Source organism: Dama dama, chromosome 9 (genome assembly GCF_033118175.1).
Source record: "Dama dama isolate Ldn47 chromosome 9, ASM3311817v1, whole genome shotgun sequence".
In the NCBI taxonomy this organism is placed as follows: domain Eukaryota; kingdom Metazoa; phylum Chordata; class Mammalia; order Artiodactyla; family Cervidae; genus Dama; species Dama dama.
The window spans coordinates 10,090,917-10,161,184 of NC_083689.1; the positions used below are offsets into that span (position 1 = coordinate 10,090,917).

At 49.5% G+C, this 70,268-nt stretch overlaps 3 protein-coding genes across 5 annotated transcripts in view; 1 reads left to right on the forward strand and 2 right to left on the reverse strand.

Annotated features, from left to right (window-relative positions):
• Window positions 1-3,005: 3,005 nt before the first annotated feature.
• On the reverse strand, window positions 3,006-11,117 carry PGLS (6-phosphogluconolactonase). The gene is made up of 5 exons (XM_061149893.1): window positions 10,757-11,117; window positions 6,672-6,779; window positions 6,112-6,213; window positions 5,672-5,812; window positions 3,006-3,364 (listed from the first exon to the last, which is right to left on the reverse strand). The coding sequence occupies exons 1-5, from the start codon at window positions 11,042-11,044 to the stop codon at window positions 3,227-3,229; spliced, it is 777 nt and encodes a 258-aa protein (XP_061005876.1). The 5' UTR covers window positions 11,045-11,117; the 3' UTR covers window positions 3,006-3,226.
• A 5,982-nt stretch (window positions 11,118-17,099) lies between these two features.
• SLC27A1 (solute carrier family 27 member 1) lies at window positions 17,100-53,041 on the reverse strand. 3 transcript variants are annotated; one of them, XM_061149892.1, is made up of 13 exons: window positions 52,885-53,041; window positions 51,070-51,237; window positions 29,791-30,185; window positions 29,501-29,662; window positions 29,337-29,406; window positions 28,464-28,555; window positions 28,282-28,391; window positions 22,004-22,213; window positions 20,756-20,882; window positions 20,529-20,666; window positions 20,292-20,456; window positions 19,762-19,908; window positions 17,100-18,471 (listed from the first exon to the last, which is right to left on the reverse strand). In XM_061149892.1, the coding sequence occupies exons 2-13, from the start codon at window positions 51,234-51,236 to the stop codon at window positions 18,314-18,316; spliced, it is 1,941 nt and encodes a 646-aa protein (XP_061005875.1). In that variant the 5' UTR covers window position 51,237; window positions 52,885-53,041; the 3' UTR covers window positions 17,100-18,313. The 3 variants fall into 3 exon arrangements, with proteins under 3 accessions (XP_061005875.1, XP_061005874.1, XP_061005873.1); XM_061149891.1 differs by lacking the exon at window positions 52,885-53,041 and adding an exon at window positions 51,557-51,633; XM_061149890.1 differs by lacking the exon at window positions 52,885-53,041 and having other exon boundaries at window positions 51,070-51,359.
• Window positions 53,042-67,396: 14,355 nt separating this feature from the next.
• NXNL1 (nucleoredoxin like 1) overlaps window positions 67,397-70,268 on the forward strand; it is a 3,912-nt gene continuing 1,040 nt past the window's right edge. Inside the window, exon 1 of the mRNA XM_061149533.1 lies at window positions 67,397-67,722. Within this exon, the coding sequence (XP_061005516.1) occupies window positions 67,397-67,722 (326 nt within the window). The remainder of the gene's footprint in view (window positions 67,723-70,268) is intronic.

The following is a 70,268-nucleotide window of genomic DNA, read 5'->3' on the forward strand; positions in this document are numbered from 1 at the left end:
TGCAACATGGACATGATGGCTGGAGCATACGCAACCACTCTGGACCACGAGGTAAAACTCACGTGATGACAATGGCACAACTATGATGTCAGTTGCAGAGTCCCCAAAGAGTTCATGACATTGCTCCACCAGTTCTGGGTGGCCTCCCTCCAGAGGAAAACTAAATCTCCATTTTTCTTAAACCAGGAACATCTGACTGTAATCTTCACCAGTTCCCCAGAATTTCTGATTTCAACATCACTCCATAATAGCCTGAGTGCCATCCCTGAGCAGGGGATGCAGACATGGGCAAAACAGACCACACGGTCCAGCCCCCATGGACCATTGGTTAGCACAACAACAAAACTGTCAGACAGTATGGATAAGGGAGAAACATGGAATAGGAAAAAATAGAAAATGCTAGGGGCAAGGAGGGGTCAGGGAAGTTATGGTGCACCAAGATCTGAAGGAAACAAGGGCCAAGCCATGCAAAAAGCTGGACGAAAAAGAATACCGAGCAGCAGGCCCAACACATGCAAAGGCCCTGAGGTGGGAATGGACTTGGCTGGTTCCAGGAAGAACCCAAGGTGGATGGATTGGAGGAGAGTGAATGGGGGGTAGATGTGAGGTAGGAGGGTGGGGAATTGCAGGGGCCACATGGGGGCTTGTGGGTCGAGTGAGAAGGATGGGTTTCCCATGAATGCAAGGGGAGCCACAGGCAGGTCTGGAGCAGGAACAGAGGGGGCACAGAAGTGACACGCCTCAGGCAGGGCCCTTCACATGGGGTCTTTGTAACTGTCTCATCACTTTCCCTCCACTTCTCAGCCTCCACCTACGGCTTCAGGGGTCGTGACACCTGCCGTTGCCCAAGGTCATGGCTGGGCTGCTTTCCTTCCAAACCTCTCCTCCACCTTCCTCGGTTTCCGTTCAGAATTGGTCCCACTTCCTCACTCTCACATCTGAGTGATCAACCCAGACAAGATGTTGAAAGAAACTTCACTTTCTGTGGTTTCGGATTTGAGGTTTCAGTTCTCGTGCCCCTTGCCCACCAGCTTGCCCTGGCCCCTGGAGCCGGGTGGGCCATAAGCAGACACACTGGGGAAATGCTGTGGCCCTGAGGCAAAGAAGCAGTGCCTCGGGCATTCAGGGTTCTGAGCGGACCTGCAGCATGGCCAGCTGCAGAAGTCACCCTGGCCCTGGGTTTGCAGCCGGAGTTCGGCCAAGTCAGTGTGGACAGGGCTGAACTGTGTCCCCCCAAAGGGTAACATCTACAGGTCACTATCAAGAAACCAGAAAACAAGCGTGAGCCAGGATGTGGAGAAATTGGAATCCTTGTGTCCTGTTGGCAGGAATATAAAAATGATACAAGTGCTATGGAACACAATACGGAGGGTCCTCCAAAAATTAAAAATAGAATTACCATATGCATATGACCCCGCAATTCCACTTCCGGATGTCTATTGAAAAGAATTGACAGTAGGCTCTGGAAGAGATATTTGTCCACCCTTGTTCACAGCAGCATTCTTCACAATAGCAAACACAGCAGTAACCCAAGTGTCTGCTGACTGATGAATAAATAACTAAAATATGATATGATCATATTTTAAAGAGGAAGTTCACACACACTACAACGTGGATGAGTCCTAAGGACACCACGCAGAGTGAAATAAGCCCATCACATCAATACAAATACTGTATGATTTTAATTATATGAAGCACTTAAGAGTAGTCAAAATCATAAAGATAGAGAATAAGCAATAAGGTCCTCCCGTATAGCACAGAGAACAACATTTAATATCCTGCGGTAAACCATGGATGGAAAAGAATATAGAAAATGTATATGTATGTGTGACTGAATAATGTACTGTACAGTGGAAATTAATACAACATTGTAAATCAACTATACTTAAAAATCATAAAGACAGAAAACAGAATGGTGCTTGCCAGGGCTGGGGAGAGGAGAGAATAGAAAGTGAGCATTTAATAAGATACAGTTTTTAAATAAATAAATATATACACACATTTATACATATATATTATTTTTAATTATTTGGGTGCACTGGTCTCAGTTGTGGCATGTAGGATCTAGTTCCCTGACCAGCGATTGAACCTGGGCCCCCTGCATTGGGAGCACAGAGTCTTAGCCACTGGACCACCAGGGAAGTCCCAAATACAGAGTTTTAGGTTTATAAGATGAAAAGAGTTATGGGGATGGATGGCAGTGATGGCTGCTTAAAAATGTAAATGTATTTGAAACCACTGAATTGTATAAAAATGGTTAAGATGGTAAATTTTATGTTATGTGTTATTTTAATAAAGTTAAAAAAAAAAGTTAAGTCCATGTCCTAACCCTTGAAACTTCAGAATGAGATCTTATTTGGAATAAGCATTTTTATAGACATAATGAATTAAGGTTCTTGAGACGAACTCTCAAGATTTAGGACTGAGGGTGGCCTTATGTCCCAGGACAGGGGTCCTTATCAGGAGAGGATGGGAGTGAGTGGTGGCCCAGTGGTTAGGATTCTGGGCTTCCCCTGTTGTGGCCCAGGTTCAATCCTTGGCCTGGGAACTGAGATGCCATAAACCTAGAAGCATGGCCAAAGAAAAAAATAGGACAAACCAAAAGAAAAAAAGAAAAGGACAGGACACGGAAAGACACAGAGAGAAGGCCATGTGACAAGAAAGGCAGACGCTGGAGTGATGCGCCTACGAGCCAAGAAAGGTCAAGAACTGCCAGCGGCAACCAGAAGCCACGAGAGACCTGGGACAGACTCTCCTGCAGAGCCTCTAGAAGGATCCAACCTTCCCGACACCTAGATTTCAGGCTTCTGGCCTTGTGAACTGTGAGACAGTGACCTGCACTTGTTTTAAGACACCTGACGTGTGGTACTTGGCTATGGCAGGCCCAGGACACTCATGGATGCCCGTCCCTGCCCTCCACAGGCTGGGATGACTGTTACGAGTCAGGCGCGCCACCTGGAGACCGATGGTCCCACCACCCACCAAGGACCACGAGACAGTGGAAATTCAAACAGATGCTCCTTTTAATATCTGAGTCACCCAGAGCCACGGCCCACAGGCTAGGCCCCTGGGCGGGCCTGGTGGCCAGACCCTACTGGCTTCCAGTGGCACCACTCAGCTTTTCAAAAATGAAGCCTGGAGTGGGCTGGCAGTGGGGCCCAGCCCCAGAAGGTCCCAGGCCACTGGGACTGCATATGGTCACAGCAGTAGCATCTCTCGGCACGGGTTACAGAGTGGAATGCTTCTCGAAGGGCACGGTCAGGAGTCGGGCTGCTGCCTCGTCCAGAAACCAGCAAAGTTTCCCAGTGCTGGGCTGGACCAGTGCGGCGGGGAGTGGGTTCTCCTCCTTGTCCTCCAAAATGCGCTGTGTGGAGAGGGCAGAAGCGTGGGGTCCCCCCTGCACCCCTCAGACCTCTCCAACCCTCAGGAGGTGAGATCACCCTTCCCAGATGTCCTGGCTTCAAGCATTCACCAGAGACGGGGCTCTTCTTTTTTATCATCTGTGACTGTTTAACAGTGGGGTCAGCACATTTTTTTTTTTAACACATTAAAAAAAAATATTTATTTGGCTGCACCAGGTCTTAGCTACAGCACTGGGCATCTTTAATTGCAGCACGTGGGATGTAGTTCCCTGACCATGGATCAAACCCACGCCCCCTGCATCGGGAGCATGGAGTCTTAGCCACTAGACCACCAGGGAAGTCTCCAGAACACCTTTTCTGCCAAGACCAGAGAGTCACTATTTCAGCTCTGCAGATCACACCCCACCTCTGTTGCAACTACTCAGCTCTGCGGTTACAGGGCAAAAGTACCAGCAGATGACTCTTTGCCAAGTGGGTGTGGCCAGGTTCCAACAAATCTTTATTCGTGGACATTGAAATCTGAATTCTGTAACATTTTCACACACCAAAGAATACTCCTCCTCTTTTGCTTTTTCTCCCAACCACTTCAAAAGGTCAAAAGCCTTCTTGGCTGTCAGGAGGATTCAGTCCCTCTAGCTGTGGTGGGGTCAGCGGGCATGGGAAGTAGCAGTCTCTGCCAGCTGGGTCTGCTGCAAGCGCTCTGAGTCATTAAGTTGCTCACTTCTGACCACAGTCCTGCAGGGTTGCCTCTTTCTCACCCCTCTTTTTACAGGCCGGGAAGCTGAGGCTGAGTCCTGTGAGTGGACTGTGGGTTGGAGCTGCCTTAACTGACCCTCAGGAGGTCCATGGGGAGGAACCTTTGCCAGCCCACTTTGCAGATGGGAAAGTTGAGGCTTGGTGGGGTGGGGGTGGGGTTCAGTGACCATCTAAGGCCAAGCTGGGTATCACTGGCAGGAACACTGGGTCTGCTGGAGTCTACAACCTGAACCCTAACATTGGCCACCCTCATGAAGACATCTGGGCCCAACACTTGCTGGAAGAATTGTTACTTATTTATCTTTAAAAATATGTCTATAGAAGCCTGGTGGACTACTGTCCATGGGGTCGCAAGAGTTGGGCACGACTTAGTGACTAAATCACAACAGTTAGTTACTTTTGGTATTTCCATTCTACAGATGAGAAAATGATGCAAGGAGAGGCTAAATAATTTTTGCCTTAGGTCACACAGTAAGTGGCAAAGATGATATTTAAAACAAATTTTAAAAGAAAAAAAAATATGTCTAGTTTTTTCCATAGTCGTCAGGTCTTTTCAGTGATAGTAATTAAAGTATTTTTTTGTTTATTTTTAATATCCATTTTATGATTTTTAAAATGTGGTTTTATTTGTTTGTTTTTGGCCGTGGTGGGTCTAAACTGCTACGTGGGCTTTTTCTCTAGTTGTGGCGAGTGGGGGCTACTCTCTAGCCGTGGGACAGGCACTTCCATTGTGGTGGCTTCGCTTGCTGTGGAGCTGGGCTCTAGGGCATGTGGGCCTCAGTACTTGCAGCACGTGGGCTCAGGAGCTGCAGCCTGTGGGGTCTAGATCACACTCAGTAGCTGTGATGCACGGGCTTAGCTGCCCCATGGCATGTGGGATCTTCCTAGATCAGGGATCGAACCCCGTGTCTCCTGCACTGGCAGAAGGATTCTTTACCACCGACCCACCAGGGTAGCCCAATGTAAATTCATTAATTTTATATTTTCCTAATATATTATGTATAACTATACCTTTTTTCTTATTCCTATTTTTTTCTTTTTTCTTTTTACTTATTCCTACTACATATGATTTTTTCTCCAGTTTTGCCAGGGGTAGTTGTTATGTTATGGATCTATGTCTGTGTTATGGCTTTGTCTATGTATGGCTCTATGTTATCAATCTATTTACCATTAAGTTTTTAAGAATATGAGCCAATTCAGTGATTTCAATCTCACTTATTCCTTCCTCTGACTTCTCTTAGATTTATGTTATTTTCCTTTGTTCTCATTCTGAAGCGCTTGATTGGTTTATTTCAATTGTTTTCTAGTTAATAATGAAATATATATGTATACACATTAAGTACTATGAATTTACCTCTGAGCCATCTTGGCCGTATCTTGTCAATTTCAATTCCTAATTGTTAACCCCTAACTAGCCTGTATTTGCAGTTTTCATCTCTCCTTCAACCCAAGAATTACCAAAATACCTTGGGATCTGGTGCTTTCAGCACAATAGTGTCTGGGATCACATTCTCTGCCTACAACCTTCTAGGGAAGGGGGCCCTCACTGTTACCTTCAGAATAGCTGCCTTGCCTTCTCCGGTCGCCACAAAGATGACCGTTCGAGCTGCGTTCAGCACGGGAAGAGTGAGGGTCACGCGCTGCGGAGGTGGTTTCGGGGAGTCGCTGATGGGGGCCACAATTTTCTCCCGCTCCTGGGGGCAGGGAGGCCCAAGGTGGAAACAGGAAAACATCACTTGACTTCCTGAGGACTCACACAGGCCAGGCACCGTCCAGCCATCCTTCCATCCCACCCTGCTAATTCTGTGGTACTTGACTGAAGGCCCCTGTTTTGATGGGTGAGCTGAGGCTCAGAAGGGTCAAGCCCCAGTGGGCAGGCCTGTTGGCCAAGGCTGACTCACACCACACTGCAGGCACCTCCCAATGCTCTGGAAGCCCCAGATGGCAGAGGTCAGGGCTCAGACGTGAGCAGGGCCTCCGTGGGTGTGCTCACCTGCAGGAGGGGGTGGTCTGGGAAGAGTGAGCAGGTGTGGCCATCAGGACCCACACCCAGAATCAGCAGGTCAAAAACCGGGATGGAGTCCCCTTGGAAGGCCTGGGTGAGGAGAGAAGACAGTCCTGAGAAGTTGTGAGGGAAGCGCTCAGAGGACACAAAGAAACAGTTGTCAGAAAAACAAGCTGCTATAACACAGTAAGCAAGGCTCAGCCTCATCTGCAAAAAAAAGGAACTCTATTAATCTACAAGGCTCCACATTTCACTGTCTCAATGGACTGACAATCTGGGGATGCAGCTGTCCCCAAGATGTGAATACCCAGGCCTACTACCAGGGGTGAGGCTGCCTTTGGGGGTTCCCCCAGAGCAGGGCTGTGGCCTCTCAGAGAGAGGGGGATCCTAAAGGGGTCTGCCCAGGGTGAGACTGGGTCTCCTGACCGCCCCCAGGGAGAGTTTGTGCCAGTGATGATCACTCAGTGTCACCAGAAGGCTTACTCCATCACCCTGGGAGAGCCCACTGGGTGGATGAGGTCTTCCTGCAGCAGCTCCAAGGGGCTCACCTGTCTCAGCTTCTTGGCATAGTCCTCAGCCGCCTCCTCCACAGGCAGCTCGGGGTTGATGGTGATCACCTGGCTGTCGAAGATAGGAAGCTTGGAGAGCAGGTGGGTCTGCAGAGGACAGAGGCACAGTGTCACCAACAGAAACACAGTCAGTGGGGGCATGGGGCTTAGCCCTGGGACTACCTGGATCCTCCAGGTTAGGACACGACTGTCCTATACCCACTTCCTGTGTGAGTGAGGATCCCAGCGGCATCCTGCCAGAGGTCTTTCAAGTCCCTGGTGATTGGAAGTCTCCTGGCTCCGGCCTGCACCTATCTGGCCACACCAGGATCCTGTTTGTAAATGTGCAGGGTCCTTTGGGCTTCAGGATAAAACCTAGCCCCCCTCAGCACTCCAGGAGGTCCTGCTGACCTCCATGCCTCAGCAGGTACACCAGTTCTTGATCCTGCCCGGGAAACTCTTACACATCCCTCAAGCTGCCTCCTCTGAGCAGCCACCTCTGCCTGCACCTTCCCCAACTGCTGCTTGGGGGTGTGACACGTAACTGTGGTAAGCACTGATATCTCTTCTGGGTTGCACGACAGGGTGAGCATGCCCAGCTCATAGCAAGCACCCCAGCCTATGATCAGTGGGTTTAATGCAGAAGTATCTGGAGTCAGGAGTCCTGCAAGGCAGAAGGCTCCAGCCCTTTCCCACAGAGATGAGCCCCATGGCCTTTGATCTGCTCTGGGATGGATGCTGGCAACCCCCACCTCGGTGCCTCCTTTTGGGCAGGGCCTAGCTCAGCCAAGGCAATGCCGGGCTGACCCACAAAGTAAAAGCAGGTAAACAACAAAAATAAGTGTTTGGAGCAGAGGGGGAAGGCAGCAAGGACATGGGATAAACCAGCCAGAACTTATGGTGCTGACTCCCCACCAAATGCTGGCCTGCGGAGTGCAGGCTCTGTAACAGGGAGCCAAGGAGGGTATGTGAGCTGGGGAGGAGCACGATCAGACAGATCCATTGTTGGAAAGACCAGCTTTGCCCAAGGTGCCTATCTACACCCTTGGGGAAAGTCAGGGGGGAGTACGGGTGCCCTATTTCTGTTACCTGAGTCCCGTTTGTAGCTGCCCTCCCCCTAGAGGCTCAGAGCCATTTCCTCCTCAGGCTGGGCATCGGTTTGGCAGTTCCTAGAACTGGAACTGCTGGTTGATCGGGTGGGCTCTCTCTAAACACTTTGCAGGCGCTGAGGAACCATCCCCAGGAAGGTGGGCCCAGCTCTTCCTCCCAGCCTGGACAGCAGAAGGCCCAAGGTACAGGGTGAACTATTCATGCTCAGAGAACCCCAACTGCCCGGGGTCCCTCCTCCAGGAAAGGAATGCCTCTGCATCCTTGTACCATGATGCTTAGTGACCCACCCCCCCGCCCCCCCGCCAAATTCACGTCCACCTGGAATCTCAGAATGTGGACTTCCCCTGGTGGCTCAGTGGTAAAGAACCCGCCTGCCAATGCAGGAGACACGGCTTTGATCTCTAATCTGGGGTGATCCCACGTGCCGCGGGGCAACTGAGCCTGTGCTTTAGAGCCTAGGAGCCACAACTACTGAAGCCCGAACTCCGTAATAGGAGAAGCCACTACAAGAAGAATAGCCCGTGCACTGCAACTAGAGTAGTCCTCGTTTGCCACAACTAGAGAAAAGCCCATGCAGCAACAGAGACCTAGAAAAGCCAAAAAAAATTAACTAATTAATTTTTAAAAAAAGAATGTGGCCTTATTTAGAAAGAGGGCCTTTGCTGTTGTCATTAGTATAGATGAGGTCATGGGGCATGAGGATAGGCCCTAAATTCAAAGACTTGTGTCCTTACAAGAAGAGGACACAAAGAGAGAAGCAGATGAACAAGTGACACAGAAACAGAGGCAGAGATTGGAGTGATGTGGTCACAAGCCAAGAAAACACCTGGAACCCCCAGACGCTGGAGGAGGCAAGGAAGCGTCCTCCCTGAGAGCCTTTGGAGGGAGCATGGGACTGCTGACACCTTTATTTTGAACTTCTGGCCTCCAGAACTGTGAATCAATGCCTGTTGTTTTAAGCTACCCATTGGTTAGTACTTTGCTACCACGGCCCCAGGAAACTAATATGATTCCCTTCCCGGGGAAACTGGCAGGAGCAAATCCTCGCCCCACATCGGTTCCCACCGCATAGCTTTTGCCTCTGCTGTACCCTCTGCCCCAGCTTACCTGTGGCCAGCTCCTCATATCCTCCCGGTCGCTGCCTAAATGTCACCTCCTCAGAGCGCCCCAGCGCCCTGGCTGAAGGGTGCTCTCCCTTCTCCCCTGACACTTATCATCTCATGCTGTTTTTAAAAAATATTTGGCTGGACTGGGTCTTAATTGCAGCACTTGGCATCTTTGATCTTCATTGTAGCATGCAGGATCTAAGTTCCCTGACCAGGGATCAAACCCAGCCCACCGCCCCGACACTGGGAGTGTGGAGTCTTAGCCACTGGACTACCAGGGAAGTCCCCATCATCTCACACTGTTATCTTTCGTCCAAACTGCATTACACGGCAGCTATGAGTGGATTTCCACTCTTGTTGCTCTGTGTGTTGATGCCCCACCCCACTATGAGCCCTATGAGGGAACTGTCCCTAGTGCTGGATACAAGGACACACACACACACACACACACACACACACACACACTGAATATCCTTCCAACTTTCTCTTTGACTGTTTGTTAGGATTCTGTTACTTCAGCAAGTATGGCTTTCCTAATTAAAAGTCTTTCAGGGACCTCCCTGATGGTCCAGTGGTTAAGACATCCTCTTCCAACGCAGGGAATATGGGTTCTGTCCCTGGCCAGGGAGCTAAGATCACACATGCCTTAGCGCCAAAAAATCAGAACATAAAACAGAAGCAATATTGTAACAAATTCAATGAAGGCTTTAAAAATGGTCCACATCAAAAAAAAAAAAAACTTTAAAAATAAATTTTTAAAAATCTTTCAAAGTCTGGCAAAGTAAAAAAAAGTGAGCACGAGCTCACTTTTAAATTAAGCTCTAGGGGAAGACACACAGGACAGCAGACTTGAGAGTGGCCCCTGCCCCTGAAATGTGTCCCAGGTGCTCTCTGGGGGTTCCGCCAGGCAGGTTCATACCCCAGCTTCCTCCATGGTCACTAGGTGACTCTCCTTGTCTGGCTTCAGTTTCTCCATCTATGAAATGCAGGTGCTAACAGCCCCCGCCTCATAGGCACTTGTGGGGTTTCATGAGATGATGTGGATAAAGCCATGGTAATCAGTAAACCTTCCTTGTTACCAAACAAACAAAAAACCAGCTCAAGCTCCTTTGCGAAGAGAACTCAACACACCCAAGACCTGAGCAACCTGAGGCTTCTGGCCAAACCCACCTCCCTGGGTGGGTTTACCTTCTCCCACCATGGCAGGAAGAGTTGATTCAAAGTGGGGGGGGGTGAAGGGCAGCTCAGATAATAGCTCCTCCAGGCCTCAGTTTCCCTGCTTATAAAATGGGGGGTGGGGGGTTCCCCCGATTCTATAGGAGCCTGGGGCCCCAGGCCAAAAATAACCAGCCACGGAGTTGTCGGCACCACAGGCAGAGTGGAGATCAAAGAGAATTCGCCAGGTTAGAGATGGGGAAACCGAGGCCCAATTTCCACACCAGATCCCGCCTACCTGGCTCTTCCCTAACTCGGCCTCTGCACTTACTAGCCTGCAGCGTCTGACCTTCTTGAAATCCCTGGAATGGACCACTCTGTTTCGCCTCTATGCTTTTGCTCATGTCATTCCCTCTGCTTGGCTACCTGAAGCGCACACGACTTAGCGACAGAGCACACACACAAACAAGGCATCACCAGTCCACGCGGGGGGCAGTGGAGGTGCACCCAGATGGAACCTCAGGGCACCCAGCAGACCATTCCCAGCTCCGGTCCAGGCAGAGGGCACGGTGTCTACCCTGCATAACTCTCGTCGCCCGGTTCAGGCGGTGGGCGCGGCCTTTTCGAAATGACCCCCGGTGGCCTCCGTAGCCGGGTCCAGGCGATATGCGCGGCCCTCTCGGCGTGACCCCCGGCGGCCCCCGTAGCTCTCACCCGGTAGAGGCCGTACGTGCTCTCGGCGTGCTCGAAGGGCACAAGACGCTCGTCGCAGAAGCCCAGCGTCCAGCGCGCGAGGCTAGCGGGTCCAGCGGGGGCGGCGGCAGCGGGCAGCTCGCGGGCCAGCATGGAGACAAGGCTGCCGCCGGACAAGCCGAGCGTGAAGCGGGCGCCGGCATCCGCCAGGCAGCTTGCTGCCTGCTGCACTACCAGTTGGGCCAGCGACGCAGCCAGCTCCTGCGGGCTCGAGAAGACAGAGATGAGGCGGGGGGCCGGCGCGGCCATGGCGACGGCGGTGTCAGGGAGGAGGAAGCCCTTCCGGCGGCCACGAGTGCGCCTGCGTGAACGCCAGTCCTGCTACCCAGGTGCCTGTAGCACATGCGCAGACCCACGAATGACGTCCCGGGGGGGCCGGGCAGTGGGTCCTGATGCGCTCATTGATTTTTTTTTTTTTTTTTGCCTGATCATGGAGCTTTTTCCTGGGCTGGAGCAGGCAGAGTAGGTGCAGCTGAGCTCTACTTCCCGATATCAGGGCGGGGCTAGAGAGCGGAGCTCAGAGCTTCGAGGCTCGCAATGAGGGAGCCCTGGGGTGGAGTTGGAGGGAGCCGATTTCTTGGAGGGCGTGCATTTTGGTGGACTTTGAGATTTCTGAATTAGCACGTTTATCTTGTTGGTATTTGCTGTTTCTCTCTTTAAAGTATAATTATGTATTTTAAAGTATATACTTTATAAGGACGAGTGTATTTGGTTTGTTCACAGAGTCCTCTCAGCCTCCTGAACTGTGGCACAGTATAGGAGCTGTGTTGAATTTCTCCTGCATGTTCTCTGTGGAGACCTCCTCCCCTCTGGGTCTTGCCTGGAGAAGCTCCCAGACTGAGACAAGTGGGCCTTGGCTGATAAGATAGAATGGTGGTGGTTTAGTCGCTAAGTCGTGTCCGATCTTTGCGACCCCATGGACTGTAGCCTGCCAGGCTCCTCTGTCCATGGGATTCTCCAGGCAAGAATACTGGAGTGGGTTGTTATTTTCTTCTCTAGGGGATCTCCCTGACCCAGGAATCGAACCGGGGTCCCCTGCATTGCAGATTCTTTACCGACTGAGCCATGAGGGAAGCCCGATGAGATAGAATATTCAGGGAATAACATGAGCAAGGAGGATTGGAAGGAGCAGAAGGTCTGGTGGGTCAGGGCAGCTGGACCACCTCAGAACCTGAGAGTTTAGGATAGTGTAATAAGTGCAGTGAGATTTGCATAGGTAGTGCATCTTTCAAAGAAGTAGCAAATTAAGAAAACAGTTCCATTTATAATAGCAGCAAAGAGAATAAAATACTTAATAATTTTAGCAAAAGAGGTGCAAGACTTATACGCTGAAAACTGTAAAACTTTGCTGAAAAGTAACTTAAAATGTGATGTTAATAAATGGAAAAACATCCCATATTTGTGGATTGGGAAACTTCATATTGTTAAGATAGCATGAGTGCTTGTGCTCAGTTGTGTCTGACCCTACAGACTGTAGCCCGCCAAGCTCCTCTGTCCATGGGATTTTCCAGGCAGGAATACTGGAGTGGGTTACCATTTCCTTCTCCAGGAAATCTTCCCAACCCAGGAACTAAAGCCGTGACTCCTGCGTCTTCTGCATGGGCAGGCAGATTCTTTACCACTGAACCACATGGGAAAGCTGTTAAGATAGCAACAATCCCCAAATTGGTCTGTAGACATGATGTAATCCCTGTCAAAATTCTGAGAGCCTTTTTTGAGATATCAGCAAACTGATTCTAAAATTCATGAGGAATTGCAGGGGGCCCCAAATAGCCAACCAGTCTTGAAGAACTAAATTGGAGGCCTCACACTTCTTGATTTCAAACTTACTACAAAGCTATGGGAATCAAACTGTGGTGTTGACATACAATAGACATATATATCAATGGAACAGAGCTGAGCTAGAACAACAACAAACCATATGTCTGTGATCAGTGACTCTTCAACAAGGGTGCCAGAAGCATTCAATACGAAAAGAATAGTCTTTTCAACAACGGTGCTGGGAAAATTAGACAGTCACATGCAAAAGAATGAAGTTGAACCCTGTGGTAGGCAGAAAAATAGTCCCCCAATGGTGTCCACATCCTAGTTCCCTAAATCTGAATTTGTTAGGTTATTTGGCAGGGCGAAATGAATATTGCAGATTGAATTAGGTTGCTAATCACCTGTCCTTAGGAGAGATTACATGGATAAGCACAATATCATCACAAGGGTCACTGAAAATGGGAGGAGGAGGCAGGAGGAGGAGGACCAGAGAAATGACAGCATGAAAAAGACTCAACCCACTGTTGATGGCTTTGAAGATGAAGAGGCCATGAGTCAAGGAATGCAGGCAGTTTTTAAATGCTGGAAAAGGCAAGGAAGTGGATTGTCTCGGAAACTCCAGAAGGAATGCAGCCCTGCCAAAGCTTGATTTTAGCCAAGTAAGATCCAGTTCTGACTTCCCACATTCAGAACTGTAAGATAATTGGTGTTAAGCCACCAAGTTTGCGGTGTTTGTCACCTCAGCACTAAAAAACTAGTACAGATCCCCACCTCAAACCGTATACAAAAATTTAAATGTCAGGGCTAAAACTAAAACATTCTTCTTAGAAAATAGATGCACCAATCTTTATGACCTTGGGTTAGAAATTGATTCCAAAAGCAAGAGTGGGGCTTCCATGGCAGTCCAGCAGTTAAGACTCCATGCAGGGAGCACAGGTTCAGTCCCTGGTTGCAGAACTAAGTTCCCAAATGCTGCATTAATTAGTGTGGCCAGAAAAAAGACAAATAGATAAACTGGGCTTCATCAAAATGAAAAATATTTATGTTTCAAAGGATGCTACCAAAAGAGTGAAAAGACAATCCACAGGATAGGAGAAATTTGCAAACCATATCTTATAAGGATTTAGTATACAGAATTATATTAAGAACTCTTCCAACTTAAACAGACAACCCAGTTAAAAACTGGGCAAAGGATCTGAATAGGCATTTCTTTTCAAAGAAGGTATACAGATGGCTTCCCAGGTGGTCAGTGGTAAAGAAACTGCCTACCAATGCAGGAGATGCAGATTTGATCCCTGGATTGGGAAGATCCTCCTGGAGAAGGAAATGGTAACCTATTCCAGTATTCTTGCTTGGAGAATTCCATGGAACCTGGTGGGCTACAATCCATGGGGTGGCAAAGAGTCAGACAGGACTTAGCAACTAGACAACAACAAACACATGAAAAGATGTTCTGCTTATTAGACCTCAAGAAATGCAAATCAAAACTACAAGGAGATACCACTGGGTACCCACTAAAATAACCACAATAAAAAAGACAGAACTTTCCTGGCAGTCCAGTGGTTAAGTCTCCAAGATTGCACTGCAGGGGGTGCAATTTCGACCTCTTGTTGGGGAACTAAGATCCTGCAGGCCTAGCGGTGCAGCCAAAATAAAAGAAAATAAGTGCTGAGAAGGCAATGGCACCCCACTCCAGTACTCTTGCCTGGAAAATACCACTGATGGAGGAGCCTGGTGGGCTGCGGTCCATGGGGTCGCTAAGAGTCGGACACGACTGAGCGACTTCACTTTGACTTTTCACTTTCATGCATTGGAGAAGGAAATGGCAACCCACTCCAGTGTTCTTGCCTGGAGAATCCCAGGGACAGGGGAGCCTGGTGGGCTGCCGTCTCTGGGGTCGCACAGAGTCAGACACAACTGAAGCGACTTAGCAGCAGCAGCAAGTGCTGACAAGGATGTGGGAAACTGGAACTCACACACTGCTGCTGGTGGGAATATAAAGTGATACAGTCACTGTGGAAAACAGTCTGGCAGTTCCTCAAAAGGTTAAACATAGTGACCATGTGACCTAGTATTTCCACACCTAGGTTTACACCCAAGAGAATTCAGGACATATGTTCACACAAAAACTTACACAAATGATCACAGCAGCGTTATTCACAATAGCCCCCCCACCACCAAAAAAAAGAAATCAACGTCCATCAGCTGGTGGTTAAAAAAAAAATGTGGTCTACCCATACAATGGTATATTGTTTGGCCATAAAAAGGAATGAGCTACAACTTTGATGAATCTAAAAACATGCTGAGAAAAATAAGTCAGACACCATAGGTCACAGACTGTGATTCCATTTCTATGAAGTGTCTAGAATAGACAAATCCACAGAGACAGAAAGTAGTAGTTGCCAGAGGTTGAGGACAGAGGATGGGCAGTGACTTCTAATGGATATGAGGGTTTTTTGGGGTGACGAAAATGTTTTGGAATTAGACATAGGGGATGGTTGCATAACGTTGTGAATATACTAAAAGCCACCATGTTGCACAATTTAAAAGGGCGAATTTATGGCCTAAATAATTAGCTCAATTAAAAATAGTGATTTGGGCACAGGGAACAATAGGAATGAAGGCATTGAAGCCAGACACAGGCTGGAAACAATTATCCATGGTACAGGGAAAACAGCCTGCAGGACGGCAGTGCTAGCCAAAGAGCCTGGAATCTTCCCGGAAGTGGTGGGGACGCCAGAAGAGTGTGGGGCAGGGACCCAGCCTGCAGCCCCCTATCCTCGGGAAGCTCTTGGCGCTAACTCTCCTCATATGCCCTCTCGGGCAGCTGCTGCTTCTTCCTGGTCCCTTGTGCACGGCTCAGCCCCTGCCTCTCACGGCACACTTGCCAACACCAGGCTGGGGCGTTTCTCTTCCCACAAGTACAGGCGTTCTCTCTGCACATTCTTCTAGGGCCCATCCAGAAAGGAGCAGCATGGGGCAGAGCACCATCAGCTCCCATCTCTCCTCATGATTTACTGAGGGTCCCCAGGGGCAAGTCACGGAGCTTCTAATTTGGTATGAAAAAAAAAAAAAAATACAGATCTATCAAGCCACAAGAAGGCATAGAGGAACCTCAAATGAAAGAAGCCGCTCTGAAAAGATGACACCCAGTTTGATTCCAAGTCCATCCATGACAGTCTGGAAAAAGCAAAACTAGGGAGACAGTAAAAAGATCAGTGGTTGCCACAGGTTCGGATAGGAGTGATGAGATGGAACATGGGATTTTTAGAGCAAGAGAAACTATTCTTTGTGATACTCTAAAGGCGGTTGCAAGCCATTATGTATTTGTTGGAACCCACAGAATGTACAACAGAGTGTAACCCTAACGTAAACTGCGGACTTGGCTTAATAATAATGTATCAACATTAACTCATCAGGTGTAACAAATGTAGCCCACAAATGTCAGATGTTAATTCTAGTGGAAACAGCGGTCAAAGGGCATATGAGAACTGTACTTTCTGCTCACTTTTCTGTAAACTTCACCTTCTGTAAACCTCAAACTGCCCTAATAAATAAAATTTATTAATTTTTAAGAGCAGACACACACAGAGCTGGAACCTGAGTCATCAGGATTATTTTCTTACTGGTCTGGAGAGAACTTACACTGTTGCAGCTAGAGTGACAGATTTTGCAATGAGAAAGGTCCCCACTAGACCACTTCCTCACCAGAGCCCCCGTGACTTCATTCCCCTCCCTGTGCCTTCAGCGTCCTCATCTGTTCAACAGGGACCAGGACGACACCTTTGCAGGTGGTCGGATGTCTGAAGGGATGTTACCCAAAATGCACTTCCTTATCAGCACACCAGGGGCCTCCATCCCCACCACGACATATCTTTCTCACCTTCACTGGGCATCTCAAAGGCACTACCTTGCATCACCTTCCTTGCACTGTGGGCAGTGAAGGACCAGCACCCCACAACAATAGTTCATCCATTCTTAGGCTGGTCCAGGACTCATCCAACCCCCATCCATCCCCAGAGTCACCCCCTGGGTGCCCCCACCTAGCACCTAGCAATTTTCATAAGATTTTCTTCCTTCTCCTTTGGAGACAAGATAAGACAGACATTGTAATTCTGGAGAAGGAAGCTGAGAAGATGAACTCTGGAGCTCAAGGTCCTGGGTTCAAATCCCAGCTCACACAATTATCCTCGCAGGCCTGGTGGCTCTCACTCAGAGTTACAGCCACACATGCTGGCTCCCCAGAGAAAGGCAGCCAAACCTGCCGAGGCATATGGTCTGTCCTGGGCCATCCTTTGCACCTGCCAGAACCCAGGGCTGTAGGGAGGTGGTAAGAACACTAACCCTTGGCCCCCCCACCAAGTCTCCAGACCCTGGACCTTGCTGGGGGGAGAAGAGGCAACAGGAGCTGTCAGTGAAGGCCCAGTGTGTCTTGCCCGTGTCTGGTGACCAACCATGTGGCCCCTGGGAGGGGCCTGCTCTCTGAAACTCACAGGGTTCTGGGCCACGTGGGGACAAAAGGTGAGTGACTGAGCTCCTATCAGGCACCAAATGCTCTGCAGGTTTATTTCTTAAACTCAATGAGGAAATAAAACCTCAGTGCTTGAAAAGGCCCATGCGAAACAGCACAGGGTCATTTGCTACTGGCCTTACTGTTCTAGCTGCCGGACGGTGCTGCCAGAGGGAGGGACGGGGGGCAGTCTGGGTGGCCACCCCCACCGATGGGTGTCTGGGATGAGCCACCGACGAAGCTGATGGGAATGTCCGGGCTGTCCTGGCGGGGTGGTCTTGGGATGTCACCAACCAAGGGTCCAAGTTGTCACTAGCAAGGTCAGGGGAACATTCAATAGGCAGGAACCCCTGAGGGCATCTGAGGCCACCCCTGACCTGGAGGCTCCCCCAAATCCACTGCTGCCATTCCCCTGAGTCCTGCCAGCAGCCACAGCAGGTGGGGTCCCCAAGAGGCCTCCTCCAGGGTAAGCATCTGAGCAGTGGGCCAAGCAGCCACTCAGGGTCATCTTCAGGTCCCCTCCGGCAGGAGCAACATCCAAGTGGTCACAATCAGTTCCAGAAGTTTCTGGGGCATCAGGAAAGGCAGGCAAGAGGAGAGAGAGCCAGCAGGGACAGGAAGTGCAAAAGGCAACTGGCCCAGCTGGGCAGAGACACCCTGCTGACCTGGAGGGCCCCGGGCCAAGGCCCCCTTGAACCCAGGTTGTCCAGGCAGACCATGCCTAGCTCCTCATTCAGCAAGGAAGGTGGAGGGGCTGCCTGGAGCTCCCACAGGGCTACAAAGCCCTGGAATCCAGCGGCCTAGGGAGGGCTGGGCTGGGTGGGGTTTGTTAATAAGGCACAGCTGAGAGGGAGGTGGAGCGGCCCCACTCTGGGTTTCCCACCCAGTGGGGAGGACCCGCAGAGGCCCCCAGGACAGCTGTGGGGCCCACACAGACCGCAGCTCCCAGAAATGTCTGTTCTACTTTTGGCAGGAAGTGGGCAGGGGAGGAGAGATGGAGGAAGGAGGCAATCAGGGACAGCGGGGAGGCCCAGAAGCAGGGAGCAGAGACAGACAGACATACAGACACGGGAGTGGAAGACGGGCGGGGGCGGCCAGCTGGTGGAGAGGAGGAGGAAGGCTGCGGGAAACAAGGGCTCCTCCTGCAATCCGGCTTCTCTGCCCCAGGGCGGGGCAGGGCTGTCTGGCTGCAGCCCTGCTTGCTCGCTGGGCCTGGCGCGGAGTCTCAGGCCAACAGAGGAGTGTCAGAGGGCGAAGGCGCCTGAGCAGATGCGGGTGTAGACACCCTGGTCCAGAGGCAGGTAGTGGCCCTGCTTCAGGTCCAGAAAGAAGAGCCGGTCCGAGGTCTGACGTGGGTCGAAGCCTTCGTGCTGCAGCCTGGTCTTCTGGATCTTGAAGGTGCCTGTAGGGGCGGGGCCGGAAGTGGGGTGGGGATGGGGGAGGGACTTGGCAGGGAGCTGCCAGGAACCTCACCCCACCCCAGCTATTTTCTCCGGCACCTCCAGGCCTCTGAATAGGCTGTCCCCTCTGCCAGGAGCATTCTTCCCCATTTTGCCCGCCTGATTCCCCCTTGGCCTTTGCATCTCAGTTTCATGCTTCCTCTGCCAGGAGGCCACCCTGACCATCCCCCGCATGACCCAAAACCCCAGGTATACTCCCGGCCTGTCACATGTCCACCCCACACAAGACCAAGAAGGTGAAAAGGCTGGGTCGGTCACACAAGAGGTCAGGGGTCAGCAACTTATAGGCCCATGATCCACCCACGGGCCAAATTCAAGCCCCCAAATGAGGAAGCTGCCCCCGGACACATACACGCTGCTTATTGCCGTTTCTGCCCTACAGCTGAGGAGGTGAATTACTGCTGCAGAGGCTGTGGCCCGCGAAACTGAAAATATTTACTATGTGGGCCTTAAAGAAAAAGTTTGCACTCCCTGCAGTAGACAAAGAGGGGTTTTGTGAAAGATCTGGGTTTGTAGAAAATCAAGGGAGAATCCCTGTGTGCTCAAGAATTAGGAAGGTTTTTTGTTTTCTTTTTAATGAAACTTCAGGGACTTCCCTGGTTTTGGGACCCTTGCACTTTCACTGCCGGGGATATGGATTTGATCTTAAGATCCCGCAAGTTATGCTGCTTGGCCATTAAAAAAGAGGAAAGCAACTTGAAAAGTACAAACCTCAAGATTAAAACAACAGGGGCGGAGATGATGACGATGGGGTTTACATTTGTACCAAAATTAAAGCTTCTTTTCAATAAAGGGCACCATGGACAAAGTTAACAGATTCCAAAATAGAGGAGATTTAAAATGTCTGCAATTGCTAAGGAATTAACATCTAGACTATTAGGAGGAACTCCTGTAAATCACAGAGAAAGAATGAGACAATACTAAGATTGGTCAAAGATACGATTTACAGAATAGGAAACCTCAAAGGTGTGAGATGATTCGCTCAAATTTCCTAGTCCTCAGAAAAATGCCGGAAGTGAAGAAATGCACCCAACATTGCAGGATGGCCAGTGGGAGTAGGAATGAGGAATGGAAAGAAATAAGTGTGTAAATACAACAAGAGAAGGGCTTAGCTCACAGTGCCAGCTGGCCGTGGACCATCAGGTTAGACCAGGCACGGGGGCTGAACCAGAACGGGTAAGGAAACGGCTGAGAAGCTGACAGATGGACGGACGGAGAGGCGGGGGCCGCACCTGTAGTGTCCACCTGGGGCAGGAGGCGCAGGAAGATGGGCCGGGCATAGGGTGCCAAGACCTTCTGCAGTTCCTCATACAGTGCATTGGGGCTCAGCTGGCCGTGGGGGTCTGCGATGGCTGCCATGCCTGCTTTGCCCTCTACTCCTAGAGACAGAGACTTGGCTGAGACACCACCCCTTGCCCCACCATGAGACCAGATCCCTTCTCCAGTGGTGGCCCCTGGCCTCTGATCTCCAGCCCTATGCACCTGGGATAATGCTTGCTGAAGCAGTGGACACTTTATTGAGCAACCTTGAGCCACAGCTGATTTCATGAGCCCATTGCCTGGATGAGGAAACTGAAGCTCAGCATCAGGCATGAGGAATAATTCCAGATCCAGGCCACCACCCTGTTGAGTGCAGTTGTCCAGGCTGTGCACTGCTTTAGGTCTTGCCTACCAGGGCACCTGTACCTCCAAGTTCCTCCTAGCTGGGCTCCTCTGGGGCTGCCCCCAGGACCCCGGGACCACCCCCAGAGCCCCAGCTTGCCTGGCACAGCCACTCCATACACAGCCACATCTGTCTGGCCCAGCAGGCGACTTAGCACGCCTTCCACCTCAGTGGTGGAGACGTTCTCCCCGCGCCAGCGGAAGGTGTCCCCGCTGCGGTCCCGGAAGTACATGTAGCCCAGCTCATCCATCACCAGCACGTCACCTGGCAGAGGGGAGACGGGGAGGTGAGACGGTGGCCCGCCATCCCCGCAGCCGGCCCCTGGGATCTGCACACCTGAGAGGTAGGCGCTGTCACCCTTGCGGAAGACGCTGTGGGCGATCTTCTTGCTCGTGGCGCTCTCACTGATGTAGCCATCGAAGCGACGCAGCGGGTCCTGCTGGTTGATCTGACCCACGAGAAGGCCGGGCTCCCCTGGGGAGGAGGCCGCACTCAGGCTGTGCCGGGCAGGCGGGAGGTGGGGCCCCCAGCTCCCCGGGGTCACTGGACGGGACCCTGCTCACCGGTCTGGCAGGGGATGCAGAGGCCCTGGGCGTCCCGCAGTAGTTCCATGGTGTCCTCGTTGACCTTCACCAGCCTGATGGGGTACACGTGGGGCAGGATGCGGCTGTTGAAGCCACAGGAACCGACCTGGGATGGGGCCAACCCAGTCAGCGAGGAGCCCTGCAATGACACGGTGTGGCCTCCCCCAACCCCACCCCCGACACCTTGCCTCTCCTGCCTCAGGGCCTAGAATTAGCACTAGCTCTGTGACCTTTGATGATCTGAACGAGGGGGTTATGAAGTGCAGGCTCCCACCAGGAATCATGCCCCCTCTTTCCCCGTTCCCAGCCTCCCTTGCAGTCACATGAGGAGACCTGCCAGTCGGCCACCACTTCTTGGTCCTTAAAACCCTCCAGGCTGGCAGGAGGTGGGTGCCCAGAGTGACTCTGAAGCCATGAAGGGACACTGGCAGAGCTTCTGCCCATTGCATGGCATGCTGCCTGGCTCAGTTCTATGAGCAGAAATGCCCATCTAGTGGGTCTGCACACTGCACGCAGTTGGGCATGTTTGTTACAGCAGCAACCTCTGCTGGTTTGGCAAGAGTGTACTCTGGGGCTGCACATTCAACCCATGTGCATGTGGGGACCAGGCCTTGTCGTCCAGCGCTGGGGACCCAGCAACAAGAGACAGAAAAGAATGCCTGCCTCCGGGGAGCTTGCTTTATTATTCTTCTCCTTTTCTGTCCCTGCATTGGGTGGGAAAGGCTTGATAAGGGAGAAGAAGGGTCCTGCAAGGAGAGACTGGAGATAATACTTGCTAATCATAAACGTCTGCATGTTTTCAGAGAGCTTACTGCAGGGGGAAAGGGTGCTATGCTGAGTTCAGAATGTTCCATGATTAGAACAAACCTAAGTTGTTAATCCCATTTACTGATGAGGAAACTGAGACCCAAGAAGCCTGAGTGATTTGCCTAGTAGAAGATCAGCACCCCATTCCTGGCCCTGGATCCCCCAGAGCCCTGCTCTCCCTTGCCACCTCCATTGCTACAAATTGGGGCTCTGAAAGGCTGAGGCACAGAGCCATGCTGTGAATCGGAACTCAGGGGCGACAGTCAGGTGACTGAGCAAGCTGGCAGGAAGGCTGCCCAGCACCCTGGCCGAGCTGCCCACCACAAACCAGGCTGTTCTATGGGAACCCGGGCCGGCGGGGCAGAGGGAGCAGTGCTCCCCGAACCCCTAGACCTCGCGGGCCGCCCCACCCGCGCCCACCTTCCCGTCCATGTTGGCGATGCTGCAGTTGCACTCGGTGGCCCCGTAGAACTCGCCGATCTGGCGGACCCCGAAGCGCTCCGTGAACTCCTCCCAGATGGACGGCCGCAGCCCGTTGCCCACTGCCAGGCGCACACGATGCCGTCCTTCCGCCTCGCGCACTGGCTGCTTCAGGAGGTAGCGGCAGATCTCCCCGATGTACTGGACCACCTGCGGGTGGGGTGGGCAGTGAGCAGTGGGCGCCTGCGCTGGGGCAGAGAGGAGCCCCCTGGGGGCGGAGGCTGCCGAGGGCTGGAGGACCCCAGCCCCAACAACCTCCTTTCTCCCATCTGGGCGCTAGGAGCAAAACGGCCTTAAAGATTATGACAGCAAGAGGACAGTCCAGACCATTTATACCTATGCACTTGCTCAGAGCCCTGTTTGAGCTCAGGCTGCCCGCTCACAGCCCTGACCTAGGGGTGGAACAACTGTCAGGTCATGTTCTTTGTGGCTTCCCTGAAGTCACAGCACAGACCTAGCCCCAGCGGCCCAGGGAGCCATCTACTCACCACCCCTCTCCGTAGGCTCCTTCCCTCCCTTTCCGGTGGCCCCACCCTCTGGGGTCATCTCCCAGATACCCCAGTTGCCCTTGAGTCCCCATCTCCGGGTGGGCTTCTGAATGATTGATGACCCTCCCCACTTTACAGATGCTCACAGACAGTAAGTGCCCACCAAGGCTGAGAATGTGGTAAAATCTGATTTGAATCCAGCATCCTGGCTCCAGAGTCTCAATGAAACAGTTACATGTTCAGAATGAACCACCATGGCAATCATTATAGCTTCAAAGTATTCACACCAAAATGCATTATAAAATGTGACCTGTGATCAACTCCATCTGGCCCTGCCTTCCTCCCTGCGTTGTCTCCCGCCAACTCCTGTGCTCACTTGGCCCTGTCACGTGGGTCTCTTCCTCAGGGCCTTTGAACATACTGTGCCCTTTGCCTAGAACACTCTTCCCTCTGACGCACTGAGAGGCAGGTCTCAGTTCAAATGCCACCATGGCTGAGCAGGACTTGGTGCAGCTCTGATGAATACAAGCTTGTCGAACACAGAGCTCATCTGTTTAATCTTCCCAAAACGCCCTATTGAAGATGAAAGCACTAAGACCCAGAGAGGAGATACAGTTGGGCGAAGATCACCAGGAGGCAAGCCTGGGTAAGGCAAGATCACAGACCCGAGATGGTTTCTCTCCCTCTGCCCTCAGGCTCCTTCTTGGTGGCCCAGCCCACCCCACTTCCAGGGCAGAGCAAGTCATACAGCCTGGCCAATCAGAATCCAGTCCATCCTCAGACACTGATTGGTTCAAGGATAAGCATGTGATCGCAACTCAGCCAATGAGAATCACCCCTGAAACTTTTAATGGACTGGTGGGTCCACAGGCTCTTTCATCAACTGGAGCTGCTGGGAACCCTCCTGGGGAAGCAAGGGTGGGGAGGAAGCCACCCACCCACCCCCCACCGCCGCCGCCTTGATCAAGGTGTGCCTGAAGCTGTCCACTATTTAGCCTCCTCAGTTCCATAAGTTGATATACCCTTTCCTCCAGAAAGCTAGAGTTTAGGTTAGGGCTGGGGCTAGGGTTTTGGTTTTACCTGTCAGCTGACAAAGTCCTGCCTAAGAACAGAGCTGCCCTCCAGACCATTACAAGTAGTCTCCGGCAGCTTTCAACTATCCTCTTCAGAAATTAGGCTGGGGAAGGGATAACGCAACCACAACAGAGGCAGCTGAAGGTGACAATGACATCCCTGCGGCTCTGAGGCCAGCTCTACCTACTGAGAGTCAAACGGCTGATCTTTACTCTGGCCTGGACCTTTGGACAGATCCAGGGCTAAGGGGAAAACACCTCAGGTCAGCTCAGAGAGGGAGACACCAGGCGCCCCATGCTGTGACCTCCAACCTGTGGGGCAGCATCTGGGCAGAAGCTAGGAGTGAATTGTCAACCTGGGACCCCTGCTACAACTCCAAATGTACACACCCAAAGGGACAGGGAGACACAGGAACTGTATACCCACGGATGGATGATGGGTTGACTTGTCTATTGCCTGCCCACCTGCTTCATGCAGCCAAGAAAGCAGATTACAGCCTGCTGCCTCTGATGAGGACAGCTGGGCAGTTGTTCTGGGCCAGCACCCACTACTGCAAAAAAAAGAAAAACAACCATGCAGTTTCCCCCACCCAACAGCCATGAGATGGGATTTCTGAACCCAGCAGCATTTCTTAAGTCTTCCTGGCATCCCTAGTGGCTCAGACGGTAAAGAATCTGCCTGCAATGCGGGAGACCTGGGTTCGATCCCTCAGTAGGAAAGATCCCTGGAGAAGGGAATGACTACCCACTCCAGTATTCTTGCCTGGAGAATTCCATGGACAGAGGAGCCTGGCAGGCTACAGTCCATGGGGTCACAAAGAGTTGGACACGACTGAGTGACCTTCACTTGAGGATTCCACCCTCTGTACTCCTTATAGAGCCCCTCAATGCTTTCTCTTGGTCACAGAAATAACTCTTCAAGGAAACAGAACAGAAGCCTTTCAGGGGCCTGGAGACAGTGAACAAAGCCCGATGCAACATACGCATGTCAAGGACAAAGAGAGGGACCATCAGACACTACTGGGCCTCCCAGTAGGAGGCCATGACACCACCCACAGGGAACCCCAGACCAAAAAGCAGACCTTGAATCAATCAAATATCTAAAGCAGTGGTTTTCAACCATGGTGAAGACACCTGACAATGTCTGGACACATTTTTAATTATCACAGTTGGGAGGTGGGGTCCTGGTGGCACCCAGTGATTTTAGGCCAGAACTGCTGTTAAATATCCTACTGTGCACAGGATGGCCCCCACCCCAGAGAACAAGGCAGCGCCAAGCGTCTGCAGTGCTGTCCTTGAGAAACGCCGTGCTTCCACTGTGGACAGCAGCACAGACAGTCCTTAGAAACTAAACACGGAGCTACCACATGACCCAGCAATCCCACTTCCAGGCATATATCTCGCCAAAACTCTAATTTGAAAAGATACATGCATCTCAATGTTCACATGGAAGCAACCTAAACGTCCACTGACAGATGAATGGATAAAGAGGATGTGGTACGTATACACAATGGAATATACATACTACTCAGCCATAAAAAAAGAGTGAAATGATACCATGTGCAGCACCATGGATGGACCTAGACAGTATCATATAAAATGAAGTAAGTCAGGCAGAGAAAGACAAATATCATATATCACTTACATGCGGTATCTAAAAAACTGATACAAATGAACTTATTTACAAAACAGAAACAGACTCACAGACATAGAAAAATAATAGTTATGAAGGGGGATCGGGGGTGGGAAGGGATAAATTAGGACTTTGGGATTAGCAGATACACATACTATATATGAAATATATATATGTGAATATATATGAAATAAACATATATATATGAACATATATGAAATAAACAACAGGACAGGGAAGGGATAAATTAGGACTTTGGGATTAGCAGATACACATACTATATATGAAATATATATATATGAATATATATGAAATAAACAACAGGACATACTGTGTAGCACAGGGAACTATACTCAATACCCTGTAATAACCTATAATGGAAAAGAACCTGAAAGAAAGAGACATATATAACTGAATCACTTTGCGGTACACCTGAGACTAACACAACATGGTCGATTAACTATACTTCAATTTTTAAAAATGGATTAAAAAAAAAACTGCTGTGCTTAACCCTACTCCCAAGGTACAGAAAATACCAGAGTGACAAGAGTATGTCACGGGACCTCGCAGCAATCCCCAGACTGGGAACACACCACAGGGCAAACTCCCTTTCTTCAATAAATAGATTATAAGGGGAGGGAGGGAGACAAAGGAGAAAATGAGAGAGAGACAAGGAATCTTACAAGAAACATCAACTAGTTGCCATGTGTGGGTCTTATCTACTTTAAATTTTAAAAAAATATATAGAAACAAGAAAAAAAAAAAAAAAAACCCGTATTTTTGACATGGTAAAACACTGGGGATCAGTGTCCAGATTCCTGATGATTGAGAAATCCTGTCGCTTTTGGGCTGTGATAATGATACTGCAGTTATGTGGTTGTGGGTTTTTTTTCCTTCTTTTTTTCCCTCTTTCTTTTATCGTGGTAAAATACACATACAATTCACCACCTTAGCATTTTCTTTTTTCCATCTTAGTCATTTTTGTGTGTGCATGCTCAGTCCCTCAGGCATGTTCGACTCTTAACAACTCTATGGACTGTAGCCCGCCAGGCTCCTCTGTTCTTGGGATTTCCCAGGCAAGAATACTGGAGTGGATTGCCATTTCCTTCTCCAGGGAATCTTCCCAATCCAGGGATCGAGTCTGTGTCTCCTGTATTGGCAGGCAAATTCTTTACCGCTGCGCCACCTGGGTAGCCATTTTAAAGGAGTATTAAACACATTTACATTATTGAGCAGCCATCACCACCATCCATCCCCAGAACTCTGGTAAATCAGAAACTGTATCCCCATTAAATGCTAATTCCCCATTCTTCCCTCCTCCCAGCCCCTGGCAACCACCACCCTATTTTCTGGTTATGATTCTAGCTACTGTGAGTACCTAATGTAAGTGAAATTTGTCTTTTTTTGATGGGCCTATTTCATTTAGCATATCTTCAACATTCATCCACGTTGTAACCTGTGTCAGAATCTCCTTCCTTTTCGAGGCTGAATAATATTCCATTGTAGGGATGGACCCATTTTGCTTATCCATTCACTTGTGGATGGACACTTGGGTTGCTTTCATGTTTTATCTATTGTAAATAATCTGCTATGAATATGGATGGACAAATATCTCTTTGAGACCCTGCTTTCAGATCTTCTGTTTTAAGAACAGCCCTCACCAGACACAAAAGCCCACAGAGGGGTCCCATTTACAAGAAATATCCAGAACAGGCCAGCCCATAGAGACAGAAAGATTCGTGGTTGCCATGGGGCTGGGGAGGGGGAATGGGGAGTGACTGCCAACGGGGACAGGATTTCCTTTTGAGGTGATGGAAATTTTTTGGAACTGCATAGAGGGGCTAGTTGTACAACACTATAAATGGACTAAATACCACTAAAGTGTCCACTTCAAAGTGGCTAATCTTATGTAAATTTCGCCTCAATTAGAAAAGAACCAATCATCTTCTGGAGGTTTTACTGAGGTATCTATGCAGGAAACAGGCTGCTGTCTGGAGTGGCTTCACAACAAAGGTGAAGGAGGGACATGGGTGGGGAGGCAGAGGGGGCAGGACAGGGTATCTGATCTCCTCTGGAGCTGAGTGATGGGTGCCTGGGAAGCCCCTAAACGTTTCTGTCCACGTTTATATTTGCAACTCTCAATAATTAAGTTAGTCAAATGGACTGTTTTCTATTTCAAGATTCAGATTAGCAATTTTTCCCAAGACCCCCCCAACTCCAAGTAGAACATAAAATCCTCAGAAGCAGAGCAGGTCACAGTCCTCACCCTGAGGGATCCTCCAGGATGCCAACCCAGAGCCCCCACCCTGCCCTACTGTGTGATTCAGGCAACTGGCTGAACCTCTCTGGGCCCCACCTGTTCAAGGTGAGGTCAGTACCTCCCAATTTGTCAGTCTCTGGACACACCCCCTTCTCACTCCTTCTTCCACCTGGAGGAAAGTACTAGCACTTGCATTTCCACCTCCACCATGGCACTGAACCCTTCCAGGTGTCTCCTCTCACTGAAGAGGGTAGAGGAGAGGAAAGGACTTGTCTTAACCCCTACCTGCTCTGCAGGACAGTGGATGCCCTCCACCTCTGCCTCATGCTTACCCCACCAGGAAGCCCTGGACCTTGTGGCCTTAATCAGGCCAGGGCGGTGACGGCACCCATTTGCCTGCAGCTACCAGCATGGAAAACCTTTACAGCACAGGGCGTGGGGAAGGCAGCATCTTAAGGAGCTCAGGCAGTCTGCGTCCAATCCCAACTGCATTAGAAGCCTCAGTTTCCCTACCTGCAAAATGGGTGTGATGCCTTTGCCCGCTCCCAAGCAGCTATGAGGATACAAGGAGCTTACATGTTGAAGGTTTAGTCTATGGCCGGACAGAGAGCATAAAGCACCGATGGCCCCCTCCGAGCCCCCTCGCTGCAAGGCAGCCATTCAGAGAAGCAATGGCGGACGGGTGGGGGGAGCGGAGGGGTGAATGAGGGGCGGGGCCTGACCGGGCGGGGGCGGGGCCTGACCGGGCCGGGGCGGGGCCTGACCGTGCAGTTGTACTTGACGCAATCATCCCAGAAGCGGCTAGCCGAAAACTTCTTGCGCAGGACCACCGTCAGCCCGTAGATGAGACACTGACCCACGCCCACGATGTTCCCTGCAGAGAGTGGACTCGATGAGGGGTCCCCGGTCCCCCGCCCCCTCTCCCGCCAGAGCCGCCCCGTGGTACCTGCGGAGTGGTACAGGGGCAGACAGTCGTAGAGCACATCTGCGGCCTGCATGCTGTAGGAGTGATGCCCAAACGCCGCGATGCGGTAGTACCTGCGGGGCAGGGAGTGCAGGGGCTGGGGCCCACGTCCCCGAGAAAAGCGTGGGAGTCGGGGGGGTGGGGAGCGTGCTGGGTGCTGGGGACACAGCAGGGACCCAGGCGGAGCCAGCCCAGCTCTTAGGGGCCTTACAGGCTGGCGGGTGAGGAACATGCAACAAAGAAAGGAAATGATGCTTGGTGCCATGAGGAATATCACAGAGCAACAGAGAGCAGCTGAAGGGGACAAAGGCAGGGAGGCTCGGGTATCCTGTCTGGGGATGTGACTGAAACCTGGTGAGAAGGAGCTGTGGGGAGAGCTAGGGAAGGGCACGCAGGTGAAGGGCAGAGCATATGCAAGGTCCTGAGGTCAGAAGCAACCTGGCAGGTTGGAGAAATCGAGGAGAGAGCGAGCAAAGAGGCAGAGGAGGAAAATGACATCAGAGAAGTGGCAGGTGGCGCACAACACGAATGAGGCTTTTTATCCAAGGGCCAAGGTAAGTACAGGGCGGTTTGGCACGAGTTGGGATGTCCTATGGTCGTCGAGGAGAGGAGGGCTGTTGGGGGCAGGAATGGGGGCAAGAGGAGGCTGAGGAGGGGCAGAGGACTGCACTGGGTCCTGAGACGGGCTGTGGGTTTTACCCAGTTGACATCAAGATGCCCACAAGATCCTCAAAAAGAGCTGGGGCGGGGGCGGTGGTGGGGGGCGGAGGCAGGATGATCAGGCCTTAGAGAGACGACCTGGAGTGGCTCTCCAGTGGGGGGGTGGGGGTCGGGCAACACCCACGGGCCCCTCACCTGCTGTGCACGATGATGGCAGCCTTGGGCAGCCCCGTGGTCCCAGATGTGTAGATGTAGAACAGTCGATCTGAGAGAGACACGGGTGTTGGGGACCAGAGGCTGGGCTGCGTGGGAGGAGGGGACAGGATGGGCGTGGGCAGGGGGATCCCACCTGGACTCACCATCCATGCCCTTGCCAGGGGGCTGTGCCAGGGGGGCTGTGGAGGTCTCCTTCAGCACTGGGTCCAGGAGTTGGGTGTCCGGTAAGACGCCATCAGGCCCCACGTCACCAGAACAGAACTTGACCAGGCTCTTGCCCAACTGCCCGCTTACCTCCGCCACCGCTGCGGCCCGAAACATGTCGTGGTTGAAGATGGACAGGTGCCCCTCCCAGGGCCGGGGAAGCACCATCTCCCTGTCCTGAGCAGCCCCAAACCCCCACCGAGAAGATGCTACCCACAACAGGCCTCACCCGTCGCCAGCTCCCCTCCGAAGACCAGGGCTTTGGCGCCCGAGGTGCCCAGGCAGAAGGCCAGGGGCTCCCGCCGCAGGTTCACGTTGAGCAGCGCGGCCTCCACACCTGCCTTGGCCAGGCCCAGCCAAAGCCCCACAAACTCAGGCCGGCCCTCCATGAAGATGGCCACCACATCGCCCGGCGCGAAGCCCAGCCGGAGGAAGAAGTTGGCCACAGCGTTGGAGTAGGCATCCAGCTGCGCGAAGGTCCAGCACGCACCGCTGCCCGCGTCCACCAGCGCCAGGCGCTCGGGCTGCCGCTGAGCCACCGCCTGGAAGATCTGCGGGATGGTGTGGCGCGCGCGCTGATGCCGCCGCAGCTCCAGGCGCACGCGTATCAGCACAGAGAGACCGCTGGAAGGGGGATGAGGAAACGGTGTCACTGCGTGCCCCACCCGCCCCGGATACCTCGCCGAGCCTCGGCATCCCCACACGGAGAGAGCAGAGGAAGAGACCCCAGTTCCCCAAGGGCGACGAGGGTTCGAAGAGGATGCTTGGGTTGCCGGCTCTCTCGGAGGAGGAAGGGCAAAGGGCTATTTACCAACCAGCCCGGAAGGAGGCGGATTCTCAAAGCTGGCCATGCAGTGTTAATCAGAGTCACCCTGTCCTCCCCCATCACAGCTTGCCCGGTGACCCTCAGGAAGCGAGGGCCCAGTCCTCCGTTTCTCCTTACTGGGAGATCCAGAGTACCCCATGCTGTCTCCACACCGCCTCCAGCCTAGACTCCTCATGCCCTGCCTGCCTCACCTGGGCCCTGGGGTCCATCCCTGAGCTGGGTGGCTGCTCCACTCCCAAGTCTCTGAATGGCACTAGGCTGAGTTGGCTGAATCATCCAGCTTGGGTGCCCCCACCTAAGCAGGGGGGGCCAGGAGACAGGCTAGTGAGAGGCCCTAACGGCAGGTGTCTTGTTCCTCTGTCCCCCCCGCCCCCCTCCCCACCCCCCGGCAGAGGATACAAGGCAATCAGAGGTCCCAGGGGAAAGGAGAACTCCAGGAGAAGGAGCCAGCCTCCCAAATGACCCTGTCGAGATGAGCAGCCATCACTGACGCCAGGCCATGAGATGAGTGAGACTTGAACTTGGTTGTATTGTTTAAAGCAAAAGTGATGGCTTTTAGATCACAGAACCGAGAAAGCCAGAACTGCCTAGTGCAGGAGCTCAAGAAACAAGTGGCCTCCTGGCTTTATCTGGCTCCCTGCCCCACCATCCAGAGCCCCTGGCTCTGAGAGGTAACTTTGTGCTGAGTTAAGCCACTCATGAGTGAAGACCTGTTTGTTACAGCAGCTTCCTCTGCCCTGACCAATACAAGTGGTCTTGACTCTGCCCCCTCTTGAGGCTTCATCTGGCTATTGTGTCCCAACAGTTTTAGCGTCAGTTTGGTTATCAGAACCATCCTTTGTGTCCCTGCTGCTTCCTCTGTGCTGCTTCCTTAATTCCCTGCAGTGGCTTCCTCAGACTCAACAGATCCACAACAGACCTCAGCATTTTCATTCATTCATTCATTCCCTCTGTCCCTAATTCATGAAGGCAGCTGATACGTATCAGGGCCTACTGTGTTTGTTTTTTTCAGTTTGAAGATCTAATTGGCTTTATTTATATTTTAATTAGAAGATTTAGTTGGCTTTATTTTTGTTTGTTTTGTTTCAGGATTTCTTTCTTCTTGGTACCAGCACCTACTGCACGTTGGGCATTTTTGGCTCAGAGACGACAAGATCCAACTCTTCGAGGCTCATAGTTTTCCCAGGAGAGAAACCCCCTCTACATAAATGAATGAGCGTGAGGAACGTGCTAGATGATGACAGGCTGTGACAGATGACTCAGCCAGAGTGACGTGGGGCAGAATGGAGGCAGCGGTGGCCCTGGAGAGAGCCAGGCAGGTAAGGCCTGTGCAGGGCCTCAGAAGTGAAGCAGTGGTGTGAGTGTAAAGCCAGGCTCACAGCCAGTGCAAAGGCCCTGGGGTCGGACTGGACCTGGGGAATGGAGGAAGACAAGGTCCTGGGTGGGCCGGGAAGGTCTGTTAGAGGAGAGGATGGATCCACACAGCCACCTGCATCTGCAGTTTTTAAAAACGAGAGGTCAGGGTTCTGAGAGATTTATGAGACTTCCTGTTTGGGTCAAGCTGCACATCCTGAGTCCCTGGAAGGCCCCTCTAGCTGCCCCTGGGGAGGGACCAGGATTCTGTGGCCCCTGTGACCTGGCTCAACTAGAGCACCTGCACACACGTCACCTGCCAGCACACTGGGCCATACACAGGCCTACATGCCCGCTCCTTCTCTGGTGACTCCCTTCACCACCTCCCCCAGGGAGCCTTCCAGGGCTCGGGCCCACTGCTCCCCCATCACATTCTCAAAGGGGGCCAGTCTGGGCTGGGTGCTGGCTGGGCTCAGGGAATGTTCTCCTGTCCACGCCAAGAGCCCTCCCTCATCCCCTTTACCTGCACCACCCCCCCATCAAAACCCCTGTGTGAGGCCACCCTGTTGGGAGTCCGTTTTCTCCAGGGTTATGAGCAGCCACGGAAGTTACATCTGCTCCAGCCAAGGAGCCTAGCATGTAGTAGGTGCTCAGTAAACAGAAACTGAATAACTGTGTTCTTGCCTGAACTCAGAACCTGGTGTGCCTGCCCTCTCTAGCAGCCAGCACAGGAGCATGGACTATTCCATTCATCCCCAAATGGTGAGAACCTACTGTGTGCCAGGCCTAGAGAGACCCAGTGGTGATGGAGACCAGCCCCCCTCCCCCTCCATCCTCCCCACAGATTTCCCCCTCACTCACTCACTCCAGCCTCCTTGCTGTTGCTTGAACACACCTGGCACGCTTCCACCTCAGGGCCTTTGCACAGGCTCTGCCCTCTGCCTGGACCACTCTTCTCCCAACATCCAAGTGGCTCCTCCCCCACCCCTGTAAGGTCTTGGCTCAAATGCCACCCTCTCAGGTAGCCATTCCTGGGCCCCCATCTGTTATTGCATCACCCCCTCCTCTTCCCTCTCGGGTCCCTGCTTCGTTGTTGTTTTCTGGCTGCATTGCATGGTTTGTGGGATGTCACTTTCCCAAGCAGGAACTGAACATGGGCCATGGCAGTGGAAGCATGGACTCCTAATCACTAGGCCACCAGGGAACTCCGTCCTGCTTTTTATTATTATTGTTCTTTGACCATGCCTCAAAGCATGTGGGATCTTAGTTCCCCACCAGGGATCAAACTCACAGCCTCTGTAGTAAAAGTGTGACGTCTTAACCACTGGGCCACCAGGAATGTCCCCTCCTACTTTGTTTTTTAACATGGACTTAAGGTCTTTAAAGGGCTTCCCTGGTGGCTCAGATGATAAACTGCCTGCTATGCAGGAGACCTGGGTTCAATCCCCGGGTCAGGAAGATCCTCTGCAGAAGGCAATGGGAACCCACTCCAGTATTCTTGTCTGGAGAATTCCATGGATAGAGGAGCCTGGCAGGCTACAGTCCATGGGGTCGCAGAGTCAGACATGACTGAGCAACTAACACACACACACACACACACACACACACACACACACACACACGTATACACACAAATGCCAAATGCAGTTTACTCATTCACCAGTTGCCTCTGAGTTGTCTCTCCCTGCTCCTGGTAGACAGGGCTTCTGTCTTTTTCATTCTAGGCCCAAGAGAAACAGCAGTGGAGGAGACAGACCAAGGTTCATCCTCTTAGAGTATAGTGAGCCTGCCACAAATAATCGCATGGGACACTTGGAGGAAGGGAAGAGGGTCTGGGGCTCCCAGGCCAGGTCTGAACCTCGCAACCAAAGGGAGCAGCTGGTCAGGCCCTGGTCAGATCCTTGGCAAAGGCAGGGGCAGCCACACATGAATAAGGTCTTGGGGCAAGGCCTCTCTGTCTAGGGGCCAGCAATGGGGACAGATGTGAAGAGCGAGGACAAGGAGTCCTGGGCAGGTTCCTGCCCACCAGGTCCCTTTGAGTGCCTGCTCTGTTACTCTTGGTAGCTGAATGGATCCTTGTAAGTGAACATCTCCAATTGGAGGGTTCCCCTCTCAAAGCCGCTGTTTGCAGCAACCTGGTGAGGGGGCCCAGAGGAAGCAACACCCTCTGCATCTGACCAGGAGCCTGGCACATAGTAGGTGCTCTGTAAACAGAGGTTGAATGATTGTATTCACATCCCTGAACATGAAGCCCAGAATCCTGTCCCCTCCTGGCAGCCAGTACAAAGAAGGCACAGTTTCCATCACTCATCCTGGAAACAGTGAGCACCTATTGTGGACAGGTGACCTGATCAAGTGGAAGAAGGCAGATCAGTGGGGCCTGGGGCGGAGGGCAGGGACACTAATAGCAAAGGGGCAGGGGAGGTCCTTGGGGAGATGGGAATGTCCCATATCTTTTTAAATGATCGATCCAACTTTTACAAATATTTATTTATGTATATATTTATGGCTGTACCGGGTCTTGTTGTGCACGGGATTTCTCTGGTTGTGGCTGGCAGGGGCCGCTCTCTGTCTGAGGTATACAGGCTTCTCACTGCAGTGGCTCCTCTGGCTGGGGAGCACTGGCTCCAGGGCAGGTGGGCTCCGGGAGTTGCAGCTCAAGGGCTCTAGAGCACAGGCTCAGCAGTTGTGGTGCCTGTGGCCCCTCGGCATGTGGGATCTTCCTGGACCAGGGATTGAACCTGCATCCTTTGCATTGCAAGGCAGATTTTTAACCACTGGAGCACCAGGGAAGCCCAGGCATGTTTTATATCTTGATGGTGGTGGTAACCTGGGTGTGATACCCCAAGCCCCACTTGAACACTTAGAATGGGTACATTTTATTATATGTAAATTACACCTCAAAAACAATCCATGAAGACAGAGCAGACTGGTGGTTACTAGGAGCTGTGGAAGGGGGAATGGGGAATGACTGCTAATGGGGACAGGGTTTCCTTTTGGGGTGATGGAAATGTTCTGGAATTAGAGCTAATGGTTGCACAACATTGTGAATGTACTCAATGTTGCTGATGGTAAATTATACGCATTTTACTACAACAAAAATTATTGAAATTCGTGAAGCCTATCTGTGGCAAGGTTAAAAAAGGGAGTCCTTGCCTTCCAGAGATATATTCTGGAAAACTAACAGATGAAAATACGTGCCACTGAGATTCAGACAGAGGAGGAAGTGGGTGGAGATGAGGAAACAATCATATGAAGATCACGAAGGCTGGGGGGTTGGCCACGTGGGCTTATTACATTATTCTTTCTACTTTTGCAGCCCTGAATTTTCCAGAGTAAAATTTTTAATACATAATTTTTTAAATAAAATTTTAAAATTAAATAAAATATTTTAATATAAAATGTTTCAATTTTAAAAATTAAAAAGATTTTAATTTTTATTTTTTTGTCCACACTATGCAGCTTGCAGGATCTTAGATCCTTGACTACGGATCAAACCTGGGTGCCCTGCAATGGAAGCATGGAGTCCTAACCACTTGACTGCCCAGGGAATTCCCTAAATTTTTAAAAATTAAAAAAAATTAAAAATCAATTAAAAAAAATAATACTTTAACTCTCCAAAGGCTTCCATTGTTTTGTTGATCAAATGCCTTCCCTGTGACCTGGGAAGCCCAGCATGGACCAGCCCCATGCATCTGACCACCTCTGCACCCTTCATTCCCCCAGCTTGCTCTTGCCTCCTTCCCTGATCTTCAGCAAGTCAAAGGTTCCCACCCTAGGGCCTTTGCACAGCTCCCACCGCCTGGAGTACTCTGCCCTAGGCCCCTCATTGAGGCTCAAGGGTAATCTGTTACATAGCAGTGGGTAACAGTGGGTAAATACACTCCCAGTTCCCACTTCCATATGGTTTTATTCCTTCAGAGCAATCATCACAATCTGAAGCTGTGGGTTTCACAGTTCTTCCTTTGTGGGTTTCCTAAGTCTGTTTCCATGACAGCAGGCACCCCATCTGTCTGTCTATCTGTCTATTGTGTCCAGACCTGTAATTCCAGCACTAGAGATAGGGCCTAGAATGTAAGGATAATGCTAATGTCCCACAGGCTGACTTGAATGCAACCCAGTCTCTTCTATGTGACTGTAGTTGTGGAAACGTGTCCCCAAAATTCATGTATACCTGGAACCTCAGACTGTGACCTTATTTTGAAACAGGGTCTTTGTAGATATAATTAAGATAAATATGAGATGAGGTCTTCCTGATTGCCTAGGTGGGCCCTAAATCCACTGACAGGTATCTTTATACGAAGAGAGAGGGACATCCCTGGTGGTCCAGTGGTGAAGACAGTACACTTCCACTGCAGGGGGTGTGGGTTCGATCCCTGGTTGGGGAACTAAGATCCTGCATGCTAGTGATGCGCATGGCCAAGAAGTATTATTGATCTTAAAAAAGAAGAAGAAGAAGAGAGAACACAGAGACACAAGGGAGAAAACCCTGTGGAGACAGAGGCAGAGACTGGAGTGATGCAGCCACAAGCCAAAGACACCTGGAGTCCCCAGAAACTGATTTTGGCTTCTGGTCTCCAGGACTTTGAGACAAGTTCCTTTTGTTTTAAGCTACCAGGATTGTGGTAATTTCTAACAGCAGCCCCAGGACACTCATACAGAGGACCCCGGTGGGTATATCCTGCATAGGGCCTCCTGGTTAATGGAGACAATAAGATTCTGTGCCTTCCAGGTCCCTGGGGGATAAAAGAGATGGATGGAGACTTCTAAGGACAGGGCCTGACATGTCTTACATTCTCAATCAACTCTGCTGCTATCCTGTCATCAGGGAGGTATGCACAATCAATAAGAAATCAGAATTGAATTAGCATTTTATCTGCCCAGCAACTTGACTCATGCTCAGCTGCTTCAGTCATGTCTGACTCTTTATGACCCTATGGGCTGTAGCCCTCAAGGCTCCTCTGTCCATGGAATTCTCCAGGCAAGAATACTGAAGTGGGCTGCCATTTCCTTCCCCAGGGGATCTTCCCAACCCGAGGTTCAAATCTAGGTCTGCCGCATTGTAGGCAGATTCTTTACCATCTGAGCCACCAGGCAGGCTCCCAGAGTTGACTCATACCCACCCTGCAAGGAGGAAAGAGGAACAAACAAGTTCCAAGAGTGGAGGCCAGCACAAGAAATCCCCAAGGCGACTAGGAGATGGGGCAAGATATCACCTGAGAGCCTTGTGCAAACACTGATTCCTCAAGTCTGTCCCAGAGCTCTGAGCTCCAGCAGAACCCAGAGGAACGAAGAAGTGGCCTGGAGTTGAAGCTTTGGTACCACCTACCCACTGTGGCACCCGGGCAGATCCTGCCCTTTCTGGGCCTCAGTTTCCTTACTTGGGATCAGAAGGCTAAGCATCACAACCTCTAAAGTATTCTGCAGCTCAGCGAAGTGTAGGTACTGCCATCACCCCGTTTACAAACAGGAAGCAAGGCCCAGAGTGGCAATGCCTGTGTATGTGGGGAAACAATAGGAGTCTTGCCCTAATACCTGTCAAGTGTATTAAGTGCCCGACCAAGTAAAAGGACTGAATAAGAGGGATTTATCGTCACTCTGCCCAGGAGGGTCCTGCCTCCAGACCTTGCACCTGGTGCCCCCTCTGCCTGGAGCAGGTCTTCCTTCTTGGGCTTTGCAAGGTTAGTTCCTCCTCCTTTGAGCACCTGTGCGGGGTGCCCCCTGCCAACCGCCCTGGCTGAAGTAGTCAAGCATGAACCCTGACTCCCCCCTTCATGCTGTATTCTTTGTGTCACTTGCTCTCTTTTTTAAGAATAAATTTTATTTATTTATTTTCATTTTTGGCTGTGCTGGGTCTTCATTGCTGCTCGGGCTTTTCTCTATCAGAGGTGAGCAGGGGCTACGCTAGTGGCGCTGGCTCCTCTTGGAGAGCACAGGCTCTAGGGGCAGGGCTTCAGTAGCTGCTGCTCCCGGGCCCTGGAGCACGGGCTTGGTCGCTCCACAGTGTGTGGGATCTTCCCAGACCAGGGACTGAACCTGTGTCTCCCACACAGGCAGCTTGGCTCTTCCACTGCTGAGCCACCAGAGAAGTCCCCTTCCTGTCCCTTTCTGATGTTTAAATTATTTCCTTAATTCCTGCTCAAGTGTTCTTCTCCCTCACTATGCTGTGGGCTCCAGAGGACACAAAAAGTGCCTGATGTGTTCACAGCACATCACAGTGACCCCGGCATCCCGAAGCCCAGATGGGGTGTGGTCCCCAGGAGGTCCTCAAGGCTGGGTACAACCAATTGCTTTCTCCACTGAAGACTAGCAGGAGCCTGACGATCTCACCAGCACGGCCAAGGCCCCACATCACACACCTGAAACAGTGCAGCCCCTCCTCCGAGTCTCCCACCTCCACCCTGGGCCAGGCCCCACCCTGTACGTAGTGGGGTGAATGGTGGCCCCCAAAAGACACATGCAAGTCCTGACCCTCCAAACTTGTGAATAAGCCCTTATGTGGAAAAAGGGTCTCTGCAGATGTAACAAAGTTGAGGATCTTCAGATGAGATCCTCCTGGATTTAGGGTAGGCCCTAAATCCAATGGGTTTCCCTGGTGGCTCAGATGGTATAGAATCCACCTGCAATACGGGAGACCTGGGTTCAATCCCTGGGTTGGGAAGATCTCCCGGAGGAGGGCGTGGCAACCCACTCCAGTATTCTTGCCTGGAGAATTCCCATGGACGGAGGAGCCTGGCGTGCTACAGTCCATGGAATTGCAGAGTCAGACATGACTGAGCGACTAAGCACAGCTAAATCCAACAATGAGTGTCCTTCTAAGAGACAGAAGAGGAGACACAGCCACAGAGAAGAAGGCCATGTGAAGGTGGAGGCAGAGACTGGACTGAGTGATGCAACCACAAGCCAAGGAACTGCCAAGGACTGTTGGAAGCCACTAGAAGCTAGGAGAGAGGCATGGAACAGATTCTCCCTGGGGCCTTCAGAAGGCCCTACCCACACCTTGACTTCGGACTTTGTGGGTGCGTGCTAAGTTGCTTCAGTCGCGTCTGACTCTTTGTGACCCCATGGACTGTAGCCCACCAGTCTCCCCTGTCTATGGGACTTCCCAGGCAAGAATACTGGATTGGTTTGCTACTTCCTTCTCCAGGGGATCTTCCCATCCCAGGAATTGAATCCCTGTCTCTTACGTCTCCTACATTGGTAGGTGGGTTCTTTACCACTTGTGCCACCTGGGAAGACACAGACTGCAGGCCTCCACAAATAAATTTCTGTTGTTATAAGTCACCCAGTTTGTGCTACTTTGTTCTGAAAGCCACAGGAAACTAACACACACTGCTTCATCTCCAACCTTTGGTTGTCTTCCTTACTGCTCTCACCCCTGTGCCCCATTCAAGGGGAGAGAGGGGTGTGTGTCTCCATTCCCACTATCTGGGAACAAAAGCACTTCTTGCCTGGCTGCCCCAAATCCTCCTTACCAAGCTACCATCCTCCTCTTTGCAGGTCAGCCTGGCTGGGGTGCTTCCCTACTCAAAACCATTCCCTGGGAACATAAGACTCTTCTGCCCAGTGTTCAAAGCTCTGGAAATCTGGCTCTGACTCCATCAGTGCCCAACTCACAGACCCCCTGCCATCACAATAGCTCCTTTCACACCCCCTGCAACATGGGACATGGTAGTCCTGTATTCCCTTTCTTCTGTCCAAGAAAGTTGTCAGTATGTGACGGCTGGAGCCACAGCAGCCAATCTGAGACACCAAGGCTTTGCAGCAAGGATGCCAGAGCAGAAAGGCAGAAGGAACCTGGGTCAATAGAACATGCTGAACACAAACTGATCAGCCTGAAGCCATCTCATGTTCCAGTACCCCACTGCATGTGGCTATAAACGTGCTTTACTATTGACGCCACTTCTAATTGGGATCCCCACTATTTGCAGCCGAAGCCTCCTCACAGAGAATACCTCCCCAGAGGAGCTGATCCACATGTGCAGTGCACCTCCATGAAGGACTGCAACATGTTGGACATCATGACAGGAACGGGGACACAAGGTGACCAAGGTAGGGGTGAGCCCTACCACCCTGGGCCTACAGTTAATAATCATGGAGAAAGCAAACACAAGCCATGACAGTTTTATATGTTTCCTAAGAAAAAAGCAAACAAGATTGATGTGGACCAGATTTCACCCACGGGGACAGGGGAGCCTTGCCTGAAGAAGCAACATTTGCACTGAACTTTGAAGGATAAGAAGGAATCAGCCATAGGTTAAGCTCGAGGGAAAGAATTCCAGATGGAGTGCTCCACAAGCGCAAAGACCTGAAGGCAGAAAGGAGATTGGCAGGTTTATAGAGAGCAAAGGCCCACAGGGGAAAAGAGAGAGTGAAGCAAGGACTGGGTAGAAAGAGCGCCGGCTCAGAAATCTCTCTCATGGCTCTGAATCACACCACTAACTCATGGATTGATTTTGGCACATTAAAGTCACATGGGGGAAATGATGGTGCATTATTCATTTGTAGCTTCCAGTGAGCAGAAGATGGATATGTGTGCTCAGTTCATGTCTGACTCTGTGACCCACTGGACTATAGCCCACCAGGGGCTTCTGTCCGTGGGATTATCCTGACAAGAATATCCGAATGGGTAGCCATTCCCTTTTCCAGGAGATCTTCCTGGCCCAAGGATCGAACCTGGGTCTCCTGCGGCTCCTGCATTGACAGGTGGATTCTTCACTACTGAGCCACCTGGGAAGCTTTGAGCAGAAGATAGGAAGGAATTCAAACATCCTGCAGTAGGAACATCAGCTGGAAGTTACAACAGAAAGCTGCACACAAGAATGGTACCCCCACTGCGAGGAATGAGGAAGGACCCTGAAGGTAAATGGGAAAAGTCAGTGCTGACCTCTTAGCAAAGGTAGCTAGCTGATTGGGCACCCAGACACTGACTGGTCATCACACCTCCCTGCATCCCCGCAAACAGCTAGTAAAGGGTTTATTTTTTTGTTTTTATTTGTGGCTGCACCACACAGCATGTGGGATCTTAGTTCCTTGAACAGGGGTTGAACTCGTGCCCGCTGCAGTGGAAGTGTGGGGTCTTAACCACTGGACCACCAGGAAAGTCCCAAAAGGGATTTTTTTTTAAAAAAAGTGTGTACTCACTGGTAAGATGGGCACAGAGACTGAATCACCTCACTGTGGAAAACTGGGAAACAGCAGATAAGAGGTGGGGGCTCTAGGAGGTGGGAGAAAGCAGAATCCTGGGCTGCAGGATTGAAAGAAATCTGTTTAAGAAACCCCTTCTGGGATTTCCTTGGAGGTCCAATGGTTAAGACTCTGTGCTTCCAATGTAGGGAGTGCAGATTCCATTCCAAGTCAGGGAACTAAGATCCCACATACCACATGGCATGGCCAAAAAATAAAATTAAGAATCTCCCTCTGTGAAATCAATGTCATGAGGATGCATGTACAACATAGCAAATATAGTTAATAATACCTCATTGCATATTTGAAAGTTGCTGAGAGTAGATCTCAGAAGTTCTTATCATAAGAAAAAAAAATTTTGTCACTTTGTATGGTAATGGATGTTAACTAGATTTACTGTGGTTAATCATTTCATAATATACAAGATATGATATATATAATGTAATCATTTCATAATATACATAATGCACTCTACTCCTCAAAATTCACTTTAATGCCTCTTCACTTATGTGAAAGACCTAAATGAGTACCTGTTTTTGTTAACCGAAAGAAATCCAAAGAGGACTTTCGCTTTTACGGTAAAAGGCAAAATGTGAAAACAGCCTCCAGTGTTTGTTTTTCAGGGAGCTGTTACAGGGGCAGCATGAACCCAAAGGAGCGAGAGAGGCACCACCAAGCCCCTTACCCTGGAACTAAATACACTTGGCATCCCAGTATCAAGCAACTATAGCTTTGAACTCTGTGAGCATCTGACCTTTATCTCAATTTATTCTGTGCATCCATTAGCAAGATGCATCCTAAGGTAATTGCTTCTTTGCATTACATCCTTTTGGCTTCTGAACAGTTTCACAGGAAAGCTCTATTTTTGTATAGCGGGAGAAACCTTTATGCAAATAGCAAATCATTATGTTGCCCACCTGAAACCAACAGAATGATATGTCAGTATCTCAATCAGGGCTTCCCTGCTGGCCCAGTGGTAGAGAACCTGCCTGCCAGTGCAGGAGACAGGGGTTCGATCCCTGGTCTAGGAAGATTCCCATGAGCCATGGAACAACTGAGCCCCTGTGCTGTGACTACTACTCTAGAGCCCAGGAGCCACAACTACTGAGCCCATGTGCTGCAACTACTGAGGCCCGCGCCCTAGAGCCTGTGCTCTGCAACAAGAGAAGCCACTGCAATGAGAAGCCCACACACAGCAGCTAGAGAGCAGCCCCCCCACTTGCTACAACTAGAGAAAAGCCCACACAGCAAGGAAGACCCAGCACAGCCAAAAATAATACATAAATAAATAAATAAAGTTTAAACAGAAAGTGGCCCCTTTGCCACCCAGGAGACTGAACATCCAACCACAGGATGGTTTCTGGGTGGGACACCTTCCTGCAAATGGGTGTTAACATTCCCCTGCCAGATACTGAGCTTCCAGCCCTCTTCCCCCTCTGCATTCCTGGGATGCTGCTGGTGGGTTCTCTACCCCAGGCAGAAGACCAGAAGAGCTTCCAATGGGAAAATGTGACCAGGCCCAGAGGAAAGACCCAAAGACACTGCACTGAGGTCTCCCCAAAGCACCACCTGGCCAGGTGACCCTCATAATGAAGCTCAGTTGACAAGATCCCTCACCCCTTACCCACACTCATGCTGAGAGCTTCTAATTGACTTTATAACCAAAGACTACCAGACTCCTGGGGATCTCCTCTAACAGGGATGATGGAGACTAAACTAAACAAAGAAGAAAACCTTTGAGGAAAAAAAGATTGTGCAAACAGGAAAAAAATAACCTAATAAAGTCATTAATATCCCTGATGATGTAAGAAGATTTACTGCATCCATGAAATAAGAATAGAATGCTATAAAAAAAAGCTTTCAGGGAATGAAGAAAAAAAAAGATCCTGGAAAATTTAAATGTGAGGGCACCATAGAATATACAACATACCACATGACCCTAGTGAAAAATATGGATTTAGTAAATAGTAAGGTATCAATAATGACTTATCAATTGTGACAAGTGTACTATACCAATACAAGATCTTAAAAATAGAGAAAACTGCAGGGGAGAGGAAGGGAGTATATAATACTTTCTGCTCAATTTCTGTAAACCTAAAACTGATAATAAAAAAATGAAGTCTTTATAAAAAAGAAAAAATAATAATTAAAAGATCAATAAAAGAGTTTATTAATAACAAATGATAATCATAATAAAAATTTTAAATGTGAGCATAAATTAAATATTAATAGAAGGGTTATAAATAATTTGAAGAAATATCATAGAAAGTAGAATAAAAAGACAGAGATGGAAAATAAAAGAGAAAAGATAAGAAAATTATAGCATCAGTCCAGAAGATCCAACATCATATTCAACAAATAGTTATCAAGCTAGACTTTGTTCCAGGCACTCAATAACAGGAGTTCTAAGAACAAAGGAAGGAAAGGTGAGGAAATCACCAGTGACAGCATTAAAAAAACTTCCTTGACCTGAAACCCCACCAACAGATCGTACAATGGATGGAAATAGCCTACTCTCTTGAAAAGATCCCACAAGCTGCCAGAAAGAAAAACAAAAATACAGGCCACTATAAAGGATCAGGAACCAGAAAGTTTTAGACTTCTCACAAATAACCATGATGTGAGAAGAAAATAAGAAATGCCTTCAATTTTGAAGGAAAATAATATCCAAACTAGAAGTCTATACCCAGACCATCAGTCAAGTGTGAGGGTGGAAATAAAGATATTTTCATATATTGGGGGGGGTCTCAAAAACCTAAATTCCCATGCATCATTTCTCCCAAAACTAATAAAGATGTGCTCCAACTAACTAAAAGAGCAAATCAAAGAGGAGGGCTACCAGGAACTCAGGAAACAGGGTATCCAGCCCCAGAGAAAAGTGATGCTAGTCCTCAGGAAGATGGCTAGGAGCAAGGCTGGGGTGATGGTTACACACCAGGTGGAAAGGGCAATTTGCATTGTTTGGACAGATTGGAGGCTAGAACAGAGATTTCTCCAAAAAGGTGAAATTGAAAGCCCATCTGATACTATAAACATAAGAAGAGAGAGAGACAAATGTGTGGAGTTTGAGCTTGAAGTACAGATAAATACATAGAACTAACAAATACAAAGGCAACCAATAACTCCAGAGAAAATACATAAAGTTGTTTCGCTCATATTATACACAAGCATCCTTTTGGCAGTCTACTAAACACCACATACACCACAGTTTTTGTAAGCTTCTTGCTTTTTTTGGTGATTTTTCTGTTTAAAAGGGGTCCTACGCATAATGCTGAAATGATGTCTAGGGATCCTAAGCACAAGAAGGCTGTGATGTGCCTTCTGGAGAAGATGTACATATTAGATAAGTTTTATTCAGGCATGAGTTATAATGTTGTTGGCAGTGAGTTCAGTTGTAATAAATAAACAATATATAGGAGGTGTCTTTAAATAGAACACGCATAAAACAAGATTATGTATTGATTGGTTGATGGAAATGTTGTGATCAGAGGCTCTCAGGAACCTAACCCTGTATTTTCCCTAGGAACAATGGTTCAGTATTTGCTAATTCAATGTTTGTAGCAATTTTGTAGAACAGATGGTGAGAATCTACTGTGATAATATTGGGACAATGAAGGAATGGAAAAACATGTATGTCTGGGTATGTATGGGGGTGGTGGGTATGTGTACAACATGTGCAGGAACAGAAAGAAAATGAGGACGGGGGATAAAGGGATGCTGAATCCTCATCTTCCATAGAGGGAGATGACAGACCAGCTCTCAAAGTGAAAAAATGCAGATACTGTCACATAAGCCATTTGGAGATTCAAACAAGAGGTAAGAATCACTCCTGACAGATAAGAGAAAATGTGGGTCAAGGTTGAGCAGGCAGCTGCCACTTGAGGTAGAAGGCTTAGAATCTTTCATCTTGAATCTTGCATGACTTTAATAAAAGTGAAAATTTCAAGTGTAAGTGGAGAGAAGAAAGCAAGCATGAGGTGAAGAAAATGATGATGAATGTGTGGCCACTGGTGAGCACCAAGAACAAGAGGTCTGGGACTTCCCAGCATTCAGTGATTAAGACTCTGCCTCCCAAGGCAGGGGGCATGGGTTTGACCCTGGGTTGAGGAACAAAGGTCCCACAAGTCACGGGGTGCGGCCAAATACCTTTAAATAAAGAACAAAAGATCTGCATATATTTCTCATTCAAAATATGTATTTATTTATCTGGCTGCACCAGGTTTTGTTTGCAGCAAGCAGGTTCTTTAGTTGTGGCCTATGAACTCTTAGTTGAAGCATGTAGCATCTAGTTCCCTGACCAGGGATCAAATCCAGGCCCCCTGCATTGGGAGCATGGAGTCTTAGCCACTTGACCACCAGGGAAGCCCCTACATAACTATATCTTGGAAAAGAGACATAAGACACCCCTGAGGAGGGGAACTGCAGGGCTGCAGGCAGTCCAGAGAGGGCAACATTCACTGCAAACCTCTCTCTAACATCTGAATTTTGTACCCGTTATGTATTAATCACTACAAAAAAATAACTGAAAATGTAAAATGTCAAAAGTTAGCAGTTTATACACTCAACTCCCTGGTCAAATCCTGATATCTTGACCATTCGACTAATAAATAGAGTTCCTACGATGAGCGTCCTCCTCAGTGTTTATTGAGTGACCTTACAGCCACCCTTCAAAGTAGCATTCTAAAATGCCCATGTCAGAAATAAATAAATAAATAAATAAAATGCCCATGTCAGATGGTGGATGAGGTGGGGGCTCAGAGAGGTGAATTAACATACCCAAGGTCACACAACAAGTAAAGGACAGAACAACCCAGACCCAGGCCCCCTGGCAGGGTTCCTCTGCTGCTGCTCAAGCTTGCCCCAAAGCTTGAGGGCAACATTCAACATGTACCACGTGGCAGGCCAAGTGCCCATGCTGTGTACAGCAGGTGCTCAATTCATGTTTTCTTGAAGGAGAGGCGCTGTACAAGGTGTATTCTTCCAGACGAAGGAACGGAGACCCAGAGGGTGATATTTCACGGGCTAGCTCCTCTGGCTCCAGCCGCCAAGCTCCCAACCACTGAGGGACCCACTGCTGCCTGAAGGCAGTCAGTACCACCAAGTCTGAGCACCTACTTGGTGCCCAGCTCTCCTCTAAGAGCTTCCCATGGATGAATTCAATCAGTTCAGTTCAGTTCAGTTCAGTTGCTCAGTCGTGTCCTACTCTTTGTGACCCCATGAATCGCAGCACGCCAGGCCTCCCTGTCTATCACAAACTCCCGGAGTTTACTCAGACTCATGCCCATCAAGTCGGTGATGCCATCCAACCATCTCATCCTCTGTCATCCCCTTCTCCTCCTGCCCTCAATCCCTCCCAGCATCAGGGTCTTTTCCAATGAGTCAACTCTTTGCATCAGGTGGCCAAAGTACTGGAGTTTCAGCTTCAGCATCAGTCCTTCCAATGAACACCCAGGACTGATCTCCTTTAGGATGGACTGGTTGGGTCTCCTTGCAGTCCAGGGGACTCTCAAGGGTCTTCTCCAACACCACAGTTCAAAAGCATCAATTTTTCGGCGCTGAATTCAATAGGGTACCCCAAAGACCCCATGAAGGGACACTAGTGTGACAGCCGTGGGCAGCGGGTTAACAGTAAGGGTGGGAACCCTAAGAAAAAGCCCCCACAAGGGTGCTTCCTGTCCACAGACAACACAGCAAAGAAATGCGAACTGAGGCCGCAGGGGCTCGTGCTCACGTTACCCAAGCATTCACAGCCCTCTCCGGAGCACACCCACGGGCGGGCAGTGGACTCCAGTGCTGGGCTCCAGCTACATGCCTGGGCCGCCCTGCCTGGCAGCAGCACAAGCCACCCCCACTCTGAGGACAAAGAGGCCACTGTCTGCCTTTGGACCCTTCCCGAGACTTCTTCTTGTCCCTCTGTTCCTTTTGCCCCCCTACTGTTTTCACCCTGAGTTCCAGGGCACCGGGGCAGGAAGAAATAAACAAGGATGAATGTGATCAGATTTCATGATGAAAATAGAGGAGAGCTGGAAGAACTGGGGCAGGGTGCTTAAATATTTTTGAACCTCAGGTCTAAAGGCAGCCAGCCTCTACCATTACTCCAGCACAACACAGCAGCTAAGAACAGACTCTAGAGCCCTGCCCCTCCCTGGCTATGCATTTTTAGGCAAGTGACCTGCCCTATTTGTGCTTTGGTTCGTCAATGATCAAATGGGATTAGTAAGCATTCCTTCCTTACAAGACTGTGAGAACTCTAGAACACTGGTATAGAGTGGGTGGTGGGTATTATGACAAGCTACATTAGTTAGCTATTGCTGTGTAACAAATTACACCCAAAGTTACCGACTGGAAATAACATTCATTACCTACAGTTTCAGGAATTCAGGAGCATTTTAGCTGTGTGGTCTGGCTCTGGCTCTCTCTAAATCAAGGTGTTGGCTGGGCCTGTGATCATCTCAAGGTTTCACTGGGAAAGAATCCACTTCCAATTCACTCATGTGAAACTCTCCAGAGAACTGCCTTACTGACTGCCATGTAAGAGACCCACGAAAGAGCACCCCAGATGGAAGCCACAGTCTTTGGTGACCTAATCTCAGAAATAATATCCTATTGCTTTTGCTATATTCTGTTCATCAGAAATGAATCATTAGCTATGCAACCTATATTTGCCTGTAAAGTCTTTGCCACTTTGGTTAAATACATTAGTATTGTTTCACAGTGTCCTATGACCCTATATGAGCAAGTGTTTTTAAATCTTTTAATATTTTTTTTACAAACTTCCCAAAAATGAAATTCTCAAAGAAATCTTTTTGACCTCAAACTAACTTTGGGATTTTTTTAGAGAGCCCCTAGCATATTGCAAAAGATTTGTTCTCTCTTCTCATAAAAATATAGATGTTAAACTAATTAGACTTATTTGATATGTTAAATTACATGTGAAGAAGCATTAAGAAGTAAAAATACTAAGCTTTCTTTATATTGTATTTATATAGGTATATAAGTATTTTTAAAATTATATGATGTTCCTAGAAATATAATATACTTTAGCATCTGGTAATGTGGTAAAACATTATAATACATACAGTGATATTCTATTTATAATAATAATATAATAATAACTGATAATATTACCAGTCATAATTCTAGTTACTGTCTTAGAGTACTATGTATCATAGAAATAACCAAATTTTCCTGTCAACTACACTGTAATGAACTCTAAACAGATCTTTAGCCATGGCATTTTAAGTCTTTTGACATTTACAGACAGTTATTGCTTTTCTCTGAGGCTTTTCCTAAAGTGTTCCTACAAGAGTGTTCCTTCTTCAGAGAAATTTCTAAAAAGGATTCTGACAAGTACTCTAGGATACAAGTTTATGGTAACTTTCAGATCATAACGTCAACTGGGTAAGGATTTATAGAACTCTAAAGAAAAACTAGATTCAGAAAACTGCTAACAAAAAGATGAAGATCAAAAACTAATTGCATAGGACTGAATGAACTGATGAAGATGATTATAATTTTTTATGATTTTTTTGTTGAAAACATTGCTGGTTCTTTTGTGTTTTGTTTTTCCAGGTTTAAGGAAATCCTCTTATCTTTTCTCTTAAAAGCTTTCAGCAATTTGGTAATAAACATTTGTGAACTAAAAAAAAAGAAGTGAATCACTAGGCCCAGCCCACACTCAAAGCAAAGGGATCATACAAAGCTATGAAGACCAGAAAGTGCGACCATCTTCCAAGCTGCCTCCGTACAGAAAGTGTGCCAAGCTCTGTGTCGGGGATTCAGAGTGGACTCAGCTCCTACCCTGTTCCAGGGCAGACAGGACTGGGCACGGATAGCCCCTGCCCTGCGGAGCAGAGCTGGGGCCTAGGCAAGTCCAAGGAAGGAGGTGGGGAAAGGTCTGTCAGCCAAAAAATATATTCTGTGCACTTACTAGGTGCCACCCTGATGGGAGGAGGCCAGGGCCACAGTGGCACAGTCTGTGCTGCCCGCCCCCGCCAGGCCCACAGGTTAGTCCTGGGGGGAAAGAGACCCCACAATTAAAAGGCAAGAAAGCAGACACACAAGATAATTGTAAGTGACTGATGCTGCTCGTGGTTACAAGTCAAGTTCTGGAGCCACACTGTCTGGGTTCAAATCTTGCCCCTTGTATCGGCCAGCTGTGTGACCTTGGGCAAGTGACCAAACCATGCTGCACCTCAATCTGCTCATCTGTAAGATGGGACAAGACAGTACAGACCTCCCAGGGTGGCCGGGAGGACTTGAAGAAGTCATGATTCCCAGGGTGCCTCACACAGAGGGAGCCCCGCGTCAATCTTGGCTCTTCTCCCAGAAAGCAGGAAGGCAGGAGGGTCTACAGAGACACAGGGTCAGGGGAGGGCTGTCTGAGGAGGTGACATTTAACCCATGATGAAAATAAAGAGCAAGGGAACCGTGATCTGGGCAAAGGGAACAGCAAGTGCAAAGGCCTTGGGGCTTGAATAAATAGGAACGTGTTTAGGAATGGCATGGAGGCCAGTATAGTGGGAAGAGTGACAAAGAAGACAGGAGGTTGGGGACAAGATCAGAAAGCTCACGTGGTCTAGATTCTTAGAGCAACAAGGAGCCATGGGAGAGTGCTGCCTAGGAAAATTCAGCAAAGGTTCCTCTGAGGGAGGCAACATCATAAGGCATCACCAGGTGGAAAAAAAAAAAAAGAGGACCCGTGGGTTTCCCAGGTGGCTCGGTGCTAAAGAATCCTCCAGACACAGGAGACTCGGGTTTGATCCCTAGGTCAGGAAGATTCCCTGGAGAAGGAAATGGCAACCCACTCCAGTATTCTTGCCTGGGACTCCCAGGGACAGAGAAGCCTGATGGGCTACAGCCCAGGGGGTCGCAAAGAGTCAGACACCACGGAGCGACAGAGCACACACACGTACATGTTCCAGGCAGAGGAAGCAGCCTGAGCCTGATAAGGCAAGCTGATCTGGGGGCCGGGTGAACCTATGGAGACGTGGGGAGTGGCAAGTGGGCAGGCAATGGAAGGGCGGAACCCCAAGGACACAGCTAGGGACTGAGTCTTTTCTACTGCAGCGGGTAGAGGTCGTGGAAACTGTGTGAACAGAGAGCACCAATCCGAGCCGCATGTCAGAAAACCAGGGGCAGGGACCAGGGTGTAGAAAGGAAAGGACGGGTTCTGAAAGGTTCAGAACCAGTCAGTTAGCAGAGGAACTTTTCCCAACTCCACACCATCCCTGTGGCTCACAGAACTCAGTTTATCTTTACAGTGGGTTAGTCCTCCCATCTTCTCATGGGCACCAAGACTGGCAGACCCATAGCAAGTGTTCACGGACTTCCACGTGGAGGCTGTTCCTAAGACTTGCTCTGGTGGAATGCCCAGAAACAGTTATTTCACCACAGAAGGACTCCCAACAGCTTCTCTGAGCAAGGCCCTCAGAGACAGCCCAGAGGCCTTCCAAGGATGCCTATGAACCCTCCCTAGAGATAGTCACCAGAGACATCTAAGCAAGCCTTGGAATACACAGCAACCTCTCGGCAGGCCTTGAACAACCCCCAAAATCACGCACAGATCTCAAACTCTCAAACAGCATTCTAACTACAGAGAAACCTGTAAATGGCCCTGAGGAGACAAACACCCTTCAAAGACCCCAAAAACCCTTTACACGTTCCCCAGAAAGCCCTTTCATCTTCCCCGAGAAAGTTCCCCTGACAGCCCCCTAGGGACCTACCAGAGTCCCTGAAGAGTCCCCAGTCCTCCCAGTCACCAAAGCCGCATAGAGACCCCCGCCCCTCTAAGAAGCACAGCTCCCCCTCCATCAGTCTCAGCTCTCCGGAAGTCCTACTCGCAGTCCTAATACCCCCAAGCTGTCGTCCAGCTCCCTGAAGTCACCCACTCAGTCTCAAGGGCATTGAAACCTACTCATCTCCCTCCAAAGACCCCTCCAGGTGCCCTCAGAGTCCCCAATCCACTCTTTTCCGTCCCAGCACCGCCCCCTAGCCCCGCCCTCACCCAAACCCCGCCTCCCAGTCTCCAAAACCTCTCTCCCCTGTCTTCACGCCGCCCTTGCAGCCCCCCTCTCTTCGACCCCGTGGACACTCAGCCCGCCCCCGACCCCAGCCCCTGGATCAGGCCCGGGCTGCACTCACAAGAGGTCCCGCCTCGCGGTTTTGCAGACGATGCGCAGGAAACGCCAGCCGCCGCCGCCTACGTACACGCCGAGCGCCGCCGCCGTACTCCAGGTCCATGGCAGTCCGAGCAACCATAACAACACTAGAGAGGCCACGGAAGCCGAACCTGCACCTGGAGCCCGCATCCTGGGGAGGCGGAGAGTTCTGAGGCCGCGGGCAGCCCGGGCCCCGCCTCACGACCGACCCAACCCCGCCCCCAGATCGAGCTCCGCTCCCGCTTCGAGCCAGGCCCCACCCCGATGTCTGGGATTGGACGTGTCTCGGACAGGCTCCGCCCCGTCCCAGACCTCCCTGCTTCAAGCCCGGCCCAGGCTTTTCTGCCAATCATTAGTGTATCTCCGCGCCCCCGACACAGTCTTCTGTTCCGTCAGTCACTGGCGAGCCCCGCCCCATGCCTCGATTGAGCGGCGGTACCCTGAACCCAAGCTCCACCTTAACGACTTACCCACAAGCCTAGGCTCCACCTTGGCCCCACCACAGACCCTGGTCCTGGGCGGCTTTCCTCTAGGTCCCGCCTCTACCCGCCTCCGCCACTCACTTGGCCCCGCCCCCAGGTTGGGCCTCTGGCCCCGCCCGTAAGCGCCAAGCACTGTTCCAGAGCCCCGCCCTCTCTGGACCAGGTCCGGCCCTAGATTAGTCCCATGGCCCCGCCCCACTCTGAATCAGGCCCCGCCCCTGAGTCTCAAGCCCCGCCCCCGGTCCTGGGTTTAGCCGGTATTCCCAGGCCTGAGTTCCACCCCGGCTACCGACCCCGCCCTCAGGCTTTGGCAGTCACCACCCCCCGGGCCCACCTAGTACCCTAGGCCCCGCCCCACCTGCCCTCCCAGACAAGCTCTCTTCCGACCTGACTTAGAGCCCCGCTGCGGCACAGCAGAGGCCCGCCCCGTACCAGAGGCCGGGACCATAGAGAGGGGTTTCTGGCCAGAGTGACGACTGCCAACGAGACCCGGGGGCTAGAACGCCCTGGCAAGGACGGCTGTGGTCTCCAAGACCAAACTTCGGCAGGCTCCCAGCTCCCCTCCCAGCCTGGTAATTGGAAAACTTGTGCGTCCCTCAGCCAAGAGGCGTGGCTCCCCGGCGCTCCTGGCCCAAGCCCTAGATGGCAAACTGAATTCTAACCGCCCGGGGACTATGAAGTCCCAGTTTATACTCAGGCCTACCTGTACTGGGTTTTGGCCCAGCTTGTTCTAAATCCAATCTTTAATGCCTCTTCGGTTTTAAACAGACGTTCCAGGAACCTGAGGAGCCCTAAACTCACAGCTTAGGGGCCCCAGAATATCCAACCCCTGGGTGGTTGGTTTAGTCGCTCAGTCGTGTCCGACTCTTTGCGACCCCATGGACTGTAGCCTGCCAAGCTCCTCTGTCCATGGGATTCTCCAGGCAAGAATACTGGAGTGGGTTGCCATTTCCTTCTCCAGGGGACCTTCTCGACCTAGAAATCGAACCCAGGTCTCCTGCACTGCAGATTCTTCACCAACTGAGACTGATCTGCAAGGGAATCCAACCCCTATCTCAGTCTTAAACGGACCCAACTACTCCCAAATACGAATGAGTCTCCAAATCTTGTGAGTTTAGTCTCAATAACACTCCAGCTGCCCAGGGAGGAAAAAAAGTCCACACACCAGGTCCCCATCCTTCCACAGGAAGCTCCACAGAGTCCTTTATTTGCATCCCAGAGTCCTAAATGCTCACCTAGAGACCCTAAAGCCCTCCAACTGATCAGGTGAGGGCTAGTGCTGTCCTCACTGCTCACCACCTTGTTCCCTGGCTGACCTGGAGCCGTTCACAGATCCTCAGGCTTTGGCTGCTCGGTCGTGGGCTCCCAGACGCTCAGGCAGGAGGCGGGCACCGACAGTGAGGCCAAGACAGAGGACCTCCTCTTGGGGCTTCTGGTTCTGCAGCCTCATGGGGCCTGCTGCAATTGCATTGTGCCCATGTGGGCTTCTGCCTTGGAACCCTCTCTCCAAGCTCCCCCTTCGTCTGCCCCCCTGCCTATTCCACCCCTGCTTGTTTCTTCCCTGCTTGGCCGACCTTCTCAGCTCTCTCCTTGGGAGGCAGCCAGCGTCTGCTTCCAGCACCATTTAGAGGCAGGACTGGGCAGGCACTCCCCCCCACACACATGCTGCCATTGGTCCCTGCAGGCTGCCTAGGGTGGGTGAAATGGGGACGAGGAGACAGATCCGGAGGACAGGCCCGGAGCCAGCCATTGGTCCCTGACTTTCTCAGCTAGGGATCAGCAATGCCCAAAAACTACAGCAGCTACTCTTTTCCTTCCAGATAGCGCTATTGTGATCACCCCATTTTGCAGGTAAAGAAACTGAGGCTTGACACTGTTGCACTAGCTGGAGTTGAGATTCATTCTTTCACAAATGTGGGCAGAGAGCTTGTTCCCCTTCCAGTCTTCCTTAAATGTCTCCCTCTTCTCCATCTTGCCCTGATTCCCCCTACCCATCGATCGCCCTCCCCCATTCTCCTTCCCTTCTTCAAGTTTTCCGCCCCCTCCCTTAGCCTTCCTCCACTCCCCATTTGCTCACCATCTCCTCCTCCACCCACTCCTTTTCCCTTTCTCCTCCCATCCTGAGGCCTTCCCTCCTCCCCGATTCTTCGTCCACTTTCTTCTCTCTCCTCCTCCCCCCATCTTTCCAAGTTTACTGAGCCCTGACTAAATATCAGTAGTACACATGGGACTTCCCTGGTGGTCCAGTGGTTATTAAGATTCTGTGCTTCCACAGGGTTCATCCCTGGTGGAGCAACTTAAGATCCCACATGCTGCATAACAATCTCTTCTAACTCCTCCCATGGCTACTGGAGACACTCTTCTGGGTCTTCAGTCAGCAACCCCCAAATCCTAACAGCTCTGGAGACCCACCTTTTTCTTAAGATGGTGCCGGTACTCCAGTGGAGGGACCGTTTCCCTAGTACTGACCCAAGCTGTTTTCAGTGAGCAGGGTTCTATTTTTACCCTTGCTGCTGCTGGTAAGTCACTTCAGTTGTGTCCAACTCTTTGCAACCCTATAGACTATAGCCCACCAGGCTCCTCTGTCCATGGGATACTCCAGGCAAGAATACTGGAGTGAGTTGCCATGCCATCCTCCAAGGGATCTTCCTGACCCAGGCATCGGACCCAGGGATCGAACCATGTCTCTTACATCTCCTGCATTGGCAAGCAGGTTCTTTACCACTAGCGCCACCTGGGAAGCCCTTTTTTTATCTCTTTACATAAGGGCTTCCACACACCCCCAGGGACATCACACAACACATGACAGCTTTCCCTTCCTAAGATCTGAATAATTCCCAGTTCCAAAAACAGCAGTTCTCCATGGTTCCAGATGACCAGTAAAGGAACAGTCCTGTCCCCATTTCACAGAAGGGGAAACTGAGACCTGGACAAGGGGACCAGAACTCAAGCTTCAGTGTCAAAGCAGGCTCTGAGCCTCTCCAGTGGGGTGATCTTGGGTGGGTCACCTCTCACCTCTGCACATTGGTTGCCCTCTGGGTGATCACCTCCCAGGGCGCCATGCACAAAGTTTCGTGGGGGCTTCTCATCTGGGGGATGAACAGGCACACAGTAGGTGGGGGAGACAGAAAGATAGGTGTCTCCCTTCCCCAGGTAACCACAGGGGTCTGGAGGCCTCAGCAGAGAGAATTATTGGAACTTTTTGGCAGAACAAGAGAAGTGAAGCATAGGTTGAAATAAATAAGTGGACCATCACAGCATGCGAACTGCGCTACAAATAGAACATGAGCACTGTGGGGGAGAGAGTAGTTTGTCTCAGCCAAGTTCAAGTGCCCACCACAGTAGAGGGATTAGTTCAGTGGGGATGCCATAACAACCTCCTACAGACAGAGTAGCTTAAAATAACAGGAGTGTGGTGTAGGAAATGGCAACCCACTCCAGTGTTCTTGCCTGGAGAATCCATGGACAGAGGAGCTTGGTGGGCTACAGTCCATGGGGTGGCAAAGCATTAAACACGACTGAGCAATTAACACTTTCATTATCCTGAAAATAAATGTGATGTCAGATGCAAAAAAATAATAAAAAAAAAAATAACAGGAGTGTATTGTCTCACAGTTCTTCCTGAAGCCGGGCTCAGCAATCAGCGTCAGCAACTTCACTCCATCTGGAATTTCTAGGGGTTCTTTCTTGCCTCTTTCAATTTCTGGTGGTTCTGACCTCAGGTGTCCTCAGCGAGCAACAGCCTGAAGCAGAGCTTGGGTTCCCAGCTGGAGATTGAGGCCGGGTCAGTGGGAGACCACCAAATCTTAGCCAGTGGACTGATGGTCAGTGACAAGGCCCTGGCCCTTCGGCTTTGCATAAAAGAGTTCCCACAAAGATGGAAAGTAGTGAAACAAGGTGTTTATTAAGAGAAAAAGAGTACAGTACATGTGGATATTCATTGGAAGGATTGATGCTGAAGCTGAAGCTCCAGTACTTTGGTCACCTGATGTGAAGAACTGACTCCTTAGAAAAGACCCTGATTCTGGGAAAGATTGAAGGCAGGAAGAGAAGGGGTTGACAGAGGATGAGATGGTTGGATGGCATCACCGACTCAATAGCCATGAGTTTGAGCAAACTCCAGGAGTTGGTGATGGACAGGGAAGCCTGGCGTGCTGCAGTCCATGGGGTCACAAAGAGTTGGACGCGACAGAGTGATTGATCTGACCAACATGTGGATAGGCACATGGCCAGACTCAGAGAGAGAAAGAGCTGCTGAGTTGCACCCTTGTGGTAGTTGAATTACTTTTAGGGGGCATTTCTTCTGGGCTTCCTTTGGCCAGTCATTTTGATTTCCTGGTTTGCAGTCCGTGTTTGGTTTATCTCAGGATCCTCCCATGTGTGCGTACGCATCTCTTAGCCAAGATGGATTCTACTGAAAAGGCGTAGAGCATCCCTTCACATCACCTTCTTTGACTTCTAAAGAGTCTTTCTGCACATGTGTGGTCGGGAAGTTCTCCTGACTTCGAAAATAAGAAATATGTGGTCTGGGCAGGGCCCAGCCTCCTCCTTTAATTGTCCTGCTGTTTTTGTCTTGGAGATTCAGTCCACGGGGAATGAATCCCTGATCCCTTTACTCTGGGTGGGGGGGCGGGGGGGCATTTACCTCCTGCCTCCAGTTCCAGGCATTCCTTGGCTTGTGGCCACCTTTGTCCAATCTCTGCCTCCATCTTCACATTGCTTCCCTGTGTGTGTATCTCTTGTGCCTCTTACAAGGACACTTGTTGTTGGATTTAGGACCTACCTAGATAATCCAGGATGATCGCATCATGAAATTTTAATTTAATTACATCTGCAAAGACCCTTTTTCCAAAAAAAGGTCACAGTCACAGGTTCTAGGGGGTTAGGACTTGCACATGTCTCTGTAAGGGCAACCAGTCAGCCCAATAACAGCAGGGTAACACATTAGCGCAGTGATTCTCAACTAGGAGGCGATCCTGCCCCCTTTGGACATTTGTTGACACCTAGAGATGTTTTTAAAAATATTTATTTATGTATTTATTTATTTATATGGCTGTGCTGGGTCTTAGTTGTGGCATGTGAGATCTAGTTCTCTGACCGGGGGCTAAAAGGGCTCCCTGTGTTGGGAGCTCAGAGTCTCAGCTGTGGACAGCCAGGGAAGTCCCTGGAGGCATTGCTAATTGTTACAATGAATCACGTGTGGTGGGAGTGGAGGCTGTTATGATATCTAGTGAGTGGAGGCCAGGGATGCTGCCAAATGTCCTGTGATGTTCAAGACAGCCCCTGGAATGATCTGGCCCCAAAGGGTGGAGGTGCTACAGTTTGGAAATTCTGGGATAGCTGAAAGGTCCAGTCAAGCTGGAATGGGCTGTGCAGTCTGACAAATATCATTGGCTGAGTGACTGCTCCCAGGTTCTGTGCTTCACTGTAAAATGGAATAAAACCATGCAGGCTTTATAGGGCTGTTCTGAGAATGCAAGCCCAGCACCTCTGTTGACCTTAAAAATAAAACATTTATTTTACCAGCAAAGATGGGCTTATAGGGGAATAGCATGGAATTGCAATTCAGGACACGCAAGCTACAGCAAAAACCATAAGCAAGTCCAATGATTTAAAAAAAAAAAACAAAAACAGACAAGGGGACTTCTTGGTGGTCCAGTGGATAAGACTCTGTGCTCTCAATACAGAGGGACTGGGTTCAATCCCTGCTTGGGGAACTAAGATTCTACATACCACAACTAAGCCCATGATGCAACAAACACCCAATGCAGCCAAAATAAATCAGTTCAGTTCAGTTCAGTTCAGTCGCTCAGTCGTGTCTGACTCTTTACGACCCCATGGACTGCGGCACACCAGGCCTCCCTATCCATCACCAACTTCCAGAGTTTACTCAAACTCATGTCCATTGAGTCAGTGATGTCATCCAACCATCTCATCCTCTGTCGTCCCCTTCTCCTCCTGCCCTCAATCTTTCCCAGCATCAGGGTCTCTTCAAATGAGTCAGTTCTTCGCATCAGATGGCCAGAGTATTGGAGTTTCAGCTTCAGCATCAGTCCTTCCAATGAATATTCAGGACTGATTTCCTTTAAAATGGACCGGTTGGATCTCCTTGCAGTCCAAGGGACTCTGCAAGTCCAAGGAGTTTTCTGCAACACCACAGTTCAAAAGCATCAATTCTTCGGCGCTCAGTTTTCTTTATAGTCCAACTCTCACATCCATACATGACTACTGGAAAAACCAAATAAATGAATAAATAAACATTTTTTTAAAGGAGAGGGTCATTAGTTTACAGAGAAAAAGGAGGAAGTTGAGAGGCATTGTTTTAGGAAAATCCATCGGAGAAAAGTGAGAGTACAGGTGATGACAGTTTCTTATTGGCAAAGTTCCTGGGGTAGTTGATTTCCTGTATGCGATGCAAGGTACATCTTTTCTTCTTGGTGCCTGTAACTGATGATTCTTCTGTTGGGGCCTGTAAAGGACAGTTCTTCCTGTCATTGACCTTGAGTGTACTGCGTGAGAGCTCCCCCTTCTGGCCTCCCAACACCATTTTCCTGAGGCTTCCTTTTATTTTCCTTCACACCTCATAAACATCATGGGAAAATTCACTGTTGAGAATTATTTTGCTCTCAGTAACATCTTGAATTCATAACAAGTTGGGACTTCCCACGGTTCTGGCAGACCGAGGAAAATCTGACCAGGAAATTGTTTCTGAACGGAATTGAAGCCACATGCCTCAGATGGGACTCAAACCCAGAATCTCCCTGAAAGTCACACCTGATCACAGGGCTTGCTGAAGCTCAGATGCTTTAGTCTTGGTGCAGAAAGAATTCAACAAGAGGCAACGTGATAGGTAAGAAGTGGATTTAATAGTGTAAGATGCTTGTGAAGGGCACAAGCAGGCAGGCAAAGCAAGGGAGGGGGGTCAAACCCAGGTATCCTGCATCGCAGGGAGATTCTTTACCGTCTGAGCTACCAGGGAAGCGGTCCAGTGGTTAAGGATACACCTGCCAAAACAAGGCACACAGGTTCAGTCCCTAGTCCAGGAAGACCCCACAGGCCTTGGAGCAGCTAAGCCCGAGCGCCACAGCGACCGAAGACGAGCTCCCAGAGCCTTGCTTTGCAGCAAGAGAAATCACCACCGTGAGAAGCCCGCACATCACCACGGAAGGCAGTCCCCTCTCCCTGCAACTAGAGACATCCCACCAGCAGCAACGGAGACCCGGCACAGCCACAAATAAATAAGCAAACAGACACATCTTTACAAAGAAAAAGTGGGAAGGAAAGAATGCCACTTTCTTCCTCATTCTTGGGTAGATGTCAAGACTTACATCATTAGCTCCTCTTTTAACTCTATATGGTCTAAGTGAGACTCTCATGGGCTACCTAGAATCATATGGATATTAGAAAAAAGTCTGTAACATAGACTAAAATATGGTAATTCCTCTCAGGGTTCAGTATAATGTCACCTTTCCCCTAGTTTCTTTCACCTTTCCCCCATATTCTTGTGCACACTACGTGCTGGAATGCAGTTTTTCAGGGTTCTTTATCTTACAGACCTCTCAAGGCCAAGAGCGGGTCTTGTATCTTTTTCTGTGATACTGGCCTAAGTAAGTTTGTTTAATTTCAAAATGTTCCAATTGTTGCTCAGTCTCCAGAAGGCCTGGGCACTTCCTTCTCTACCTATCATCCCCAAGTGGGATTTCTAACCTTGTAACTATCTCACTCTATCCCTATCAGAGTGAAGCCGTATCTGATTCTACTTCGACCCCATGGACCATAGCCCACCAGGCTCCTCTGTCCATGGGATTTTCCAGGCAAGAATGCTGGAGTGGAAAAAAAAAAGAATGCTGGAGTGGATTGCCGTTTCCTTCTCCAGGGGCTCCCCCTGACACAGGGGCTGAACCCACGTCTCCTGGATTGGCAGGCAGATTCTTAACCACAGAGCCACCAGCAAAGCCTAATGAGGACCCATCAGGTATGGGCCTGGTGACAAAAGCCTTGATAAGGCAAAGGAGACTCTTGAGAATGAGGATTGCATGGGTTTTCTTTTTTGCTATTTAAAACCAGGACTGAGTTTCTTTCAGAGTCTCTCAGGTTTCCCCAGATCGAGAAAACGTCCTCAAGATCTGGTGTTCTGGTTACCTAGTGCTGTGTAGTAAATCACTCCAAACTGAGTGCTTTCATACAAGGGTAATCAACTATTTCTCAGGGTCCCATGAACCATCTCTGAGACTAGGACCTGGGACCTGGAACCCTTTGCTGCAGCGCTTGTACCTGGACAAATGTCTCCTTGAGGAGCAAAATACAAAGAAACTATGGTGGTTTTGGAGAAGGAAAGGCTACCCACTCAGTATTCTGGCCTAGAGAATTCCATGGACTATATAGTCCATGGGGTTGCAAAGAGTCAGACACGATTGAGCAAGTTTTGCTTTCATGGTGGTTTAGTCGCTAAGTTGTGTCCGACTCTTGCGACCCTGTGGACTGTGGCCCACCAGGCTCCTCTGTCCATGGGATTCTCCAGGCAAGAATACTGGAGTGGGTTGCCATTTCCTTCTCCAAGGGATCTTCCCAACTCAGGGATTGAACCCAGGTCTGCTGCATTACAGGCAGATTCTTTAACAACTGAGCTACGAGGGAGATCAAGGACTAAAAATTAATGCAAATGGGTCTTCCCTGGTGGTCCAGTGGCTAAGACTCCACGCTCCCAAGGCAGGGTGCCTGGGTTCAATCCCTGATCAGGGAACTAGATCCCACATGCCACAACTAAAGATCCTGCATGCCACAGCTAAGACCCAGTGCAGCCAAATAGATAAACACAAATAAATATTTTTTAAAAAACACACAAAAAAAACCTGCAAACTGTGGACAACAAGGTACAAAAAGACCAAAAAAAAAAAAAAAAACCCCCAACTGCCGCTTCTGAAGATCGGGGAACAAAAGTAGGGTGTCAGGAACAAAAGTTCATCTTCTGCATGAACACCAAAATCGCAAAGAGCTACTGAACAGCTATTGACAGGAGTATGTTGGATCCCACCAAGAAAAGATACCCAGTGTCCAAGGGCAAAGGAGAAGCCCCAATAAGATGGTAGGAGAGGGGCAATCACATTTCAAATCAAATCTCAGACCCACCAGAGATGCTTAGAGGGCGCAAACAAAACCTTGTGCACACCAGGACCCAGGGAAAGGAGCAGTGACCCCCACAGGAGACTGGGCCAGACCTGCCTTTGAGTGTTTGGGTGTCTCCTGCGGAGGCAAGTGTCAGCAGTGGCCTGCCACGGGACAGGGGCTCTGGCTGCAGCAGACCTGGGCGTCGTGGCATGTGGCCTACGTCCTCTTGGAGGAAGTCACCATTAGCCCCAACATAGGGCCACCAAGCAGATGACCCACAAACTGGAGAACAATTATACCAAAGAAGTTCTCACACTGTTGCAAAAGTTCTAAGGCTCACAACAGATTTCCCAAACTGGGGATCCAGCCAAAGGGCTGAGAACCCACAGGGAAACAAGACTCTTGGAAGGCCCAACAAAACCTTGTGGGCACCAGGACCAAGGGAAAGGAGCAGTGACCCCACAAGGAGCCAGACTTGCCTGTGAGTGTCCAGGAGTCTCTGGTGGAGGTGTGGGTTGACAGTGGCCTGCCGAGGGTCAGGGGCACTAACCATAGCAGTCCTGGGAGGCCCCACATTCTGGCATAAGTCCTTTTGAAGAAGGTGGTCATTACTGCCATTAGCCCTACTATAGTTTGACCTCAGGCCAAACTACAGGAAGGGAACACAGCCCCACCTATCTGCAGAAAATTGGATTAAAGATGTGCTGAGCATGGCCCCACAGCCAGTCCCTCCCACCAGAAAGCTTCCACAAGCCTCTTATCCTCATCCATCAGAGGGCAGACAGAATGAAAACCATAATCACAGAAAACTAATCAAGCTGATCACATGGATCACAGCCTTGTTTAACTCAATGAAACTATGAGCCAATGCTGGGTAGGGCCACCCAAGATGGACTGGTCATGGAGACTTCTGACAAAATGAGGTCCACTGGAGAAGGGAATGACAAACCACTTTGGCATTCTTGCCTGGAGAACCCCATGAACAGTATGAAAAGGCAAAAGAGTATGACACTGAAAGATGAACTCCCTAGGTCAGTAGGTGCCCAATATGCTACTGGAGAAGAGTGGAGAAATAACTCCAGAAAGAATGAGGAGACAGAGCCAAGGCAAAACCAACACCCAGTTGTGGATGTGATTAGTGATGGAAGTAAAGTCTGATGCTGTGAAGGACAATGTTGCATTGGAACGTGGAATGTTAGGTCCATGAGTCAAGGGAAATCAGAAGGGGTCAAACGGGAGATGGCAAAGTGATCATCAACATTTTAGGAGTTGGTGACCTAAAATGGACGGGAATGGGTGAATCTAACTCAGATGACCATTATATCTACTACTGTGGGCAGGAATCCCTTAGAAGAGATGGAGTAGCCCTCATAGTCAACAAGAGTCCAAAATGCAGTACTTTGGTGCAATCTCAAAAATGACAGAATAATATCTGTTTGTTTCCAAGCTAACCATTCAATATCACAGTAATTCAAGTCTAAGCCCCAACTGCTAATGCCGAAGAAGCTGAAGTTGAACAGTTCTGTGAAGACCTACAAGACCTTCTAGACACACACCAAAAAAAGATGTCCTTTTCATCATAGGGGGTTAGGATGCAAAAGTAGGAAGTTAAGAGATCCCTGGAGTAATAGGCAAGTTTGGCCTTGGAGTACAAAATGAAACAGGGCAAAAACTAACAGAGTTTTGCCAAGAGAATGCACTGGTTGTAGCAAACACCTCTTCCTAAAACACAAGAGATGACTCTACACATGGGCATCACCAGATGGTCAATACCAAAATCAGATTGATTATATTCTTTGCAGCCAAAGATGGAGAAGCTCTATACAGTCAGCAAAAGCAAGACCTGGATAGGACTGTGGCTCAGATCATGAACTCCTTATTGCAAAATTCAGAATTAAATTGAGGAAAGTAGGAAAAACCACTAGAGCATTCAGGTAAACCTAAATCAAATCCCTTATGATTATACAGAGGAAGTGACAAATAGATTCAAGGGATTAGATCTGATAGAGTGCCTGAAGAGCTATGGATGGAGGTTTGTGACTTTATACAGGAGGCAGTGATCAAAACCATCCCAAGAAAAAGAAATGCATGGAGAAGGAAATGGCAACCCACTCCAGTACTCTTGCCTGAAGACTCCCATGGACAGAGGAGCCTGGAAGGCTGCAGTTCATGGGGTTACATGACTGAGTACACATACATGAGGGTGGAGGGAGGTGGGTTGGTAGCAATAAACTGGTAGAACTAAAAGAAAAAGAAATGCAAAGTGGCAAAACAGCTGTCTGAGAAGGCCTTACAAATTGCTGAGAAAAGAAGAGAAGCAAAAGGCAGAGGAGAAAAGGAAAGATATACCCAATTGAATGCAGAGTTCCAAAGAATAGCAAGGAGAGATAAAAAGCCTTCCTCAGTGATCAGTGCAAAGAAATAGAGGAAAACAACAGAATGGGAAAGACTAGAACTCTCTTCAAGAAAATTAGAGATACCAAGGGAACATTTCATGCAAAGATGGGCACAATAAAGGGCAGAAATGGTATGGACCTAACAGAAGCAGAAGATATTAAGAAGACGGGGCAAGAATACAGAAGAATGATACAAAAAAGATCTTCATGACCCAGATAATCACGATGGTGTGATCACTCACCTAGAGCCAGACATCTTAGAGTGATAAGTCAAGTGGGCCTTAGGAAGCATCACTACAAACAAAGCTAGTGGAGGTGATGGAATTCCAGTTGAGCTATTTCAAATTCTAAAAGATGATGCTGTGAAAGTGCTGCACTCAATATGCCAGCAAATATGGAAAACTCAGGAGTTCGATAGGACTGGAAAACATCAGTTTTCATTCCAATCCCAAAGAAAGGCAATGTCAAAGAATGTTCAAACTACCACACAGTTGCACTCATTTTACATGCTAGCAAAGAAATGCTCAAAATTCTCCAAGACAAGCTTCAACAGAACACGAACCAAGAATTCCCAGACATTCAAGCTGGATTTAGAAAAGGCAGAGGAACCAAAGATCAAATTGCCAACATCTGTTGGATCATAAAAAGCAAGAGAATTACAGAAAAACATCTACTTCTGTTTCATTGACTACGCTAAAGCCTTTGACTGTGTGAATCACAACAAACTTTGGAAAATTCTTCAAGAGATGGGAACACCAGACCTCCTTACCTGCCTCCTGAGAAACCCGTATGCAGGTCAAGAAGCAACAGTTAGAACTGGACATGGAACAATGGACTGGTTCAAAATTGGGAAAGGAGTACATCAAGACTGTATGTTGTCACCCTTATATAACTTATATAAAGAGTACATCATCTGAAACACAGGGCTGGATGAAGCACAAGCTGGAATCAAGATTGCAGAGAGAAATATCAATAACCTCAGATATGCAGATGACACCACCCTTATGGTAGAAGGCGAAGAGGAACTAAAGAGCCTCTTGATGAAAGTGAAACTCAGTATACACAAAATGAAGATCATGGCATCAGGTCCCATCACTTCATGGCAAATAGATGGGGAATCAATAGAAACAGTGACAGACTATTTTTTGGGGCTCCAAAATCACTGCAGATAGTGAGCGCAGCCACAAAATTAAAAGACGCTTGCTCCTTGGAAGAAAAGCTATGACCAACCTAGACAGCGTATTAAAAAGCAGAGACATTACTTTGCCAACAAAGGTCTGTATAGTCAAAGCTATGGTTTTTCCAGTAGTCATGTATGGATATAAGAGTTGAACCATAAAGAAGGCTGAATGCAGAAGAATTGATGCTTTTGAGCTGTGGTGTTAGAGAAGACGCTGGAGAGTCCCTTGGACAGCAAGATCAAACCATTCAATCCTAAAGGAAGTCAATCCTGAATATTCATTACAAGGATTGATGCTGAAGCTAAAGCTCCAATACTGTGGCCACCTGATATGATGAACTGACTCATTGGAAAAGACCATCATGCCAGGAAAGATTGAAGGCAGGAGGAGAAGGGGATGACAGAGGATGAGATGGCTGGATGGCATCACCGACTCAATGGCCATGAGTTTGAGCAAGCCCTGGGAGATGGTGAAGGACAGGGAAGCCTGGCAGGCTGCAGTCCATGGGGTCGCAAAGAGTTGAACAGGACTGAGTTACTGAGCAACAATAATCAGGTATGCCACCTGCACACACCACCACCAAAGCCACCCCTCCTACCCAACTCCTGGACACATACTTAGCCTCACCCCAAATAAGGAACAAGCTTTCCCCCTCCCAGTGAGTGAGCAAGCAACAGACTCTTACTTGCTCTCTCTCCCCACTGCTACAGCAGGGTTGCCAGTAAAGTCTTGCCCGAACTTCTTGTCTGGCCTCTGATCAATTTCTATTGATTAAGGAGGCCAAGAACCCAACCCTGGTCAGTAACACCTGATGGTCCCCTGCCGGCCTCACCTGGCTCGGTCACTGTGCTACACTCTGCTAGCAGCTAGGCCGTAAGGGCACACGTGTGGCAGTTGGTCCTGGCAGTTGGCTGGGCATCTAGGTGTCTTCCATGTGGCTTCTGAACCAGTAGGCTAGAACAGGGCCACAGGCCCAACCCTGCTCACTATGGGCAAAGGCTGGTTTTCACATTTTTGAACAGTTTAAAAAAAAAAAGTCAAAAGATTGGTATCCCATGACAAATGAAAATTCTAGGAAATTCAAATTTCCATGTCTGTAAACAGAGTTTTATTGGAAGCCAGACACATAAATTCATTTTCATATTATCTAGAGAAGCTTTTGAAAGCACATAATGAGAGAATTCGAAGTTGTAGCAGAGACCATATGGCCTACAATGTGGAAAATATTTACTCCCTGGCCCTTTACATAAAAAGCCTGCCAACCTTGGGGCTAGATCAGCTTCCTTACACGGGATGTCAGGAGGCCACGTTCCAAAAGAGCGTGGGAGGCGAGAATAGCCTTATCCTGAGAATTCGCATCTTCCACCACATTCTATTGGTCAAAGCAAGTTAAGAATGGACTTCCCTGGTCATTCAGTGGTTAAAAATCCGCCTGCCAATGCAGGAGACAGTGGTTCGACCCCTTGTCCAAGAAGATCCCACATGTTTCGGAGTAACCAAACCTGTGTGCCACAACTGCTGAACCTGTGCTCTAGAGCCCATGCTCTGGAACAAGAGAAACCATCACAATGAGGCCCACACACCACAACGAAGAGCAGACCCTGCTCGCTGCAGCTAGAGAAAACCTGCGAGTAGCAGTGAAGACCCAACAGAGCCATAAATTTTAAAATATTTTTTTAATGAATAAACTTTAAAAAAAGGTGGGGGGCAAGTTAGGAGCCAACTTGGCTTTAAGGAGAGGGAAACTAGTCCCCAGGGCTTGATGGGAGAGGGTTGCAAAATACTATGATGGTGAGTTTCACACTTAGACACTGTGGTATCTCAAGGTGGGCTGTCCACACAGAATTCAGGAGGGAGGAGGGAAGAAAAAATATAGCTGACTCTTATTAACTTCTAACTGGAATTGTGCATGTTTTCTCATGGGCTACCAAAGCAGCTATTGGCCAGTTCTGTGACTCTGTCACCCGCGTAAATCTAAGATAATTTCATAGCACCTCATGGTCATGGCAGGCGGATACCTTCAAATATCATTTACACTCATCTCAACTTAGAAATCACAGTAAACTCAACATTCAAAAAGCTATGATCATGGCATCCAGTCCCATCACATGGCAAATAGATGGGGACAGACTTTTATTTTTTGGGCTTCAAAATCACTGTGGATGGTGACTGCAGCCATGAAATTAAAAGACACTTTCTCAAAAAAAAAAATAAATAAATAAAAAATAAATAAATAAAAAACACTTTCTCCTCGGAAGAAAAGCTATGACAAACCTAGACAGTATGTTAAAAAGCAGAGACATCACTTTGCCAACAAAGGTCCGTACAGACAAAATTATGACTTTTCCAGTAGTCATGTAGGGATGTGAGCGTTAGATCATAGAGAAGGTTGAGCACCGAAAAACTGATACCTTTGAAATGTGAAGACTCTTGAGAGTCCCTTGGACTGCAAGAAAATCAAACCAATCAGCCCTAAAAGAAATAAATCTTGAATATTCATTGGAAGGACTGATGCTGAAGCTGAAGCTCCAGTACTTTGGCCACCTGACATGAAGAGCTGACTCACTGGAAAAGACCCTGATGCTGGGAAAGATTGAGGGCAGGAGGAGAAGGGGACAGTAGAGGATGAGATGGTTGGATGGCATCATCGACTCAACGGACATGAGTTTGAACACTCCAGGAGATAGTGAAGGACAGGGAAGCCTGGAGTGTTGCAGTCCACGGGGTCACAAAGAGTCAGACATGACTGAGTGATCAAACAACAACTTAGAAATCACAGTAATTAATTAATAGAGCCTTTGTGATTTAGGATTACCAAATGCATTCATGAAGGTTGAATTCCTGAGTGCATTCAGTAAGATTCACTTATCTTTTTACATCACAATTGAATAAAATATTTTCACACCTGCATCTCAGTCTGACTGGCTTCTTAATTTCTTCACAGCTGTCTCCTGAGACCAGCCCATGAGCAGCTGGCCCTCTGCCCTCAGAGGCAGCAAAGAATCAGGTCGAGGTTTAGGCAGATTATTGACGTCCTACACTGGCCTCTTAAGGATTCCTAATCCTGGGGCAGCAGCCAGCCAGCAGGCTCAGGGTCACACGAAGTCCTTCCACCCTGTCCCCAGCACCCAGCCAGAGTTGCCATGGCCTCCCTTTTCTCTGGCCGCGTCCTGATCCGAAACAACAGCGACCAGGATGAGCTGGACACAGAGGCTGAGCTCAGCCGTCGACTGGAAAACCGGCTGGTGCTGCTGTTCTTTGGTGCTGGGTCTTGCCCGGAGTGCCAGGCCTTTGCACCCATCCTCCGGGACTTCTTCGTGCGGCTCACGGATGAGTTCTACGTGCTGCGGGCAGCCCAGTTGGCCCTGGTGTACGTGTCCCAGGACCCGACGGAGGAGCAGCAAGACCTGTTCCTCAGGGACATGCCCAAGAAGTGGCTCTTCTTGCCCTTCGAGGATGACCTGAGGAGGTGAGACAAGAGGAGAGGTCAGGGAGGGCTTCCTGGAGGAGGGGCTGTTTCTGCTGAAAGTGGTGTTAGTTGCTCAGTCATGTCTGACTCTTTGCAACCCCATGGACTGGAGCCCGCCAGGCTCCTCTGTCCATGAAATTCTCCAGGCAAGAATACTGGAGTGGGTTGCCATGCCCCTCTCTGGGGGATCTTCCCAACTCAGGGATCGAACCCAGGTCTCCCACGTTGCAGGCAGATTCTTTATCATTTGAGCTACCCAGGAAGACTATCTGTTTATTGGTGTATCTGTTCCATCTGGAGTTGATAAAAGCACCCTCTGTGGGCCAATTAGGACAGAGAAATCAGGTGTGGAGATGGGGGAGGGAGGGGCACCTATGCCCATTTCCACCCAGCTGCAGGGGAGTTTACCACCTAGCAGGCAGGCCAAACATAAAACCAAGACTCAAACATTCAAAGAAATACGTAATAACAAACTGCAGCAGTTCCAAAGGCCAAAGCCAGGGTGTCTTCTGAAAATAGAACAGGGAGACCTTGCTGAGATTTGGGAGTCGGGGGATGCTTCCCAGAGGAAATGGCTTCAAAGAGAGAACCCCAAAGACAGAGAGGATAGATAGGAGGGTAAGGAGTGAGGAAAGGGAAGGGTTTCCAGGCAGAGGACAGACACAGCACAAAGGCTTGGAGGATTTCAGAGAAAAAACAGCCAGTTCAGGGAACACCCAGAGTAAGAAGCCAGCAGGCACCATGCATGTATGTTAAGTCACTTCAGTTGTGTCCGACTCTTTTGTGACCCCATGGACTGTAACCATGGGCTGTAGCCATCCTCTGTCCATGCAATTCTCCAGGCAAGAATACTGGAATGGGTTGCCATGCCCTCCTCCGGGGGATCTTCCCGACCCAGGGATCAACCCAGGGATAGAGTCTGTCTCCCGCGCTGGCAGGCGGGTTCTTTACCACCAGCGCCCACCTGGGAAGCCAGCAGGCACCGTATGTAGCAGTGCCCCAGATGTCACCTAATAAGTGGGTATGCGAGCCTCAGACAGCAGTGGAGCTGAGAGAGAGAGGTGGTTGGGTTCAAGCTTTCCAGTGAGCTGCCCGATAAACAGCGTGATCATTTGTGGCTATTTTAAAACTTTCCCCTTTTCTGCAATAAGACTGTCATTCTTTATTTTTTGGCTGCACCACATGGCATGCAAGATCTTAATTCCCCCACCAGGGATCAAACCTATGCTCCCTGCAGTGGAAACATGACGTCTTAACCACTGGACCCCCAGGGGAGTCTCAGACTTACATTCTTTTTAAGCCCCGCGTTTTTATCATGAAAAATTTCCTGCAAGCCGCACAGAGCATCCAAGAGAAAAAAAAAAAAAAAGAGAGAGATAAGAATAATTTCAAAGATACCAAAAAGTTGGAAGGAGCACACAATGAACCCCATGAAAATTATTCATATTTTTCTATTTGCTTTATCTCCACTGGTGTGAAGTTTGTGCTGAACATTTGAAGGTAAGTTGCAGATTTGGGGACATTTTACTGATCTCATCAGTTTTGTTACAAAACTTCGAAGTTTCTGGTCATGGAGACCTTTATCCACCACCCAAGATTATCAGAGTTTGCAAACTTGCTCACTCCCACAGGCTTCTGCAGCTGAGGAGGCTCCATTCCCCAAAGGGCAAATATCTCCCTCAGGCGGGGCAAGAAATGCCAACTACAAGGGCATCACAGCCAAACACTGACTTTGTTTGGGGCAGGGTCCTCTCAACAACAGGTGGTGTTAGTGGTAAAGAACCCGCCTGCCAATGCAGGAGAAAAGTCAAGGGCTCAATACCTGCGTTGGGAAGATCCCCTGAAGAAGGGAATAACAACCCACTCCAGTATTCTTGCCTGGAGAATCCCATGGACAGAAGAGCCTGGTGGGCTACAGTCCATGGGGTCACAAAGAGTAGGATACCCTCCCCCCAGGCAAGTAGCCAGACAGAGTTTCTACCCTTCCTACATACCAGGCTGCCATATAAAATACAAGATACCCAGGTGAATTCATTGGTGGTCCAGGGGTTAAGACTCCAAACTTCCAATGCAGGGGTTGTGGGTTTGATCTCTAGTCACAGAACTAAGATCCCATGGGCTGCATAGCCAAATTAAAAACAATTTAAAAAAAATAAAATACAGGCTACCCAGTTCAATATAAATTTCACATAAGCAATGGAGAATTGTGAGTATAAGTATGTCCCACATAATTCAGGGACATACTTATAAAAAGTTATTTGTTGTTTACATGAAATTCAAATTTGTTCACACAGGGTATCCTCTATTTCTAGTTGCTAAGTCTGGCAACCTATTCCTTTGGGATTTTGCAAGCACTATGTTTCTCTGTGTGAAGGCCAGGAAAAGGGCCACCCGAGAACCCAAATTAAGAACTGTGGATGAATGGGCCCAGCCCTGGCGGCCTTCTTTACTCTATGAAGACTGCATAAGATTCTGGCCTAAATGGGAGATGAAGTCTGGGGCCTCCAGTGGATGGCTTCTGACAGCCTTCCTCTCATCCAGAAAAC

What these genes read in the sequence shown, in the direction of transcription:
- SLC27A1 (XM_061149892.1), bottom strand. Translation starts at nt 51,236, where the DNA reads ATGCGGGCTCCAGGTGCAGGTTCGGCTTCCGTGGCCTCTCTAGTGTTG. An exon ending in TCGCCAACATGGACGGGAAG is followed by an intron (nt 20,883 to 22,003) that starts GTGGGCGCGGGT and finishes GCCCCATCCCAG; the next exon opens with GTCGGTTCCTGTGGCTTCAA. An exon ending in GCCCCAGGTGGACACTACAG is followed by an intron (nt 18,472 to 19,761) that starts GTGCGGCCCCCG and finishes CCGCCCCTACAG; the next exon opens with GCACCTTCAAGATCCAGAAG.
- PGLS (XM_061149893.1), bottom strand. Translation starts at nt 11,044, where the DNA reads ATGGCCGCGCCGGCCCCCCGCCTCATCTCTGTCTTCTCGAGCCCGCAG. An exon ending in ATGCCAAGAAGCTGAGACAG is followed by an intron (nt 6,214 to 6,671) that starts GTGAGCCCCTTG and finishes CTCCTCACCCAG; the next exon opens with GCCTTCCAAGGGGACTCCAT. An exon ending in GCAAGGCAGCTATTCTGAAG is followed by an intron (nt 3,365 to 5,671) that starts GTAACAGTGAGG and finishes CTCTCCACACAG; the next exon opens with CGCATTTTGGAGGACAAGGA.